The 72,089-nt window shown below is 36.8% G+C and overlaps 2 long non-coding RNA genes and 1 pseudogene across 4 annotated transcripts in view; 2 read left to right on the forward strand and 1 right to left on the reverse strand.

Annotated features, from left to right (window-relative positions):
- Positions 1-22,180: 22,180 nt before the first annotated feature.
- LOC140596693 (uncharacterized) lies at positions 22,181-39,690 on the forward strand. 3 transcript variants are annotated; one of them, XR_011998595.1, is made up of 4 exons: positions 22,181-22,382; positions 35,819-36,023; positions 37,235-37,362; positions 39,355-39,690. It is a non-coding gene; the product is annotated as an uncharacterized lncRNA (long non-coding RNA). The 3 variants fall into 3 exon arrangements; XR_011998596.1 differs by having other exon boundaries at positions 22,182-22,382; positions 35,850-36,023; XR_011998594.1 differs by lacking the exon at positions 35,819-36,023 and having other exon boundaries at positions 22,192-22,382.
- On the forward strand, positions 24,110-26,590 carry LOC140596692 (ras-related C3 botulinum toxin substrate 1 pseudogene; annotated as a pseudogene).
- An 18,265-nt stretch (positions 39,691-57,955) lies between the features above and the next one.
- LOC140596694 (uncharacterized) overlaps positions 57,956-72,089 on the reverse strand; it is a 19,320-nt gene continuing 5,186 nt past the window's right edge. Inside the window, exons 3-4 of the long non-coding RNA XR_011998597.1 lie at positions 60,409-60,524; positions 57,956-59,201 (exon numbers count right to left, since the gene is read on the reverse strand). This is a non-coding gene — a long non-coding RNA (uncharacterized lncRNA). The remainder of the gene's footprint in view (positions 59,202-60,408; positions 60,525-72,089) is intronic.

Below are 72,089 nucleotides of genomic sequence, written 5' to 3' on the forward strand. Positions count from 1 at the left end.
GGATATTAGAAACCACCTCATCCAAATTAATGAGAAAACAAGCCTAGAAAGCTATCTCATTCTATCTCTAGACAACCTTAACTATTCTGTAATGTCAAAAAAGTGTAGCCCCTTAATTTTTAAACACTAATCTGAAAACTATAGTCATGAATCATGAATAATTGATCTATTTTCTCTTCTAATAAAGTATTTAAATATTGGAGGACACTTTAAAAAATGTTTTTATTCCTCTTTAAAAAATTTACTCCTAGTTCTTTCATTTCTAATTCAAATGGCTTCTTTCTTTTCTCCTTTCTTTCTTCTTTGTTCTTTTTTCTTTTCTTTTCTTTCTTTTCTTTCTTTCTTTCTTTTCTTTCTTTCTTTCTTTTCCTTCTTTCTTTTTTCATTCTGTTTTTAGAATTATGCCAAACTTTATCCCATAGGTACTTTTCAGTAATATTCCAGGTTCTGTTTATTTTGAACATAAAAAAAATAAATCTGCAAGATTATAAATGCCATGAGTAAGTTTCCTCAATGTCTTCTCTTTGAAGATGCCTTTCTTAGACTTTGTCCTTCCTAAAATGTGAAGGAAGTTAAACTATAGGGAGTTAAAAGGAAACATAGTAGTTACCCTGAAACTGTGTTCTGAATTTCCTCACTAGCTTGGAAATATCTGGAGAAGACAATATAAATCATGAAAAATTATAGAAGTAATGGAGTGGTGATATCAGTTAACCACACAACCTACTCTTAAGTACATCCTTACATGATTCTACTTAGCCACAGAATTCTTCCCTTGAAGCTCAGTTTTATACTGTTTTGACTTTAAAACTCTTTACTGAGTGAAAGAACAAAATAATAATTTCTATTTGCCATAAATTTGTACTATGGAAGTGTAAAACATTTTCAAAAAAATAATCTCAAGTAAGTTGAATAACAATAATAAATTATAGAGAAACAAATATAGAAGAAATGGATGCATGTTCATCTGACAAAATATTTTATTCCATGAGCTTTTCTCCTTATTTTTAAAATAAATCTGTACTATTTTTACAAGGATGTTGAGATGATTAAATAAGAAAAATATAAAGCAGTATAGAATCTGTTATTAATATTAAAACATTGAAGTATAAAGATAAAATGTATTTTAGTATAATAGTATTAAATTTGTGCTATTTTTCCTTGTGGCTACTGCTAGATATTCAGTATGAGATATTGAAATATATTTTAATATTTTTATAAGTCCAAAATGAGGTTAAAAAATAGATTTTAATATTGACATAGGGAATCATTAGTTTTAGTGAGAATGGTTTTCAGTGAGGACTCAAGTAACATTTAATTGTTTTATGGTATCTTTTACAGAAAGAGAGATTCTGTTGCAACCATTTTGGTCTCAAAGGTCCCTTTAGAGAGAGCTAAATACTGTTAGAATCTTTTAATAAGTGAAACTACCAAGAAGTTCATAAAGATAGAACAGATAAAGGTAGAACAGAGGTTACATATAGGATGTCACACAGATTCTCATTTAAATTAATTCCATTACCATATAATGAGGAAGAACTGTATTATATACTAAAATTTCTTTCTATTGTCCTTCTTTTATTATATTTAAAGGTAAAAAGATCTTCACAGTTGAGATGTACTTTATAGTACATATTTATATCATTTTAATAATTCAGATATTTGGCATTTTGGGGGTGTCCTCTTAACATAAGTTGACATCTTAATTTCTAAATATTTGATTGAGCTAACCCCAATAAAGTTCATCTTTATTAGACCTAATACTTTTAGCCTAATATTTACATTTATGCAATATTGATGGTATTAAGATCTTCAATATATTTATAGTACATTCACTTTGGGTTTGTATTCTGTGTTACTTTTTTTTTCTTCTTTTTACCTACTGCCTTTCTCTTGTTAAATTTTTTTTATTATTTTTTTATTTTTTAATTTTTATTTTTTATGATAGTCACACAGAGAAAGAGAGAGAGAGAGAGAGAGAGAGAGGCAGAGACATAGGCAGAGGGAGAAGCAGGCTCCATGCACCGGGAGCCCGACGTGGGATTTGATCCCGAGTCTCCAGGATCGCGCCCTGGGCCAAAGGCAGGTGCTAAACCACTGCGCCACCCAGGGATCCCCTTTCTCTTGTTAAATCACATTTTTTTCTCTTTAGCTCTCCTTCTATTTTAATATTTACACGTCAACATCTGTGTAATATTTATATGTTGAATACATAGAATCCTGCATGTCAAGGAGCCAAAAGGTCACTTGATTCATGTTTAATTAAAACTATGAGCACATCAAGAACACCTTCTTTCATTTTTTTTAAAGATTTTTTATTTATGTGAGGTGCCGGAAGAGGTTGTGTGAAAAGCATGTGGAAGCGACAGGACTCTACTTCGTGTATCTGAGTTCAATGCAGAGATCGCAAATGTCCTTCTTCAATGAGAGTGTAGCTCGGTCCTAGCTCCCATCAGTAAGTAAGTGTCCAGCACACGTCGGCCTGCACAGCTCACACACGTCTGAGAGTTGAGCTCATGGCCTGTCCCTCCCGCATCCTGACTGCCTGTACGGTTCGCTTCCACAGCATTTCGTTCGGTTATTTTCATGTCGATTTGATCATTTTGGTTTCGATTTGATTATTTTCGTTTGGATTGATTATTTTTGATTCGATTTGATTATTTTCGATTCGATTTGATTATTTTTGTTTCGATTTGATTATTTTCGATTCAATTTGATTATTTTCGATTCCATTCAATTTTAGTTTCGATTTGATATTTTCGATTCGATTTGATTTTTTTCACGTCAATTTGATTATTTTGGTTTCGATTTGATTTTCATTTCGATTGATTATTTTCGTTTCGTTTTGATCATTTTCTATTCGATTCGATTATTTTAGTTTCTATTTGATTACTTTCGATTCGATTCCATTATTTTCATGTCGATTTGATTATTTTGGTTTCGTTTCGATTATTTTCGTTTTGATTGATTATTTTCGATTCGATTTGATTATTTTCGATTCAATGTGATTATTTTCGATTCAATTCAATTATTTTCATTTTGTGTGATTATTTTGGTTTTGATTCGATTATTTACGTTTCTATTATGTTTTTATTCGATTCGAATATCTTCGTTTCGATTCGATTATCTTCGTTTTGATTCAATTCCATTCCATTCGATTTTTATCGATTCGATGCGATTTGATTTTCTTCGATTCGATTTGATTCGATTCCATTTTTTTCATTTCGATTTGATTATTTTTCTTTTGATTGTATTCTTTTTATTCCATTCGATAATTTCGTTTCGATTCGATTATTTTCATTTCGATTGGATTATTTTTGTTTCAACTCAATTATTTTCGATTCGACTCGATTATTTTCGATTCGATTCGATTATTTTCGTTTCAATTCGATTTTTTAAATCGATTCGTTTATTTTCATTTCGATTTGATTATTTACGTTTCGATTCGATTATTTTCGTTTTGATTCGATTTTTTTCATTTCGATTCAATTATTTTTGTTTCGATTCGGATATTTTCGTTTTGATTCGATTATTTTCGATTCGATTCAATATTTTTGATTCGATTCGATTATTTTTATTTTGATTCGATTATTTTCGATTCGATTTGATTATTTTCATGTCGATTTAATTATTTTGGTTTCGATTCGATTATTTTCGCTTGTACTTGATTTTTTTCATTTCGATTCAATTATTTTCTATTTGGTTTGATTATTTTCAATTCGATTCGATATTTTAGTTTCGATTTATTTTCAATTCGATTCGATTATTTTCATGTCGGTTTGATTATTTTGGTTTCGATTTGAATATTTTCGTTTCGATTCGATTATTTTCGTTTCTATATGATTATTTCCGATTCGATTTGAATATTTTAGTTTCGATTTGATTATTTTCAATTCGATTATTTTCATGTCCATTTGATTATTTTGGTTTGATTCGATTATTTTCGTTTCGATTGATTACTTTCGTTTCAATTTGATTATTTTCAATTCTATTTGATTTTTTTCGATTCAATTCATTTCTTTTCGATTCGAATTTTTTCGATTTGATTCGATTATTTTCAGTTAGATTTGTTTATTTTCGATTCGATTCAATTATTTTCGATTCGATTTGATTTTTCTCATTTCGATTTGATTATTTTCAATTCGGTTTGATTATTTCGATTCGATTTGATATTATTCGATTCAATTCAATTTGTTTCTTTTTGATTCGATTATTTTCGTTTCGATTCGATTATTTTCATTTCGATTTGACTTTTCTCATTTCGATTCGATTATTTTCGTTTCTATTTTTTTATTTTCGATTCGATTCGATTAATTTCGATTCAATTTGATTATTTTCGATTCGATTTGATTTTTTTCGCTTCAACATGATTTTCATTTCGATTCATTTATTTTCGTTTCGATTCGATTATTATTGTTTCGATTCGTTTATTTTCGTTTCGATTCTATTTTTTCAATTGGATTCGACTCGATTTTTTTCGATTTGATGCTATTTGATTCGATTTTTTTCTTTTCAATTCGATTATTTTCGTTTTGATTCGATTTTTTTCGTTTGGATTCGATTATTTTCATTTCGATTCAATTATCGTTTCGATTTGACTTTCTCGTTTCGATTCATTATTTTCATTTCTATTAGATTATTTTTGTTTCGATTCGAGTATTTTTGATTCTATTCGATTATTTTCATTTCGATTTGATTATTTTCGATTCGATTCGATTATTTTCGTTTCTATTTGATTATTTTCGATTCGATTTGATTATTTTTGATACGATTTGATTATTTTCGATTCGTTTCGATTTTTTTCACTTCTACTTGATTTTTTTTCATTTCGATTCATTTATTTTCATTTCGATTGATTATTTTCCTTTCTATTTGTTTATTTTCTATTCTATTTGATTTTTTCGAATCGATTCAATTCGTTTCTTTCGATTGGAATTTTTTCAATTCGATTCGATTATTTTCATTTCGATTTGTGTATTTTTGATTCGATTCGATTATTTTCGATTCGATTTGATTTCTCTCGTTTCAATTTGGTTAATTTCGATTCGATTTGATTTTTTTCGATTCAATTCAATTTGTTTCTTTTCGATTCGATTATTTTCGTTTTGATTCGATTATTTTCATTTCGATTTGACTTTTGTCATTTCGATTCGATTATTTTTGTTTCTATTTGATTATTTTCATTTCGATTTTTTTTCAATTCGATTTGATTATTTTCGATTCAATTTGATATTATTCGATTCAATTCAATTTGTTTCTTTTCAATTCGATTATTTTCGTTTCGATTCGATTATTTTCATTTCGATTTGACTCTTCTCGTTTCGATCAATTATTTTCATTTCCAAAAACAGAAACAGTCTTGCATTGAATTACTCATAAATTGCTTATTAAGGTGCTAACATTACACTCGTACTGCTTCTTGACATTCCACAGGCCTTAGGAGCTATCAACCATGGCATTTTATTATTATACTTGCTCTCCATTTTAGGTCGGCTGTGTAGAATAGCTTTCAGTGATACCTTTCTAATTGGTTTCGGCTTCTTAAGTATGGTTGGCTTCACATCCTCCCCATCTGCTGCTCTTTTTTTCATCTCTTCATGTTTAGTTCTTGGCCATTTAGTATTCGTAAAGTAAAAGTTTTCAATTTTAAAATGCAAAAATATTGCTTGCAACCACCTATAACTTTATCATTAAAATACATAATATTCATGGGAGACATAATAGAGAGATTGATGCAGAGACATAGGCAGAGGGAGCAGCAGGCTCCATGCGGGGAGCCCGACGTGGGACTTGATCCCGGGTCTCCAGGATCATGCCTTGGGCTGAAGGCGGCACTAAACCGCTGAGCCACCAGGGCTGCCCTCATAATCAAATTCTTAAGTGAAGTATTTAACATATATAGTTCTGAACGCCATGCTTCTTAAGCATATTACATACATGATTAGTAAAATAAAATTTTAACCATATTAAAGAGATTTTGGGTTTAACTGATGAACATCTTATTTTTTACATGTGACATCTTTAATTTTTATATATTAAGTTTCTCAATCAATAATATGTAGCTTCATATTTGAAATAATTCCTCATGACTGTAAGGAAAAAATGACAACATATTGCTGCCCTTATTAATATATTAATAAACTTGAATGTCAGTTTAGAATAGACATTTTTATTAGTTGCTTCAAATGTTAAAATAATATATTCTGCCTTCTCATAATACTTCTCAGAGTCCTGGAATTCTTAGTATATTTCAAGTTCTGACTGAACAACAATAAAAATGCATGTCTTAGACCATCAATACCGTTTTTCCAATTCATAGGAGGCAGTGAATAGCTGTCATGCTGTTAGTTCTTTCACTAGATAAAATTCTATTCAAATGCATGTAGTCATGTTACTTAGCAAAATGGACTACGTACATAATTATGTATCTTATATTCATTGGTGTAGAAGTTAAAATTTTGAAGTCTACAACTAAAGGACTTGCATGTTTATCTGACAAACTACTAAAATTCCTTGGGGCACCTGGGTATCTCAGTGGTTAGATGTCTGCCTCTGGCTTAGGCTGTGATCCCGGGGTTCTGGGATTGCATCCCACATCGGGCTCCTCATCGGGAGCATACTTCTCCTTCTGCCAATGTCTCTGCTTCTCTCTCTGTCTGTCATGAATAAATAAATAAAATTTAAAAAAATACTACTATAATTCCTTAAGTAGTAATAGATTATATATTTTAATATATCAATCTTATTGAGCTATATTATTAATCTTATAGTGCATTAAAATTTCATGGTCATCCTTTAGAAGTACAGTAGATATTTCATTTATTTTGCTCACTTTATAATGTTTCAGTAAAAACATTTTACTATACCTAATAATTTTCTGTATTCAACTATCACTACAATGAACTCTGAGAGATTTAAAGATGAATCATATTTCCTGGTTAAGGTAAGATTAACTTGATATAGCATTCTATTGCATTTGTCTATATGCCTGCCTCATCTCTTAAATTTTGGTGCTCTTTCTTTGTCACTGGAATCATTCTATGATATAAATTACTTCACACTAAGGATTTTTTTCCATACTTTGGGGAGATTTTTGGCAGGACTGGATGCCAACACCACTATTTTTTCTATATTGATAATGTCCCCGATTCCTCTATTCAATTTCTGGCAACCTTATGTCTCATTCATTACTACCTTTTCCCCTTTAATTGTTAACTAGAAAAACATTTGAAGGCTTGTAGTATGATCAACATTCTATATAAAACTCTTTTTATAAAAAAAATGAAAATGAAAATAAAAAAAATAAAACTCTTTTTACATTTATTTTTCTACCGGGATCAGCCATTTCTAGTCTCTTTTTTCTTTCTCTTAATAAAGTAGCATCCATCATGTATTTTCCTAGAAATTGTCAGTCCTATCTAATGTCTCTATCACTCTAAGTAAATCTTGATGCTCTAATATGTGACTTAGAGTCACATATATACATGTATTTCATAACTTTTCCCATCAATAAATCTTGATAATTTTGTCCTTAATAAATCTGGATCCCTTATCAACTCATATTTCACTTTATAGAAATCAGCTATTTTATTTCTTTTATTTTAGTAATTTGATTTTTCGATTCACACCAGACCTTAACATAGCTATTAGGATTTTCTTTTCTTTTTTTTTTTAAGATTTTATTTATTTATTCATGAGACACACACACACACACAGAGAGAGAGAGAGAGAGAGAGAGAGAGAGAGAGAGAGAGAGAGAGGCAGAGACACAGGCAGAGGGAGAAGCAGGCTCCATGCAGGGAGCCTGATGTGGGACTCAATCCCAGGTCTCCAGAATCATGCCCTGGGCTTAAGGCAGGGCTAAACCGCTGGACCACCAGGGCTGCCCAAAGATTTTCTTTTTCAAATGCTATATACTCCCATACTCCTCTTTGAGGACTTAGATTGATTTCACTTCTGCCTATGAAATGCAAACTCTTTTTCCTCTAGGTAAGACTCAAAATAACTGTTGTCTTCCATATACTTCTGTGTATATCTGCATTTTATTTTAAATTATCTATGTTAACCAATGCACATTTAATTCACTCATATTATTTTCTTGCTTCTGACCTTAAATTTAACCAAACCATAAAGGGATAGTTTGTAGAAATTGGTTATTCTTCTACACATAAAATGATGGTAGGTTGTAATATAGATGATTTCGTTCCTTTTCTTGGTCTATTTTTCTTCAGTGTTCCTTTTCCAGTGACTGAACAGCACCCATAATTCCTTTGAAGAATAACTGGTTATTTCAATACTGTTGAATGAAAAAAAAATATTTAATCTGTTTGGTTAGGTTTTGCTATGATTTATTTATCAATTCTTTTTTGAGAACCCTAAGAAATTGACTATGTGAATGGGTCAGGGCATAGGGGCAGAGGGAGGAACTAGGAGACACTATAGGAAGGTCACCTAATGGGCACCTGGATGACTCAGTTGGGTAAGTGTCTGACTCTTACTTTTGGCTCAGGTCATGACCTCAGAGTCCTGGGAAAGTCAAGCCCTGCCTAGGCTCTGCACTCAGTACAGTCTGCCTGGAATTCTCTCCCTCTCCTTCTGCCCCTCTCCCTGCTCTCTCTCTCTCTCTCAAAAAATAAATAAAATCTTGTTTAAAAAAATGAAGGTCAACTGAGCAGGGGTGATAGATGAGAATGAGGCACGAGCATTAGGGAGTCAACATTAGGGACTAATTTTCAAGTGTAGCAACTCTGGCAGACCTTCTATCACCTGGAATGAACAAAGCATTTCATCTGTGCTGAGGAACAGATCTTTAAGTCACTGGTAGATAAGAGCCTCTGTTAACAGGGACTGAATCTTGTACAGCATCCAGAAAAAGGTCAAATTCTAGTTTTGGGCCTCTCTATCTGAATGATCCTGGGAAAACTGCCTTACTTTTCTACATCCTTAGTTTCAACTATAAAATAGAAGCATAATGATAAGAATATCTAATTTTAGAGTTATTGTGAACATTAATGTGACAATGTATGTAGAAAGCTTCGGAAATAGTAGCTGTGTATTTGTTACTGCTTATTTACCAACTCAAATCTCATAAGTTCCACCTTAGATTCCAGAATCCAGCAACTTTGGGTGTAATTTAACAATGCCTTGACACGAGCTCGTGCCATGTGAAATACTCCTTTCTTCTCTTACACACGAGGAGACCACAGTAATCTAGTCAACATTCTCACATGCACAACTCCAAAATTTCTAAGTGGCACAGGAAAGCAGGAAATAATTCTCAGATGGGGGAATAAAAATCAATGTTTCCCCTTTTCCTCCCTCAGATATGTATCTCTGAAAAAAATATTTCAGGAGCGTCCCCAGAGTGTGTACCATGGGATCCAGCAAAAATGAAGAGATGCCTACCTTACTGTTGGATTTCCTACTTCCCTATTTAACTACCTGCCCCTTCCCACCTCACCTCACTACTTTGTTCCTCCCTTCTGCTCTCTGGGCTCAAATTCCAAATAAACTCCACACATGCAAGCTAGCCTCAGGCATAAGAGAATCTGAGCTACAACAAATCCTCTGCCTAGGTAGCTAAAGTCATTTATCATGCAGATTTCACTATTAATTTGTACTTTACATTTGTTCACACATACTTTGTAAGGATGTGTTTTAACTATTTCAGATAACAGTGTCTTGCTCCCAGGCAGAAATTTGAAAGTCTTAAATTTGGGAATTTTATTTTCAATGAGCTCTTTTAGTGTTTCATAACAGTATGTGTGTGTGTGTGTGTGTGTGTGTATTTCATATAGTATAAAAATATAAATATATGTCATAATGTATAACATATTTCATAATAGTTTTTTCAAAACATTCTTAGAAATAGGAAGCTACGTCAAAATGGTTGCAACTCACAAGGTGGCCAGAGCACAGCTACATCACCTCGACAATATCCCCAGATGCGCCTCTGTTGCCTGCCAGTAGATGATTAAGAGAGGGAGCCAACAGTGGTGACACCAAGTACTTAGCAACAGGGCCGGATGCTTTGAATAGAACATACATTCAGATTTTGGCATCTGGTTCCTACTTTTGCCAAATGTGCCTTGTTTGTATCCACAGCTGTTAAATGTGTTTGTTGAAAACGGATAGATCATGGGGAAGGAAGAGACTGGCAAGAGATATACCCGCTTCTGTGGGAGGCAGTGTCAAGCCAAAGTGCAATTTACTCACAGGGAATTATTTGCTTTAGAAATCTGGTGTCAAAAAAATAAAAAATAAAAAAATAAAAAAAAAGAAATCTGGTGTCATTTATTCGAGTAACTGTGGTATGTGGTAAGCATGAAGCTCATGTTAGAACAGTAATCTTTACGCTTCATTGTAAATCAAGAATTTATAGTTTTGCTGAAATAATTAACACCTAAAGGGCAAGCATATCTTCATTTACTTCAAATAATATAAATCAGTTGTTTAGATTGAATTATTAAAAGCAAGGATTCATATAATTTTCTAATCATACTCATGACTTTTGGCTTTTCCAAACATATTAGCAAAATAAAAGTCTTTCTATTAACTATGTTAATATAGCTAATAGGTGTTTATTAACTATATGAAATTGCTAGCCATTGAAAAATGGCTGAATAATATATGTAATATTTAAATCTTTAGAAGTGTGCATGTTTATTTCTACTCTATGCTTCATTACTATAGCAAAAATTTATTTAAACTATTTTGAAAATGCAAGATCAATTCAACTGTGTATTTGAATAGTTGGCATGGTGAAAATGTATTGAATTCAGTTTTTCTATTACTAAAATGATTTAGAAAAATAGTATAATTTGTCATAAAAAGGAATATATAAGTTTGAGAATGTCCTCAAGCAGTCCTATTACTACTTACCATTTTTTGTTAACTACAAATAAAGTCATAATTGATGGGTAATATAAAATTAATCAGAAGTGGGATAGTTTGAACAGTGTGTACATAGTGTGATAAGAAATGTATAGTTTACCCACTAAAAAGTCAATTTCACTTGTCATTTCAATCTAATGACTGTTGACTAAATTACAAGAGTTCTTCTTACTCTAAAGTTTCACATTGTCTTACATTGCACATATTGCATACTTTAATTTTATATTGTCTTATCTCCAGTAACCAAGTGCCCATAGAATGTTCTGCAGCACTCAAGGAATCACAGGAATGAATAAACAAATTTATGAATCACTATATTTTTCTATTTTAATTTTTCTAATTCCTTGGCCATTAGGGTTTAATACATTAGGATGATTTTTATAGTTGAAAAAGCAATCTTAGAAGTTAAACAACTTTTTCAAATTAGAAAATAAGCCTAAAAATTCTAAATTGTCTCAGAATCAATTCTTCCTTCCTAAAATTTATGATCCTCTATTCCAAAAGGTGTTTCAAAAAGAGAAATGGGAAAAGAGATTCCCTTTTCTCAGGATAAAGGGAGACTCCTGCTGCTCTTGTGATAAAAGAAAAAGACTTCTCTTGTCATAACTTTCCTCTTCCTTTGTGATTAAACTATCTCTCATGATCATATGAAACTTTCTTCTACTTTTGTGACAATAAAAACTAATGACAAGGGCCCTGAAAGCAATAATAATAGTAAAAGAATATTTTTCTTCACCTCTGTCCTTTTTTTTCAGAAGTAACATGTAAGTGAGAAGTCTAAACTGACATTCTATTTCAGGATATTGTAAAGAATGGTCAATCCCGTGGATAATTTTATTTTGGGTAACTGTGCTGGTATTGACCATACTGTAATAACTGAAAAAGCGAGGGGGGGGTAGTTTAAATTAGATTTGATGTTTCTACTAGCTACTGTTGAGGTAGGTATGCTGCCAGGACCAGCCAGTAGACCATGTTCATAGGCTCCTTAGTCCATCTATCTCTTTTCCAGCATATATCTATGTGTGTGTGTGTGCGTGTGTGTGTTGCCTACCTTTAAACTGTTGCCATTGGAGTATCTTAATTATTCATAATTTTATCATGATCCTTAAAAATAGTTTATGACATAACTATGAATATCTAGACTCACACAGATGTGAAGCACATAAACATTATATAAACACAAAAATGATATATTTTAATTTAAAAATGAAATTTAGATTACCAGCTTGAATGCTTTCATTTGCAGTTAATGACACCTAAACTAAAAGAGTTTAAACAAATTTCTCTGGCCTGTAACTGAAAAATGGAAATTTCGATTGGTCTCCAGGGCTTCAGTTCCCACTTTGGGAGGGCTCTATTTCACATTTGCACATGTCTTAGATTATATTATAATTGGCAATTTGCTGACACCAGTTGAAGCCACGTATTTCCTCCTTCATATGTAAGGGAAGACAAATAATTGTTTTTCACAATTCAGAACAAACTTTGGAACATTGATCTAAATGGATCAACTAGAACCAATCACTGTGGTCAGCATAATGTCAAGCAATGATTGGTTTAACTATCTGGCTCTCCTGGATTACCACTCACTCTGGATCCGTCTTTGTCATGGAGATTTCATTACATTTGGCCTAAGTAAGATGTTAACTAGTGTCATTGCAACAGAATAATTGATCTTCTAAAATTTAGTTAATGTTATAAAAGGGAGACGTGTATTGTAAAAGTAATTATTTCCCCTTCCTAACATTTCAAAAAACAAAAAATAAAAGGGTGTTAGTTGCTATTTAGAAAAAAAGTTTTCAGATTTCTTTGTGTCTACAGAATAATAGCATTTCTTTTTGCTTTCAGTTAACTTGAAAATACTATGTATTTTACATGCATATTTCTAAATTTGTGTAAGTTGTGATTATGTTTTATATTTTGTAAATATTTAGTCAAATATGAAATAATTATTTGATCTTGGGTAAAAAATGTGTATATAAAAATACATGTATATATATATGTATATATGCAAGTGGTAGGGAATACACCGATTAATTCATTTATTTTTCAGTTATTTTTAGTAAGTACCCATCTCTATTTTACAAAGAAAAGATATATACTTGAGAGATTATGAATTTTCAAAGTATTAAATGTTCTCACTGGGACCCCTACCACTGTTTGCTATGCAGTGCTTGTTGTTAGGACCATAAATCTGGGCATATAATATTAAGGACAGAGTTGGAGCTGTCTGATTTGAAGCATATAAAGTCTTAACTGCCACAGATAATGTCAATCCAAATTATTATTTCCATTTTAATACAGATTATAGGACAAAAAGACATAAATGGAAATTAAAAAATAAATTCACCACATATTTCAGAAAGTACCTTTTCATGTGGAGAATAATTAATGCTTAGAAGAGCCTGTGGCAAAGTTGTTGAGGCAAAAACAGGGATGTCATTCAAGAAATTAGATGCCATCCTTGGGGAAATGGAGTACTAAAAAGGCTATGCCTTGATGGACCAAATGACCTTTATTCTCTCTCCAAAAATCTCTCATGTTCTTATAATTCTAATCAAGAGATATTTCAGCATTTTGGCCTCCAGCAATGTCAATTCTTACTTGAATTATTCACCTCACCAGTTCACGGCTGAGGAAGAACCTTTCTCGTAGTGCTACAAAGACTTCATATTGACCACACGTAATTCCCAACATTGTTGCTCATGCATGCTTTATTCATAAAGATGCCTTAGGTCTGATACTATAAAGTGCTTGATTATAGAAAGAGTCTTTTTTAAATCCATTGTGATTGCACACAGGCCCAAATTGGAGAAGAGTGGACATAACTAACTTCATTAATTACGGAGGGAATGTGGAGTTTTAAAAAAATTTTCTTGGCAAAAGTTATTTCAAAATATAGTTGATTCTTGAGGGATGTGGCATATATAAATCTGTTTGTTTCTCAATTATCTTGGATATGTTAATGCACTATCTCTAGTTATTGACTTTACTTCAATAGAAGATTATAAAATAAACATTTTAAAAAATGTTCGATTTAAAAAGAGGTTAATTACAGTTGATCTAAAATCACACTAAAAATACACACTTTTAAAAGCTAGCAATGTACACTGAATACATGAAATATACAAAGTTGACTCTGTGCATTTGAGTAAAGTTGGGGAAATCAGCTATCTACAGTCTTCTAATTTTCAATAGAGTTAGCTGAGTTTTTGAGGCTCTGAAGATATTGTGAAAGCTACATTCCCCCTATTAGGTTCTTAAAGTGATATTCAGTGAAAGAAAAAGGACATGTTTCTATCTGTCATATAAATGGACTCCTACTAGAGTTCCCTCTGTGTATCACAAATTGGAACTCAGTGGTGAACTAAGTGTTGAGAGCATATTTTCAAAAGCTAGCCAAAGGTCACATAAATTGGACAGTTCAAAGCTAAAGAAACTAGAGGCTTGAAAAATGCCAGTATATTTAAGTGTTTTTATTTATTTACTTATTTATTTAATTTATTTATTATTTTTATTTTTTATTTAAGTGTTTTTAAAACAAATATTTTATGAATAGTTGCCAAAGATAAAAGCTATATCAAATATACTAAAAATATATATGTATATATATAGCACAAGTTGTTTCACAATAGATTAAATCTGCTAGTAATTTGTAAATGATAGTTTTTTGAAGTACTCTAAGAAAATATTATACTAACAAATGACAAAATTTATAAAATAGTCTGTGCTAAAGAGAAAATGGGTAAAAACATTATTCTAAATAATATGTTCTGTGTACTAGCTCTTTTTTTCATTTCTTTTTTTTAATTTGTTTTAATTTATTTATGATAGTCACACACACAGAGAGAGAGAGGCAGAGACCCAGGCAGAGGGAGAAGCAGGCTCCATGCACCGGGAGCCCCACGTGGGATTCAATCCCGGGTCTCCAGGATCACGCCCTGGGCCAAATGCAGGCGCTAAACCACCCTGTACTAGCTCTTATAACCTTTTAAATTATGCACAGCACAAGCTATCTGCCTCTATCTGCACCTCTCCGTGGATGATGGGATGGTGAAAGTCTGACATAACTGAGTCTTCATTTTAGGATTTTTAAAGAGGGATTTATCTAATATTAGGGTATAATCAGTTGTATTCAAGTAGCCATAAAACCCTGTGGTCATGTCATTCAGAAGACAAGCCAAGGGATACCTGGGTGGCTCAGTGGTTGAGTGTGCCTTCAGCTCAGGGCGTGATCCCGGAGTCCCGGGATCCAGTCCTGCTTGGGGTCTCTGTGGAGAGTCTGCTTCTCTCTCTGCCTATGTCTCTGCCCCGTCTCAGTGTCTCTAATGAATAGACAAATAAATTAATTTAAAAAAAGCCAAGCCAAATGGGTGATTTGAAGAGAGAAATGAGGCCTGATGGCTTATGAGATATAGGTACAAGTATATTTGTTGAGAGGGGAGAAGACTGTACAGGATGATGAGCCCTTGAGCGATCTAAGATATAGTTGTAAGACTACTGAATGGGTAGAGAAAGCCTAGCTGTGGTTCACAGAAGGGATGAGGGAGATATGAGAGGCTAAAAACCCAGAAATTAGTAATACTACCAGGCTTGCAATGCTTAATGCTTGGCTTCCTTGAGAACCTTTATACTTGCCCAACTCATTTGAAAAATCACCGCTTTAAACATTATATCTTATTACTTTCTGATATTGAAACATAGATATTCCCAGGACAGAGAATTTAGGGTACATAAAAGAAAATGTCAAAAAGGCTTATATTTCCAAAAATAAGAAAGAGTCAAGCAGAAAAGAAAAGCAGTATAAATATTTCTAGGTGATAATTGTGCGTTTTAACTTGCCTGATCTTTCACTCTTCTATGAGGCAACAGAGAATGATTTTTGTGACCCCATTTTCCCTTTAATACATTCCATGACAATCAGTTGTTTTCTGGATGTATCCCTTACTAGATTAAAAGTTTCATAAAAAGAATTACTTGGTCTTATTCCCAGGATGCAAACCCTAGGGCCTGAAACATAACAGTTAGTAAATATTAAAACAATACAAAAAAAACACCCTGAAATCATACTTTGAGGTTTAGGTGTTTTTTTTTTCTTTTTTCCCAGCAATTCTATACATTTCTCAGTGCTCATCAAGCTAAGTTTACTCTCCATTCTTTTTATCTAATTCACTCATCACCTCCATTGACCTCCCCTCTGGCATCTACCAGTTTGTTCTCTAAGAATTTTGGTCTCTTCTTTGCTTTGTTTTTTCCTTTGTTTTATTTCCTAAATTCCACATGAGTGAAATCTGTTGTATTTGTCTCTGAGGGACTTATTTCACATAACATTATACTCTCGAGATTCATCCATGTTGTGGTAATGGCAAGATTTCATTCTTTTTTATGGCTGAGTAATATTTCACCATGTATATACACCACATCTTTTTTATCCATTCATCTATCAATGGACGTAGGTTGACTATTGCAAATAATACTGCAATAAACAAAGGGGTGCATATATTTTTTTTCAAATTAGTGTTTTCATTTTCTCTGACTGAATACCCAAAGGGGAATTACTAGATTACGTGGTAATTCTATTTTTGATTTTTGTGGAAACTCCACACTGTTTTCCACAATGGCTGCACCAATTTGCATTCCTCCAGTGTAACAGGATTCCTTTGTCTCTACATCTTCACCAACATTTGTATTTTTGATTCTAGACATTTTGACAGGTGTGAGGTGATATCTCATTGCAGTTTAGATTTGCATTTCCCTGATGTTGAGTGATATGGAGCATCTTTTTATGCGTTTCTTGGTCATCTGTATATCTTCCTTGGGAAAATGTCTATTCAGATCCTCTGCCCATTTTTGATTGGATTATTGGGGGTGGGAGGGTTGATGTTGAGTTGCATGAGTTATTTATATATTTTGTTATTAACCCTTATTGAAGAAGTCATTTGCAAATATTTTTCCTGCAATAGGCTGCCTTTTTCTTTTGTTGATAGTTTCCTTTGCTGTGCAAAAGCTTTTTATTTTGATGTAGTCCCAATAGTTTAATTTTGCTTTTGTTCCCTTTGCCAGAGGAGACATATCTAGAAAAATGTTTCTATGGTTGACATCAAAGAACTTACTATGTTCTTACTATGTTTTCGTCTAGGAATTTTGTGGTTTCAGGTCTCACATGTAGGTCTTAATCCATTTTGAGATCATTTTTGTGTATGGTGTAAGAAACTGGTTCAGTTTTATTCTTTATTCTTTTGCACATAGCTATCCAGTTTTCCCACACCATTAATCGAAGAGACTCTCTTTTCCCCATGATATATTCTCAGATCCTTTGCCGTAGATTAATCAACCATAAATTACATGGATTCATTTCTGGATTCTCTATTCTGTTCTGTTGATCTATGTGTCTATTCTTGTGCCAGTACGATAATGCTTTGATTACCACAGCTTTGTAACATAACTTAAAATCCAGGATTCTGATACCTCTGGCTCTGTTCTTCCTTCTCAAGTCTGGTGCTCAACTAGTAGTACCTTAGCACCTTACTCTGGTGCAAGTCTACAATATATTTTTAGAAATACTTTGAGCCCAATAGTTTTTAAATACAGAATATTTTGGATGTTAGGGAGGTAAAATGATGGAACATATTCTGGATATTGCAAAATGTCCTCACTGGGGATGCCCAGGTGGTTCAGTGGTTGAGCATCTGCCTTTGGCTTGGAGTGTGATCCCTGGGTCTTGGGATTGAGTCCTGCTCAGGCTCCCCAGAGGGAGAGCCTGTGTCTCTGCCTCTGTGTGTGTGTGTCTCTCATGAATAAATAAATAAAATCTTTCAAAAAAATCCTCACTGGCCTCTGGGGAGCATGTTAAGATTTTAGGAGAATCAAGCATGTTAAGATTTTAGGAGCAAAATGTATAATTAAGTATAAATGCATACATACTAAAATAATATGTCAGTTCAGGTTATGTGTGTTTACCCATTAAGCTAAGTTCAAGTCAGGTTTTATGGTCAAATGAATTTAAAACGGCTTCTGGGCTTCAGACATTTTGGATTTAGGAACTGAAGATAATGGTTTATAGACTTAGACTAACTTCTTTTGCATAGCTCTTTCTTCTTTTTCAAATATTTCTTTCCCACAATTAATGTTTCTCAATTATAAGTAGATACAGTGCTTGTTTTTGAATATAAATAACTTACAACATTCTCTTTATACTCCTAAAATAAAGCACAGAGATAATACGATGTATCTAAAGGAATAAGTTTTAAAGGAATTAATATAAAATCCTAATATACAAAACAGAAATTTTAAAATGCATAATAATATATGTGACAATATGTATATGTTTATGCATATATTAGGTTTGTGGAAATGTGGATTAAGTGGACAAAGGTTCTAACTCGGGCAAACATAATGAAGTAGTCCAATAATTGTACCTGTGGTTAGAATCACTATGATTGTGCCGCTGCAAATGTAGGCAAAGTGTGATTTATCCGCTATGCGCATATCTAGAGTAGTGTTCCCAAGGGCATGACTTACAAAATGCTAAACAAGCCTTGGAAAATTATGTATATTTATATACAGACATATGTATATATATAATACATACATGCACATATATATGTGCATGTATATATGTGCATCCATATACATACATATACATGCACACATATATATGTATATATATTTGGTGATAGCTGTTTTCCCGAAAAATTTATTTCATAAATCAGTTAAAAAAAAACTTGGCAATTATCTACAAACTGTAAAATGCTCTAAGACCAGATAATTATAAGCTGGCTTTCCCTCTAAAATGAGGGGCAGGATATTGGAAAGTTTGCGGCATCTGAGCAGTTGTGGCGCCCTGCAGGACTGCTCTGTCCCTCACACCACCAGACAGCTCTCATCCCTGGCTCTCCTCACTAAATGTCAGCAGTGCTCCACTAATCATGTTGACAACAAAAGCTGCCCCCACACATTTGCCAAATGCCCTCCGCCTCCCATGAGAATCACTGACCCATCTCATCCTCGCGACCACCCAGTCAACTGATCTTCTTATTCTCACTGTGTTAGATGAAGCCACTGAGGGACAGAAAAACTTGGCAGACCGTTATTACTGACTTTCAAAGCAGGACTCTACCTGACAGACATCCTAACCTCTAGCTCAGCTATCTCTCCACCACACTGGCCAATCCTTACGGGGCTATAAGTATTGTTGCTTCTCATTTTCCACATGTTTGGGAGCTAACTCTGTTGCCTTGTGCTTTCTATTCTCTTCCTGCAAGTCCTTAAGTTCTAATGGTTTTGGGGTGGAGAAGGAATTGGTTCCTGACTGTCAGTTACACGGAGAGTGAGACTCAGTTGTATTTTTGAGGTGTCAGTCTAGTCTTGCACTTCTGCTACATTCTGTTTGAAAATAAATGATCTAGCACTTTTCATGTAAGAAAAGCCAGGTCTATCAACAGGAGACTGAGTGGTTGTATTAATTATCTATTCCAATGTGACGGGTCACCCTTAACACTTGGTATCTTAAAACAATTAGCATTTTTTTATTTCAATAGGTTTCTGGGGGGGGCAGGAATCCAGGGGAGGCTCCGTTGGGTAGCTTTGGTTTAGGGTCTCCTCATAAGATTTCAGCCAGGATATAGGCTCCAGCTGCATCATCTCAAGTAAGCAGGCCCAGAGGATTCACTTCCAAGCCCATTCTCACGGCTGTTGGCAGAAGCCCTCCGGTCCTCACCATGTGGGCCTCTCTTGATTATGACAGGATAGCTGGCTTCCTCACAACAGATCATCTGAGAGAGAAAAAGAGAGAGCAAGAGAGAGAGAGGATGCAGGAAGTCATTTTTGCCTTTTATGCCCTCATCTCCAATTCACAAACAATCACTTCTACTGTATTTGTTGGAAAAGAGCCACCAGTTCCAGCCTATGCTCAGGTGAGAGGAATTAAAATGTGTTTCTTGAAAGAAGGATTAGCAACAATTGTAGATATATCTTTTTTTTTTAACATATCTTTTTTTTTTTTTTTTTTTTAACCACGGTAGAGGTCATTCCAGTTTTGAGACTCTTGTCTGGTACTTGGTTGCGGTTGGGAAACAGTTCTACTCATGACACCTCACCTAGAATCCCTCAGTCCTTTTCCCTAGTTTTGTGCACCCAAACTCCAGCTTCCTGTTTCACTGCCAAAGGCGAGCATTTGTCATGCTGGGAGGTTTGAGCTTGACCACTAAAGTGCCTCACACATTTGGAAAGGCAGAACAGTGAAGTCTCTCCATGTCCCAAGGACACACACACACACACACACACACACACACACTGTAACCGGTGGCTGACTGGGATAAACCTAACAAAGCCCAGCTGCTCTCCTCTGAGGCAGAGAATAACCTCTAAGACGGACTTTCCCTTCTACCACTCCCCCTGAGAGCGGGCTAAATCTGGGACTTCATCTACGGTTGCACTTGGCCTCACTCTTTCCTCTTCCCCAGTCTGCTTCCCTCTAGCCTGGACTATCTTCTCCTGAGACATTGTCTTTCATAAATTACTTGCAAGGGTTCAGGGTTTGCTTCTGATCCACAGAGAGAGCATGTAGTATTTTGTTTGCCTAGAGCTTTGCAAAAATTTTAAACTCTATGTTTATGTTATGGATGGTATTTTATTCAGAGCTATACTGTCAGCAAGAAAAAAAAAAAAGAAAAGAAAAGGAAAGAAAAGAAACAGATTCAGGTTAGCTCAAGGGAAGAGCAGAGTTCTTTAGCCATATGATCTCACAGATATTTGGGGAAGATATTTAATGTCAGCATGGAATCACGGGGACTTAACATGGAAAAGAGACTTTCCGTCTCTCAGGGGACATATGACCTCTCCCATCACTGCCCTCCTGGTGGATATTCCATCATTCTCTTTTCTCAAATGGCTTTTCAGCTTCTTTTCCTTAAACGTGGTTTGATGCAGCTATTCCATGCCTCTCTCCATTTTCATGAGCTCTGTTCCATTATCCATCATAAAGTTCCTATTTCTTGCTTTGTTTCATGTTTCAAATTAAGAAAAATAAAAAAAAAAATTAAAAAGTCCTAACTGAAGTTTCTCACCCCCCCCCCCCCGCCCCCGCCATAGCCCAACCTGAGTGTGCTGGTGGTGCTGCCCACCCAACAGTCAATTGCTTGTGCTTCACCAGCTCTGTAGAGGGGATGTGGACAGGACTGATCTCTTAGAAGATTGGTTCGAGGGAGATCTCTTTGAGTGGGGGAAAGAGTGAAACTATGGCCAATAATGCTAGTGATAGTTTGATAGAAACAGAGAAAATAGTTTATGAGATACAAATTATTTTTCTGTGGTGTTTTAGGAGTCATCACATGTGTACACCAGTTAGCTTTAAGTGAAGTTCTATAAATTTAGGAGCTGGTGGTAGTAATCACACAAGTTGCCCCACGTCAACTTATACACTCCTCATTCTGTAAGAACACCCTTGAGTACTTGAGTTAAAGCCACATAAGTCAGAGCAATGTTTTGCTGATCTAAGATGAAAAGGATCTCTAATGCGATAGTGTCTTTGGTGTTTGCTCCTTTAAAACATACTAATGCATATGTTTGCCCCCGTGAAAATGTAAAGCAAAAATGTTTGTTTAAAATACTCTGTAATTCCCTTTACCACCATTTTAAGATGGCACTTAAAGAAGTAAGTGCAACATTCCTTCTAGTACAAAAGCCATGAACAAGACTCACTATATAAATATTTTGCTCCATGGCACAAGCATTAACATATCATGGCTATAAAAACAACACTCAATCATAGTGCCAGACTTTGGGTACCGTCTTAAATGTGGTAGCTGAGGTTTAAATGCTTGTAAACACAAAAAGATTCCCTTGAATGATGTCTGGAAAGGTAGAGCTTCAATGGACTTGCCTTCTTCATTCTCCTTATTGGGGAGGAAAAAAAGAGAAGCAAGTATATGAAACGCTTCCACGTGCCTATCCAACGGGTCCCACTATGCTCTGAGTGGCCAGACCTACATATATTCTGGGATCTCACGGAGGGTGTGTGTCAGTCATGGTTGTCGCTTGCCAACCACAGAATCCTTTCTGACTAGTGTAAAAAAAAAAAAAAAAAAAAAGAAGAAGAATGGAATGAAAGAATATTAGGTTGTTTACAAACTCTCTGCGAGGGCCAGAGATTCATGTTCTATTCTCTGCTTGCTTTTCTTGCCATTTTTTCTCTCTACGGTTAGTCTGTGGTGAGGGTGGTGGTGGAACCAATCAGCAAGAAAAGTGTATTTGAGTTATTAAATGAGAGACTTATTTTATTTTTTTTTTTAATTTTTTTTTAATTTTTTTTTTTTATTTATTTATGATAGTCACAGAGAGAGAGAGAGAGAGGCAGAGACAGAAGCAGGCTCCATGCACCGGGAGCCCGACGTGGGATTCGATCCCGGGTCTCCAGGATCGCGCCCTGGGCCAAAGGCAGGCGCCAAACCGCTGCGCCACCCAGGGATCCCAAGATCTCCCTTTTAACAGTAAGCCTTGCACCTCCTTTCTATCATCTCTCTAACCCCTGACAACAACAATCTATTCTTGATCTCTATAATTTTGACATTTGGAGATTTGTAGTGTCTCAGACTGCATTTTTTTCTATAGCTTTTTTTAGTGGTTGCTATAGGGTTTTTTGGCTCAACTTATCAGTGTCTATTGGTGTCAACACTTTACCAGCTCAAGTGAAGTGTAGAAACTTACCTGTCTTTATATTTGATTTTCCCCTTTTGTAATAGTCTTAAGTATTCCTTCTACGTACCCTGAAAAACTACATTAGGTAGTGTGATAATTTTTGTTACAACCATCAAATACAACTTAGAAAACTCGAGAGAAGAGGAAGTTCTAGAAGGTACCCATATTTTTGCTTTTTCCATTTTTCTTTTTTTTCTTCCTGATGTTTCAAAGATTCTGCCTTCCATAATTTTATTTCTGGTTAGAGAATTTCCTTTAGGCATTCTTTTTGGGTAGGTGTGCTGGTAATGGTTTTAGTTTTAGTCCTTAGTTTTCCTTTATCTGGGGAAGGAGGATTCTTTCAGTTCTGAAGGATGTTTTTGAGAATATAGGATTCTTTTTTTAAAAAAGATTTTATTTATTCATGAGAGACACACAGAGATAGGCAGAGACATAGGCAGAGAGAGAAGCAGGCCCCTGTAGGGAGCCCAATGCACAACTCGATCCTAGGACCCAGGGATCACGACCTGGGCCAAAGGCAGACGCTCAACCACTAAGCCACCCAGGTGTCTGGAGAATATAGGATTCTGAATGAATAGTTCTTTTCTTTTGATGCTTGAAAAATGCTGGGCTACTTTTTTTCTGGTTTCCGTGCACTCACATGAGAAATCTGCTATCATTCAATTGTTTTGGGCCTATATGTAATGTATCGTTTCTCTCTACTTTAAGACTTTTTTCTTTGTTTTTAAGTTTCCAGAAGTTTGACTGTGATGTGTCTTGGTATGGATTTCTTTGAATTTATTTTGTTTAGTTTTTACTTAGCTTCTTGAATCTTTAAGCTTATGTCTTTTGCCAAATTTGGAAAATTTTCAGCCATTTTTTTAATTTGAGTAACTTTTAGCTCCATCTCCTTTGTCCTCTGCTTCTGGGAACTCACATGACATAAAAGTTAGATGTTCTGTTACATTCTCCTGGGTCCCTGTTTATTTATCTTCTCAATCCATTTGATCTCCTAGTTGCTCAGAATGGATATTTTCTGCTGCTTTATTAAGGGTTTTATTTCAGGTTTTGTAGTTTTCAATTCTAAAATTTCAATTTGCTTCTTCCTTCTACCTTATATTTCTTTGTTAAAACATACTATTTTCAAAATCTATTTTAAGTATGTTCATAATTGCTTGTGGAAGTATTTTTTATGAAGGCTCCTGGAAATCCTTATCAGATGATTCTAACATCTGTGCTGTTTGGATGTTAGTGTGCATTGATTGTCTTTTCTCAGTAGTTGACATCTTCCTGGTTCTTTGTAAGATGAGCGGCTTTTCATTTAAATTTGGACAGTTTTAGTATAATACTATGAGATCTTATTTAAATCATGTGTTTTAAAAGAAATCGTGTATTTTTGCAGGCTTCTCTTGATACGTCTTTGGCAAAGGAAGTGAGGAAGTGAATGCTACTTTGTTACTGTCCTGTGGGAGTAGAAGTCTAGGTTCACCACCTGGCCTCACTGACAGGGGAAGTAGGGGCTCTCTGTTACTAACGGGTGGAAGTGGAGTTCAGGCTTCCTGAAGGCCTCCATCTATAACACTCTGGCTAGGCTTTGGGTGGTGGCCGCGGCTGGGCTCCGGCTTTCCGTCCGCGGAGGGCGAGGCGGCGTGGACAGCGGCCCCGGCACCCCGCGCCCCCCTGCCGCCTGCAGCCGCGCGCCCGCCCGCGGCGCCCCGAGCCCGCCGCCCGCCGCTTCTCGCGTCAGCGCCCGCCCGCCCGCCGCCGCCGCGGCCCAGCGAGCGGCCCAGATGCAGGCCGTCAAGTGTGTGGTGGTGGGAGACAGAGCTGTAGGTAGAACTTCTCTACTGATCAGTTACACAACCAATGCATTTCCTGGAGAATACATCCCCACTGTCTTTGACTACTACTCTGCCAACGTTGTGGTAGATGGAAAACGAGTGAATCTGGCCTTATGGGATACAGCTGGACAAGGAGATTATGACACATTACGTCCCTTATCCTATCCGCAAACAGATGTATTCTTGATTTGCTTTTCTCTTGTGAGTCCTGCATCATTTGAAAATGTTCGAGCAAAGTGGTACCCCGAAGTGCGACACCACTGTCCCAACACCCCTATCATCTTGGTGGGGACTGAACTTGATCTCAGGGACGACAAAGACACGATTGAGAAACTGAAGGAGAAGAAGCTGACTCCCATCACCTACCCACAGGGTCTGGCCATGGCTAAGGAGATCGGTGCTGTGAAATACCTGGAGTGCTCTGCTCTCACGCAGCGAGGCCTCAAGACAGTGTTTGATGAAGCTATTCGAGCGGTTCTCTGCCCCCCTCCCGTCAAGAAGAGGAAGAGAAAATGCCTGCTGTTGTAAATGTTGGGTTCCCCTGCCCCATCCCCCTCAGAACCTTTGTACGCTTTGCTCAAAAATGGTGGAGCCTTCGCACTCAATGCCAAGTTTTTGTTACAGATTAGTTTTTCCATAAAACCATTTTGAACCAATCAGTAATTTTTAGGTTTTGTTTAAAGTGTAAGACTTCAAACTTTCACATTAAAATTTAGCCCCAAAATGGCCAGCTTTCTTAAAGCCTTATTTTTCAAAAGCCCCTATTCTTGCTCAGATTAAGAGTTGCCAAAATACCTTGTGAACTAAGTTGCATTGTTGTGCTGAGAACACTAAGCACTAAACCGTTCAAGATCCCTGTCCTTCAGAAGAGACGGCAGTGTCTCAGGTTTGGACCTGCAGACCTGTGCTTGCTAGTTTCCAGTAGGAAAGCCGCACAGCCTCCTCGAGCTGTAGCCACATGGCCATCTAAGCCCGGGGCCACGCCCTAACTGTACTGTATGTCCTCACGGAAGGAGCATAATGACTCAATTCTTTGGATCAGTCTTTTTGATTTTGTAGTGAAATTTTTTTGAAAAGTTAGTGTATTCCATTGTATACATAAACCACAAAGGAAGGGAGAAGAAATGTTGGGAAATATCAGGAGGGGAGACAGAACATAAAGACTCCTAACTCGGGGAAACGAACTAGGGGTGGTGGAAGGGGGGAGGAGGGCGGGTGTTGGAGGGGAATGGGTGACGGGCACTGAGGTGGACACTTGACGGGATGAGCACTGGGTGTTTTTCTGTATGTTGGTAAATTGAACACCAATAAAAATTAATTAAAAAAATAAAAAATAAAAAGTGAAAAAAAAAAAAAAAAAGTTAGTGTATTCGCTTTTGCTGACATTTTGAACAGACCTCTCACTCCCATGTTCCTCCAATGAGGGCGGGGGGCACAGCATGTGACGTGATCAAAGGATAAAGACAGTATTTTGACAAAATCCGGAGGTTAATTTACACTGCATTGTACACGTCATAATCAAACTGAGTAAAAGTGTCACGGGTAAAATTTTAAAAGGTTAATTTCTGTCAAATGCAGTAAATGAAGAAAGGTCGGTATTATCACGAAGTGTTTTAAGCTTTTCCTTTTTCTTAGACCTGCCATCCTTCCTGAAATTGGGCATTTAATTCATCTTTGAACTGGTTGTACCCATAGTTGCTAACTTAGTGCTTTTCTTATAGAACCCCTTCTTAACGAGCAATATGCCTCCTTGTATTATAAAATCTTTCTGATAATGCGTTAGAAATTTTTTTTTGTAGATTAGTAAAGTGCATTCCTGTTTCCTTGTTACTTTATTCAAAGCTAATAAGTACTCTCCTTAGTTTTCTAGTAACTAGGTGTAAAAATCATGTGTTGCAGCTTTACAGTTTTTGAAATATTTTAGATATTCCTAAACTTTGAACTTTCTTAACATCACTGTCTTGCCAGATCACCAATACTGTCCCCTAACGCTGGCCCTCCTCTGCCTCACCCCCCCGGACACACGCTTCCCGTTGCCCTGCCTGACCATGTTCCCTTGGGTCTGTGACATTCTGTAAGCCCGTGCTTGTGCTAACGAAGTTCTGTACGACTTACCCGCTGGCAACAATACAAGGTTGGACCTCTCAACCAATAAAATAGAACAACATTTTTTAAATTGACAGTTGCAGAATCGTGGAGTGTTTTTACATTGATCTTTTGCTAATGCAATTAGCAGTATGTTTTGCATGTATGACTTAATAAATCCTTGAATCATAAAAAAAAAAAAAAAAGTAACACTCTGGCTAAAAGGGAAAGAGTGCATCATTATTGCCCTTCATGTGGTCTCTCCTAACACTGTGGGGGGTGGTTCTATTATTGCTGAGTGATGGTATAAGGAACAACTTTCCTCCATTGGGCCTCCTGTACATTACTCCAGCAAGGATGAAGAAGTGGGTGCTTTCTTCATCACTACTGGATAGGATGGAAGTCCAGGCATAGACTTAAGAACAGGCATAAACTTCTTATTTTTCTTTGATTAAAATCAATTGTGCTTTATTTAGTACCCTAATTCTGTCTAAATTAGCCTCACAAATGGAGCATGCAAAAAGTAGGCTTTCAAAAACTAAGCCAAGAGTAAGTTGGCACTGTTATGATGAGCGTGATGTTAGCACTTGGACACCCAGGATCGTGAGAATTATAGAAGAAACGAACGGAAAGACTTGTAACAGTATTAACCTGTCTTTGGAGAAGCTGACTTCATGATTCATTTCAGACCATTGTTTCTAGTAATCATGTAAGCTTTTATGGAACAAATTTATACATTTGCATTTTATTTTTACTACCAAAGTAGTGTTGTCTTTGAGGTAAGTTAAAATTTTAATTTTCTAGCAAACTGAATCTGTTTCCTTTTAATAACGTTACAGTAAGCTGTTTAACAGAGACTAACTAAGCTCCCAGATCTTCTGATAAAATGCACACATGGAAAAAGAGAGAAATATACCATATTTGGTGGGGGTAATAAAAGTGGGAGAAAATACAATTATTTGATTTTCAAAAAGTATTTTAATAAGACAATTATTTCACTTGTTACAGATTTCCATTACAATATGGTTGCCAATTCTTTAGTAAAAAATCCTAAGTATTACCTACCTCTTATTCAACGAATGTGTAGTGATGCCCTATACAGGCAAAGCATTGTATTATATGCAGTATGGAGTAGCGACAGAGAAATACAGAAAATGATCCACACTTTGTACACTGTTCTCATAAAAAAAAAAAAACAAAACACGAAGTCTGATTCAAGAGGCAAGATATACATCCTTGAAAATGGTGATAAAAGAAAGTTTTTAAAATGTCAAATGAATTGTAATAACCAAATGCTGGAACATCTGTTGGATGAAATAGAAAATTCAGAGGAAACTGAATTGATTGGGAGGTCAGGGTAGCAGCATAAATGGAAAGCAATAGAATCAGTGTGAACAACGTTGAAGTGGTAAAGCATAAGTGCTATGGGTCCAGACACTGGGCCATGAAGTGTGTTGGGTAGATAATGGAAATCAAGAGGGAAGGAGCGCTTTAAAAAAGAGGTGTTCTGTAGAGCCATGGAAGAGATGGAAAAGTGACTTGGTGTCAGATTTCATACCTTGAAAGATTTGGAAATTTGGTAGAGAAGTTTCTACAACAGACTCAGATAAAAAGGCAAATAAATGATCCCAGTAGGAGGTTACATAGTGCAGGAGTGTTATTCTATCTATTGGAAAAGTGGAAGATGCACCAGTGAAAGATTAGGATGGCAAAATCAGTTTTGAACCCATCAAGCTTAGTGATTCCAGTAGAAATAAAAAAGAAATGTGAGTATGAAAGAACTCTCAAAGATCTTGGTTCCTGGACTGTTAGCAGGTGGGAAAGGTGGGAGGAAGAGAGGGATGGAAGGGCCAGGAATCAGGAAGAACCAACAAGGACTCTAAACATCTTTTGTTGTTATTGTTGGAAACCAATTTGTAGGTTGTTTCAAATGTTTGATAAAAAACATGGAGGTCACATTTTCAGAATACCTCTGTAAGATATTGTCAGAGGAAAGAAATAGAGAAATAAGATGATCATAAAAGTGAAGGTCGGTACATACGTTTGTTGGTCAAGTGGAGGGGGTCAAATAAAGCAGAGAAGAAGTTATTTAATGGGAATAATTGAACACAAGGGCTAGACACTATGGAATGAGAAGAAAATTGAGAGATATAGGATCAACATTTGACGTGGATGGATAGGATGGGGAGCAGAGATGGCCATTGGAAAGGAAACATATAAACTTTTTCTCCAAGGTGGGAAAGAATAAAGAGAAGATGGGTGTGGGGACATATTTTGAAAAACAGTTTATGTAACCCGGGGTCAGTGTCCCGGGGTTGGGACTTGAGTTCACTTTCCTTCCGACTAGTTCTGTAACCTTAAGAAAATACTTATCTTTCCAATTTTCAGGAGTTCCCAAAACTAGAGATACTAGTAATACCTCTCTGGTTGGGTTATTGTAAGGGATACGTGAGATAAATTATATAAAATATTAGCACAATATCTGGCACATTGCAATCTAAGAAATGATAATATTGTTGTTATTTCAGATCGATTATTTTGAGTTGGAGATGGGCTCATGAAACTTTGTGCTTGAAATAGCATATAGATAATTTAGCTATTTCAGCCAATTTTTCCTTTGCCTTCAGGGCTCTACTCAGAAAGTTAATCCACCCAGAGAATATTTGCATTTTAATAAGGGCCTTCAAGCCTAGGGGGAGAGGATGTAAGAGAAAAGGAGCTTTTCTGCTTCTCAAGTAACATCACATAAATGAACATTTTTATGCCTGTCTTTGTGTAAACTGATCCTGCTCTGCACCACATTTGTAATAGGATTTTTGAAAAATTTTCTAGTTAGTTTCACCTAGTTAAAGATGTATTTAATAATATGTTTAGCTTTAAATCATTTATAAATTCCCTTAAAGTCACATAGCGCTGGTCGGGTTGGATTTCATTACAGCATAGGATTAAACTCCTGTAATACTGGGCCTCTGAACAGAGCACCTGTCACTTCTTTTGTCATCCCTGCGTTGCTTTTCTGGAAGGGTGCGCTCTCAGAAGCCTGCACCTGTGGATGTACCTATGCCACGGTGATAGAATTCACCAGAAGATTGTATCTTTTAAAAAGGGAAGATAAATCAGAGAACGATTTATACATTTGATTGGTGCTTTCTTGGTTTTGAATTAGTATAAATCAACACCAAAGATTATTTGTGAGAAACAAATATTTACCAAAATTGGTAAATACATTTGGAGCTTAAGCTCCTTTTACAATATCCGTTCACTGGCATAAGCACATGTTTTATTTTATAGTCACTTACGTATATGTGTTAAGATGGCAAATACTGGAGAATATTCATGTAATATTTCAAAATGTTTTTGAAAAATAAAGGTTTTGGATTGGATTTAGAAAATAAATTGAGAGTTGTGCTCTCCTCGGAACCCAAATGACTTAGAGGAATTTATTAATGTCAGTACTTACAGCCTGGACGCTGAAGACAATTATTCAGAAATCTCAGTGAAAACAGTAAATATTCTGCTCGATGTTGAATCAGTGGTAAAAAATTGAATTACATATAGTTGGGGTTAATTTCTTTTGTGGGAGTTAAATTCAGGAAATGGGAAATTCTACAAATTAGGATATTGCATAAAAACATATTAATTTACTTCTCTGCATCTCAGGGCAATGTTGTGCAATTAAGACAAGTGAAAACACAGAGAATTTGGCACAGTCATTACCCAGAACCGGGTAGTGATGGTGTACTTGATGAATGAGCTCACACCTGGTTCATATCCATAGCTAGACTCAGCAGTCGTGACTGCTTCTCTGAGCCGGCAAATGCAACAGGTTTCAACTGAAACATGGAACACGTCCTATTCCTCAGTGATAACAGATCAATTACCATCAAAGACAAGATTGGCATTTTGATGGCAATATTTCATATCCTGCTTCTCCCCGAAGCACAGAAAAATCCAAGTGTAGATTAAAAAAAAAAACCTGATTTGACATCTTCTTTTTTAATCCCCCTGCAATCCAAATTTTAAGGAATTCATTAATATCAAAGCTTTGTTTCCAAAGATAAAAAATCAAGCTAGTTTATTCTTTCTCTAAATGGAATGTTAGCTCTAACAATGAAGATATTTCTGTATGCATTTTTCGTTTTGGCTCTCATAAACTAAATTATCTCTCTGATCAGCAGTTTCTTATACTTGCCAAACCTATGGCTCTCTGCTCATTACATAATTTAAATAAATAAGCGTAATTTTCTCATTAAGCTATTTCCATTTTTGTGAATGCTTTTGAAAATGACACTAATTTTCCAGCCAGGGTAATATTACCAGCAAATTTCTTCATTTATTAGATATTTTGGACTAGGAGAATCTTTAGGTCTGGTTCCCTGAAGTGCAGACTAAGAGGTATAGATTAACAGGTAGACAGTTTATTAGGGAAACGGGTTTGGGTTCAATACCTAAGTGGCAAGGACAGGAAGCATGACTGGGCTGAGGACGATCATGAGCTGTAAGATGGTCTTTTTGGTTTTAGTTTAGTTTAGTTTTCTTTTATCAAGATTCTATTTATTCATGAGAGACACTGAGAGGGAGGCAGAGACATAGGCAGAGGGAGAGGCAGGTGTGGGAGCTTGATGTAGGACTCAATCCCAGGACCCCTGGATCATGACCTGAGCCAAAGGCAGATCCTCACCCACTGAACCACCCAGGTGCCCCTGTAAGGCAGTCTTAAGTAATGCTTCCTTCCACTTTGTGGGAAGCGCTGGAGTTGGGACGGCCCTTCAGAGTGATAGAGTAGGTAGTTAGCTAGATTTGGGCAGGGAACAAGTCCTTTCCCACTGATAAGATGATGGAGGCCCAGTTCTAAACAGTTGGGACAGATCCCAGGGGATGCCACAGGAGCTCTTCCCTACTGCCCAACAGTAACCGATAGCTTCATTATGATACATGTACACTGTGGTCTCTCTTCCCACCCCCCAACAGACAATGGCTGCCATGACAGTTCCCACAAGGATCATATAGGGCCAAGCCTCCCTCTCCTAATTCCTTAGAAGACTGGCTGCAACCTTAGTCAGAAACCGCCCTAGCTATGACCCATGGCCTATCCAAAAATAAGAGGAAAAGACAACCCTGACCCCCCCCCCCCCCCCCCCAGTTCAGCTGTCACCTCTGGGCCTGCCTACGCTCCCATCTCGAGAGTGTACTTTCGTTTAAACTGCTATTAAACCTTTGCTTGCTTAAGAGTTTGGCTCTGAATTCTTTCTTGGCTGAATACAAGAACCAAGACCAGGGAACAGGACATGCTGTTGACAAGAGTAGTCCTAAATTGGGACACTGTAGGTGCTAGGCTGATATTCTCCTGCACTGAACAGTCATTGGACAGAGTCTACCCCCAGAAAGTAAGCATGGCCTACCCCATCATGGGGCAATTTCTGGAGAGGGCTGACATCTATGGACCAGAGCCCGGCTTTACCCCTTGAACTGCAGAATAGTCCTTCACACCTGGGGGAAAAGGGGCTGCGCTGGGTATCTTGGTATACCCTATAAAGAACTAGCACCATTAAAAAAATGTGTAGCCTAAAGGATTTCAGACTGTTATCATCTTAGAGAAATGAATTTAGTGAAGTGGTGTTAAAAAAGTACAAATTGTTAAAAAAAATGAAAATAAATTATAATCATTGTTGAGATGATCACAAATTCTATCTCTCACACAGATTTATTATATTAGTGTATTCTCTACCCACCCCCCTCTAGCTTTCTTTTTTTTTTTTTTTTTCAAAATAGTTTTCGGAAGCAAAGTTATAGACAAAAGCAACATGGACTTTGGAGTTAGACTTGACCGTGTGCACACTTAGGTTTTACTACTCACTAAGTGCCCAATCTTGGACAATAACATCTTGGAACCTCTGTTTTCTTGTTTTTACAAAATGACTACAATTGTGGGGGGGGAAATTAAGTGAGATGACATTTTTAATAGAGTCCACTTTAATGTTTTTGACTTAGAAGTAGCTTACAAAAATGTAGCTGAGAGTTTTGTTTTTCCCCTATTATAAGTCTAAAGCCATTGCATTAAATTTTTTAAAAGATTTATTTATTTATTCATGAGAGACACGGGGTGGGGGGGACAGAGACATAGGCAGAGAGAGAAGCAGGCTCCCTGCAGGAAGCTTGACGTGGGACTCAATCCTGGGTCCCCAGGATCATGCCCTGGGCCGAAGGCGATGTTAAACCACTGAGCCACCCGGGCTGCCCTGCTTTAAAAATTAATATCAATATTAGGAATTTTGTATTCCGTTGTTAACTTGGAAATCATTCTTCTGTTTCGGGTGATGACATTCTTCTTCTTTGGTGACATTAATGCATCCCCAAAGAAATTTCAGCCTGCAGGAAAGAAGTGTAAGTAAGGGTGCCAAAATATACTGGTGACTGTCACCACACTGAAGACTTAGTGTCTCTTTCAAAATAGTTGGTTAGAAAACAATACTTGCACAACAAAATATGGCCGGCTGTTTTGTCAATCTTTTTCATGGTCATTAACTTTTTATCTCTTCCAATTAACATCTCAATTTTCAAAGACTTCACAGAACTAAAGTGAATTTATTTCAAAATAATTTACCGAACTAAAAGTTCTCTCAGAAGACGATGGTTGACATTCTACTTTTAGCTACTCCCACCATCCATAAGAAGGGATGAGATAGCTAGAAATAGTGCCACTGTAAGGAAGAATGATGCCAGTGGTGGCTTGTCTGTACTTATTAGATCTCTGTATTTTCTTTTTCGGTTCTGATATTTAAATTCCCTCTGACTGTTTGGGTGGCTTGGCAATACGATCTATCTTTCCATTCCTCGTCTGCTAAAATGTACCTTTCCTCTCTCCCTCACTCCTTCAAGTTCTTTTATGCTCAGTATGTCTTGAGCTTGAGTCTAACCAAACCATTGATTTAGAGAGTGAAGCCTCTATAGCTAACTTAATGGGTAAATCCTTTGTAGAGAGGATATGTGCTTGCTAACTCAGCACCCCTTAAAGCGAATTTGTGGGAGAAGAGATCAGACCAGCGAGGGAGGCTGGATCATGGAAGGTCTCCTATGCAGTGCTGAAGAGTTTAGATTTCTTCCTACGTGTGATGGAGCCAGTTAAAAATTTAGGGGCAGGGAAATGGAATGATTAAATTATATGATGGATAATTAAAGATAGAATCAGATTAGGCTTGTTTTGTTCAAAGTTCTAGTATCTAAAAATTAATGACATGCAAAGGTTTTCTGATCCTCAATATTGTTAGTGGACTCCCTACTCTATAAATGAGCCTGATATGATCAGATTAAGCTCTCCTTGATACTAGGATACATCCTCGGAAGCTAAAAGTGTTTTATTTCATTTAATACCCACTGAAGATGGACTAGTCTTACTCAAATACTAACAATGTATTCTAAATTGAAGGTGACAGTGCTACTTCACTGAGAAAAAAAAAACCCTTCAATTCCTTCCCATGCATTACAGTTTCTATTTTTAACTAGACCCGCATTTTCAATATTTTGCTGGACATTTCTGTACATGTGTGCTGCTCTCTTCTTTCTATATGATGCAAACCAGCTTGTTTCTCTGACCCCTAGCTTCACCACTTACTAACTTCTGCTGCTGCATTTCACTTCCAATCAGTTAGAGAGCCCTTGATTGTTTACTTCAAAATTAGTCTCAAATATTTGCCCTTTCCCCCCATATCCATTGTTTTTACACTGGTACAGACCCTTATCATTTTCATTCTGAACTGTTAAAATAGTCCCTGGACTTTGACTCTGTCTCTAATTTCTCATCTCTCAATGCTCTCAGCGTGCTACTATCATAATTATGTCTCCAAAGCACAACTTGGATAATGTCACTTCCCTGGAGGGCCTTCTGTGTTCTCCCAGGATCAAGTCTAAGCTTTCTAGCATTCAAAGTCAGTCACAATCTACCCATATTCTTTCTTCCGTAAGAACTACGAAAAAGGAACTCTGATCCATTTGGAGTAAATTTGCTCATGAATGTAAAAATTAAAAGAAAAAAAATTTGAACAGAGGATGAAAGGTTAAAATTGCCCTGTGGTAGCACGTTTTTTGACCCTTGGGTAGAAAGAAGGGATTGGTTATCTAGGTGTGGGTGCAAACTGGTGCTGGATGAAAGGGTCTCTTGAGATCCACTAAGTTTAAGATTTAGGGAGCAGTCACTCTGACATCTGAAAAATCCAGTGGAACAGCGAGAAAAGCAGCTGCTTGAAATGGTTGATGGCAAAGCTCTGACAGCGATGTCCTTTGGGAGGTAACAGTGACAGCCAAAGAATTAGAAAAGAGAGACTGGGGTGACTTTTTAGTGGCCAGAATCCTAGGAGAAAAATAATTCTTTTGGAGACAAACCTATGAATTCCCTGCCCACCGAAAAATGGAGTGAATATTTTTTACAAGTTGAAAAGAACTGAATTAACGAGTTTTGCTGGAAACCAGAATTTCAGCTCGTCATGGTCAGATAGAAATATCTCTTAACGTTTTGCTGGCCTTGTCTTCCAGAACATGCTCTTCCCTTCTATCCACTATGCAGCCTCTCCTGAGTCACACTTGCTTGTCCATTGTTGACTTTGTGGGCCTCTGGCCTCTCGCATGATTGGTTTCCTGGTCAAGTTCCCTTTCTTTCCCTGCTGATCAAAATTCCAAAGATCTGTATTGAGAACCAGTTTAAGCCACTTTCTGTGTTCTTTTTGGTAGACATCAGTACCCACAGGAAACTTTGAGGTGATAGTCTAATACTCTCCCCACCCTCACATTTAGACTTTAATGAATATACATCTCAGACCAAATGCTGTCTCTCACATATACTTACACACACACACACACACACACACTTAATAAGCAAACTGTTAAAAAACAGTACGTATATCCTATTTTCCCAGTTCAGGGCTCCATAAATTCCTGGATGTAAGAAGTCCTTAGAAATCATATAGCTCTGGGTTAAACTTTAGCTCCATGACTTAGCTGTTGAATGACCTCAGACATGTTACTTAGCTTTTCTGATTCTCTCTTTCTTCATCTATGAATTAGGGTAATGATCCAGCCATGTAGATATCCTATAAACAAAATATCTACACGTGTGCAGGAGTTGTCGTGGAGGAGATTTCAAGAGTTTATGAGACAGTTGTTAACATAATCATCTAAAAAATCAAATTATATAAACTTACAGTAAATAAATTATAATTACAGTAAATAAGTTATATAATAAACAAAGGCAAGCAACATTAAAAATTATGACTTCCTAATTGACCACATTTTACTATTTTTCTATGTTTTTATGCTACTTATGTTTACAGTATAATGTGCCGCTGCAAATCTCTTCTCAAGGTTGTTTTCACTGACGTGATGTAGCTTGGGAGCTGGCAATCAGACATGCTGGGAGTATTACACCAAGGAAGTCAGCAAGCACTAAAAATCAGAGTTGGATCTGTCCTTTGGTTGATTGTCTCTAGACTCAAAAAATCATGAGGAAAGTGTCAATAATGTGAATTAAACTCGAAGGTATGTCATGCTTGTGGTTTTTAGATAGCAAATAGCCCCCCAAAATGAAGAAATATATTCTTAGTATTCAAAAACTATCATCAATTCTATAAACTTGACACACTATTAAAGTTCCAACATTGGACATTTGCAATTGTGTTCATTTTTTAATTGCAAACATAGACTGTCTATAGACACAAGAGGTTAGCAACAATCAATGAATACTGTGAGAATCTGTCTATATGGAAATTACAATAAAAATTATAGTATATCTTATTATTTGTAAATTGTGTGCTAAATATGTTTATATCATTAATTTTTATAATAAAATTAGGCATATAGGGATCCCTGGGTGGCGCAGCGGTTTGGCGCCTGCCTTTGGCCCAGGGCGCGATCCTGGAGACCCGGGATCGAATCCCACGTCGGGCTCCCGGTGCATGGAGCCTGCTTCTCCCTCTGCCTATGTCTCTGCCTCTCTCTCTCTCTCTCTGTGACTATAATAAATAAATAAAAATAAATAAATAAAAAATAAAATTAGGCATATATATATACCTATATACACGTATATATTTTTTCAGACAGTTGTTAAGATTTTGTCAGCACCCTTTTGCGTATATCCTTCTCTTGAGTTTCTGCTCAAATGTCATATTCCCCATGAAATCCTTTTGGATCTTGTCTAAACCGGTATTAAATGCACCTTCTGCCTTCCATAGCAACTTGGGACCTAATTAAAATGCTTTTTATCCTAAAGAGTACTTAGTTTTATGCATATATCTATTTATCTCTCTGTCTGGTAACCTCCTAGAAAATAAAAGAAAAAGTATTATAGATCTTAATCTTGGCATGCAGCTTGACATTTAGCATGAAACTATACTGTAAGACTCTCAGGAAATATTTGTCAAAAAATCAAATATTTCACAGGGTTTGATTTAGATGGCATTATAAAATAGTTTCCTTTTTCCAGTGGATTCTAGATATCTTCTCATTGCCTGCGAGCAGATCAGCTGACAATAGAGTGGATTTGAAGTAAAAGAAATTGAATTAATATTTTTCTTTCACCACATTAGTGAAATGTAACACATTAGTAAATCTCTTAGAATTAATTTATTGATTAATTTTAAGAAAAACCAATCTTCCTTCTTCACAAAATATTCTTACTAAATAAGAAGAATTGGGGTCAGGATAAAATTAATAGGTACTGAGCCAGCTTTTTCTTTCCTGCATTTTTCTAGGTCTAAGATTCTTTACCCAGCTTTTACCTGATAATAATATCAATAATAATAACAGTTAATGCTTTTATGTGCCTCCTGTGCTCCAAGTGCTTCACATATTTATCAAATACTCATCACATTTCTATAAGGTAAGTAGTATATGTATTATTTAACATGTATAATTTACTATATATGTATGTACAAACACACAGGGAAATTGAGTACCAGAGCATTTAAATAACCGTAAAACTAGTAAGTGACAGAGCTGGAATTTGAACCCTGGCAGTCTAGCCTCAGAGTTAAATTTGACAAAGCAGTTTTCATATCTTAGAGAGAGACTATCTTATAAAAAAAAAAACAATGAAATTTTTGTGTTCTTAAAAAATAAGAGCCTGAAAGAATCGGAGCATATAATTTATCCATAAACCATAATTTTGGGAAGAATTCATGAAACTATAAGTGGCAGATTTCCTCCCAAAAAGAGATAACAGAGGCACCTGGGTGGCTCAGTCAATTAAGCGTCTGCCTTCCGCTTGGGTCATGACCCCTCATTGGGCTCTGTTCAGCAGGGAGTCTGCTTCTCCCTCTCCTTCTCCCCTCACCCCCCAACCACTCATGCTCTTGCTCTCTCTCTCAAATAAATAAATAAAATATTTAAAAACAAACAAGCCAAACCAAAGGAGATAACATTTCACTGTCTGAGAGAGGAAAGGTTAACAAGAGGAAAGCTAACCACTGCAGGGTTAGATACTAGTGTGGTCTCAGAAAAGATGGTGCTAAAGATGGTGCTAAAAGATGGTCATCTCTGCCAGGTTGGCAGGGAAAAGGAGCAATATCCCCAGATAGGTTTGGGGGGATCCAAGAACAGAGAGGATCCAGGTCTTCCCAGTAGACTACAGCTGGGAGAGAAACAGCCTTCCAGAGGAAGCCTAGACCAGAGCTGTGCCCAACTGGGCAGACAAATGGTGGCCAGGATGGTCTACTGGAGAGGAGACCTAGGAAAGCTCCAGGAGACTCTGGAGTCCCCGGGATGCTAGAAGAGCAATTCAACAATTTCCCATACCTATAGAGGTATGAGAGGATTGAAAAGGTCCTACAGTCACAATGAAGCCATGCCATCTGCAGATCTCCCTCAGGTACAGGGATATTCAAAGACCAGACAGAAAGAATGAAAGGCCACAGAAGCAATATGATAGGAAGAACTTTCCAGATTTAAATTCAGAGCTAACTGATTTTTAACCTGGAGTTATAGAGTAATTTCTAATTTCACTGACTTTACCTGAGGGATGATTAAATAAATGCGATGGAGAGAATAGGGATTTAGACAAAGTATTAGATTAAATTACAGAAACTAAATTTAGAATTCTCATAAACTAGAGTTAGAAACTATGAAATTTAAACTGGTTGTACACTCTCCTCATAGGTGTATAAGTCCATTTAAGAGATAATAACTGAAATTTAATAGAGAATTAATGTCCTAACAGACATGTATTCATTTAATATATATGTGTATGTATTTGTACATGTGCGTGTATAACAAACATATACACCTTTGACTGACTATGACTGATTTATAGATTATTTATCTGTCTGTTTATAGAACACCATCACTGGGATGTACAGTTAACTTTTTGAAGATGTCACAGTAGTTAAGAGTTCAGGTCTGGAGAGGTGCTTGGGTCAGTCAGTTAAGTGTCTGCCTTCCAGCCCACCTCAGGCTCTCTGCTCAGTGGGGAGTCTGCTTCTCCTTTTCTCTTTCCCTCAGCACCCTCTCTGCCCCCTCCCTCTTCTTGCACGTGCATGCCCTCTTTCTCAAATAAATAAATAAACAAAATCTTTAAAAAACAAAGAGTATAGGTCTAAGGGCCAGACTCCTAGAGTTTATACCCTGACTGCTTCATACTCCATGTGAAACCTTGAGTAAGTTATTTGACCTGTTGCAGATATAGTTTCCTCATCTGTAAGTCTTCACAGGGTTGTTGGGAAAATCCCATGTGTTAATAGTCCTAATGTATAGAAAGGTGGGGGTGCCTTTGTAAGTCCTCAGAAATGTTAGCCACAGGCATTTCATATGGTCTTCAGTCAGCATGACTGGGGGTCATGTTCAAACTTCTTTCCTTGTTTTCATATCGGTGAACTAGGCCATGCAGTCATTGGCAGTGGGCATGACCTCCACGCTCTTCAGTCTCCTATGGAATCTGGAGCATCACTTGGAGAAGCTTGGACTCTTCCCAGGTGCACTTCTTCTGAGTGTGCTGCAACCTACCATATGTGAGTCCAGCCCCTTCACTCTCTTACCTACCTTTGTACATTTCAGCCTTTTTATGGGAAAGGGAAGCCATCTTTGAAGACAGTAGAAGAGCAATTATCTCTTCTTTTATCTCTTCTGGAGGAAGATAATCATGGAAATCACCTTTTAAAAAATTACTATTAAAAATGTGAGTGTTGAATAAAGAGAATGCTTTTAGTTATAAAAACTCATGTTTCCTTTGTGTTCATTTAAATTGATATCATAGATGATATTGTGTTTTCTGTCTTTTCATCTTATTCTTCAGTGTCTAGGTCACAGATTAGTGCTTCTAGGGAATGATTTTGCTGCCAATGTGTTGAAGTCATGAATCCATTTTCTGATCTGCTGGCTTTAGAGTTTTGGTTTTTTTTGTTTTTTTTTTTTTTTTTTTTTTTTTTTTTTAATTTTTTTTTTTTTTAATTTTTATTTATTTATGATAGTCACAGAGAGATAGAGAGAGAGGCAGAGACGCAGGCAGAGGGAGAAGCAGGCTCCATGCACCGGGAGCCCGACGTGGGATTCGATCCCGGGTCTCCAGGATCGCGCCCTGGGCCAAAGGCAGGCGCCAAACCACTGCGCCACCCAGGGATCCCATTGTTTTGTTTTTAAAGAAAGAGGTTTGCCCCTTTTTTATTTAGATTCCTGCATGAATTTGTTAGCATTTAATGAGTATTTACTTTTCTGTTAAAAAACATGAGTTATGGGACACCTGGGTGGCTCAGTCGTTGAGCATCTGCTTTTGGCTCAGGGCATGATCCCTGGGTCCAGGATCGAGTCCCGCACCGGGCTCCCTGCGTGGAGCCTGCTTCTCCCTCTGCCTGTATCTCTGCGTCTCATGAATAAATAAATAAAGTCTTAAAAAAAAAGTTATCAGTACTTGGATGATTATTTCTGTTTATCGACATGTCACCACCAAAGCCTCCAGTTTCAAGAGTGACTTTAATAGAGAGGCCAGCAAAAACATGTAATGAACAATGATTTTAAGAAAACAGGCTTACCTGGTTGACTAATACTACCTCCAAGAAGAGGAGCAGCAAATAGCTTGTTTCTTGTGCTTAGATTCTATTGTTAGTAAGTTATCAAAATAATACTGATCAAAATTTGAATCTAAATTGAAGTTAAACTGTGAAACCAAGACGATCAATCTGATTTAAGTCCCTTGAAGGTGGCAAATGGAGATTTAGTTTCTGTTCTTTCATTTAATGGAAGTTTAGAATAGTTTTGAAAATATTATTGTGATTTTTTTGTCATGAGACTTACAGAATAATTCCAAATCTGAAGTGGCAAGTACATGAAATTACTTTAGTGTTTTTTTAATACTCGTGAGAACTTTTTAAAGCCAACTCAAAGACTATACATTCTGAAATATTCCAGAGAAGTAAATTTTGAGGTAAATTGACATAAAGTTGTCTTAAAAGAAAATTCTGGAGGCACATGGGTGGTTCAATGGTTGAGCATCTGCCTTTGGCTCAGAGTGTGATCCTGGAATCCCAGGATCGAGTCCCGTATCGGGCTCCTTGCATGGAGCCTGCTTCTCCCTCTGCCTATGTCTCTGCCTCTCTCTCTGTGTCTCACATGAATAAATAAATAAATTCTTCAGAACAAAAGAAAATTTCAGAACATAAGCTAATATTACACATTAATTTTTTTAAAGCCAAAAGAATTTCTTTGCTTTTTTTCCTTACAAATTTAAAGTTATTCATAGTTTTAAGGAAATAGAAGACTGAAATATAATTGAAGTTGTATATTTAGTAGTATAGATAGACTCTAATATTTTGTCTTTTAACATTTGATTTTGTGTTCTTGTCAGTGAACCATTAGGTAAAAAAAAAAAAAAAATGAGGAAATAAAGCACTATTTTCCTTACTCTTTACTAGGAGTAAGTGTTCCTGAGGCTGACATTGAGTAAAATTCTGAAAATCAAGAAAATGTGACATGGTTTCTTGGGAAGTCTGAGAAATCATTGAAAACGTTATATTGTATAATTAAGTCACTTACCTTCTGACTAGTCAAAATGTCAATCCTAGATCTTTTCAAGAAAGAAAACTTGAAATTTCATATCTCGCTGGGAACTATGAAACGTTTGCATGAGACACATCTGGTCTAAGACAGACCTTGGGGTCCCAGGTTTCTCATGTGTAAGGTGACGTTTCTTAGATTATCCACCTCGCTCTAATATTCTTCATTTTCTTAAAACTCTAAGTGAAAAATAAGCAAACGTGATTCCAAAAGAAAATGTTTATCAAAGACAGTTCTAATGATTTTTCTACCTGTATTTCCACCTGAGTAATTACAGAATTAACATAAAGTGAGTAGGTAATAGCAGCTACTTAGCTTGTTGCTACCAGATTAGTTTCAGGCCACTGCATTCCATGGTGAAACTTCAGAGTTCCGCAGCGTTTATCATACAATCCACCATAGTACTGGAGGTGTGACCTTGAAATTTGGGAAAACACTAGGGATTGAAGCCCACCTGGAATAATCTACTAGTAGTTTCCACGGTTAAAAAAAAAATAAAAACAAAACAAAACCTAAATGACCTCATTAGTTTCTAATTTCCAGGATGCCCAAATTGCCTTGCCCAAGAAAAATGCTACATTTTATTTCATCCACAATCTGTGGTACTTGATATCATTGTTGTTCTCTGCATATGTGTATTCATTTCAGGAATATCTCAGTTCTTGATATAAAGTCTCATTTCTTTCCTTAATGCAGATTCCGTCAGGTTTTACTAACTCTCAGTACCTCTGCAAACCTGAGAAAAGTTCAGTGGGAGGAAATGATTCTCCATAAAATTCTTGTAGCTGTTTCAGCAATGAAAAATACACAAACATTTCAAATAATTAAAATCGGAAGACAATGTGGTTGTGTGTTCTCAGTTGCTCAGTCCCTTAGTTTCCTGTGATATATGTATTTTTTCTCCAAAAAAAATGGTATTATTGTGCTTTAAGCTAGAAATATCAATGAAATTCGCACTCTTGGATAAACCTTTTTAACAAATAAATCTTCCATAGAGTGACATCAGCATCACTGAGAAGTTCAGTAACGTCTGTCCTTACCTAGGCCAGGGCTGATAGTAGGATGTGCTGTCGTAGAAATGGGCTCCTTTCCAGCAATGCTGACAATATGATTCCAAAGTAATAAAGGTCAGGTGGTGGTGCAAGGTGTGTGTGATTATTACAATCAGTGGCACCCCATTCGGGGTGGTGGCCAAGAAAGCTCACCCTTCAGAGAGGTACAGAGATGGTATTCCACAGACAAGAGCAGAGGGCGGTCCGTAAGGGTACTATTTAATTTATACAACCAAGAAAAATCAAGGATGGATAAGCAGGAGATGGAAGATGGCTACCCCAGTAAACAGTCGTGATTCCTTAGTTTCTGTACCTGAACCAATTCTCAGAGCTGGAACCCATTAACTGAAGGAGAAACCAAATTCCTATGAGGATAGACCCTGCGACAGTGCAACAAGTGTATTCAGTTCCAATTCCCTAGTTTTGTTTCTAAAGTGAATTATAAACATTAACTCTTGTAAATGTGCATGGGGGAGAAGGAATTACCCAGATCTGTAGAAGATTACTGGACAATGCATCTAAATGAATGTCATTGCTCGAGGACTCAAAGTGCCAACTTGGCCTCCTATTAGCTTGGGGGTGTGTGGTGGCCAGGTAATAGGTGGCATCCTGGCCCAGGTCCCAGCCATGAACCTACCCTGTGGTCATTTCTCCAATGCAAAACTGGAATGTGCATACTTGGTAGTTGATGGAGAATCCTCAAGTAATTCTTGATGTTTGGGGTGTCAGTTATTATAGGGGAGAAGGCCAGCTAGAAGCCTCTGAATCGTTTTCTTTCCAGTATAGTAAATCAATACTGTGTCTTGGGACTGAATGACAGAGATTAGTATCATGCTAACAGAAGAGAGGATGGTCTCTATGATATTCCTGCTAAATGAACCAACCTGGGCTTTAGAGAAGTATGATTGATCATGAGGGATGACAGTGAAATTCCATAAAGTTAAACAATTAGTGGCTTCAATTGCAGCTGTTATACTGCATGCGGTATTTTCACTAGTATAGATAAACAAAAATTCTGATATACAATATACTGTCTTTGAGCTGATAAAAGCCTTCCATCCCATACATGTCAGGAAAGTGATTTGCACTTATGTAACACAGACAGTATTATACATTTCCTGTGTTGCCCCAAGTCCATGTTAAAACCCCATACTGTCTGCCATAATGTCATCAAAAAGGAGCCTGGACTGATACCCTGTGGTATATCACATTGGTCTAATAAAAACATCATGCGAATAGAACCAGATGAGCACAAAGTATGTGTGTTGTGTTAAGACCCATGCATTCCTAGGGTAGGAGACAAACTGTGAAGATTCAGGAGCCTACCTATATGAAATGCTTAGTGGGGTTAGGGCCTGGGGAATTTACAACATCCTTCTAAAGTAAAAGATAAATTCTATTGTATCTCACCTCACACCACAAAGAGAAAGAAACACAATTCTTGGGTGTTTTTGTTTTGTTTCATTTAGATCTGGGGACAGCATATTATACATTTGGAAATTCTCTTCTAACTCTTATATATACTGGTCGTGTGAAAGGCCGCCAGCTTTGAGTGGGGCCCTAAGCAAGAAAGAGGTCTGGAGCAGATCCAGGCAGTAGCAAACTATCTATCATTCAGAAAGTTGTGACTGTAATGTCATTGGTCCTTTGCAGAGACCTGACCATGGAACATCAAGTCACCAGTCTAATGTGGTCACAGATGGCCTTCTTTAGTAAGATTTTGCTGACCCCCCAAGTCATAATAAGCTCCGGCAAGCTGAGCAGTCATCCAGTATAAATGGAAGTGATTCCACAAGTTCCAAGCACAGACAGGACCAGATGGCACCAGTAAAAACCTTCTTATGATTTATTTTTAAATATTTTATTTATTTATTCATGATAGACCCAAAGAGAGAGACAGAAAGAGAGAGAGAGAGAGAGAGAGAGACAGGCAGAGGGAGAAACAGGCTCCCTGCAGGGAGCCCGATGTGGGACTCCATCCCAGGACCCCAGGATCACAACCTGAGCTGATGGCAGTTGCTCAACCACTGAGCCACCCAGGTGCCCCAACCCTCTTATCATCTTATCTAGCACTTCTCACCCCTGGCTTTATGTGGGTGTTGGGGTCCCTTATGACCATCTTATTGAGGAGGAAGAGGCCGGCTAGGTTGATTAAGAAGTTGGCTTAGTTTATTAGTGACAGCTGAAGATGAACTGCTGCTCTCTATTCCACTTACTCAGGACAGCCCTGAAAAAAAGTGGTGACTGGAACTCCTTCCACAGAGCAGAGTTCTGGGTGGTGCACTCAGTCATCTACTTTGTGTGAATAGGAAAATGAAACAAAATAAGAATAGACAGGGGCTCATGGGTGTTGGCACTGATCGAACAGGGACCAGAAAGGGAAAGACTGGAAGTTCTGGCTGAGGAGGTCTTGGGAAAAGGCATGGAAACGGATCTGCAGGGATTGCCATGCAGTAAGATGTTCTTGCCCTGGCATCCGATGTAAACACCCACTGAAAACATTCACCATTGAAACGATATTAAACAAACAAGTAGGGGCACCTGGGTGGCTCAGTGGTTGAGCGTCTGCCTTTGACTCAGATCGTGATCCTGGGGTCCTTGAATCGAGTTCCTCATCAGGCTCCCCTCAGGGAGCCTGCTTCTCCCTCTGCCTTGCCCACCACCTCTTGTGCTTCTGTGTTCTCTCTCCCTCTCTCAAACAAACAAACAATCAAATAAATAAATAAATAAATAAATAAATAAATAAATAAATAAAAAACAAGTGGACAGAATGACTTGGCCAGTTGATCTCAGTTAGGCTCTGTCATCAAGTACCTGAAAACCAGCATACTAGTTGACCTGATGGACAGTAGTCATGGAAGTGGAGATGGGCCTGATAGCATGGCCTCCGACTCATCAAGTCTGGGCTAGCTATCGCCACTGCTGAATGTTTACCTTGCCAGCAATAGGACCAAATACTGAGCCCCTATATACCTGAGAACAACAAATCACTTGGAAGAAACCAACTATATTGGACCCTTTCACCTCGAGAGAACAATAAACACATTGGTCAGGACCGGCACCCGTTCTGAGTATGCGTTTGCCTCTTTTGCACACAGGGCCTCAGCCAATGCCAGAATCGAAGAGTTTGTAGGTTCTTTGACCCACCAATAGAAGATTCCAGATAGAACCATGTTATACTAAGGAACCTACCTTAGAGCCCACAGTGGGCATATGAACCTATCACATACTGTGCCACCTATAAGCTCCTAGCCTGACTGAGAAATAGAATGGTCTCTTAAAGATGCACCTGTCACCAGGTCTGAGAGAACAGACCTCTGGGTCTGTCATGAATAAATAAATAAAATCTTAAAAAAAAAAAGATTGTAAGAAGGTTTTTACTGGTGCCATCTGGTCCTGTCTGTCCACCTGGAGAGGATGGGCATTTATATGATGCTGTGCCCCGAAAACTAGAATATATGGACCCAGGAAACAAAAGTGGAAGTATAGGGATGCCTTGGTGGCTCATTCAGTTAAGCATCTGCCTTCAGCTCAGGTCATGATCCCAGGGTCCTGGGGTTGAGCTCCGTGTTGGGCTCCCTACTCAGTGGGGAACCTGCCTCTTCCTCTCCCTCTGCAGCTCCCCTTGCTTGTACTCTCTCTATCAAATAAATAAATAAAATCTTTTTGTTAAAAGTGGAAGTATAAATGATAGCATTACTTCTAGTGACTCATTTTGTGTTTCCAATATTGCTGTGGATATAGAGGTCCTTGTTCTCAAAGGGGGAATACATTTACCAGGGGACACAGTAAGATTCTCATCGACTTTTTTTTTTTTTTCTCTCATCGACTTTTAAGCAAAATATGTTGACCAATCACTTCAGGCCTTTCATACTAAGAGACCAGCAGGTGAGGAGATGAATTATCTTATTGACATTGGCAATTGAACTTGATTATCTGGAGAAAAAAGGGTCATTGTAGTACAACAGGGAGACCGGAGTCAGGTAATCCATTGAAGCATTTTTTGTTTTTCATGTTCACTTCGATGGTAAATGGATAATAGAACAACTGTGGCCTGAGAAAGGGCTAAGATTCATTAGGAATGAGGATCTGGGTCACCCCTGCAGGCAAGAGAACCTGAAATGCCAATCTAGCAATGCAAGAAATTCAGAATGTGTGCTGGAATAGAGGGCTGATGAGTAATACCTATGACCTTGAATTCAACTGCAGTGTCAGGGCTACAGTCCTACTGGTCTGTCCTACTGGTCTTTTCCTCTAAGGGCTTCAGGAAGCTCTTCCCTAGTGGGACAAGCTTATTCCAAGAAGCAAGCAGATCTAAGTAGAACAAGAGTGGATTGTAGGGGATACAATGGTGCTCTATTCCGATCCTTATTATTATTATTATTATTATTATTAATCAGCTCTATTGAAGTATAACGGACTCAGGCCCATTCTTTAGGAGGGTTAATGTACTTACTGCTTTATCAGCTGCTGGTTTCTTACAACTGAGTCTCTCGCTTTAAACTGCCCTAGCTCCAAACAACTGCCTCACTTCCAGTTACATTTCTTCCAGAGGGTGGATGAGGAGTGCACTACTAATGACTGGCTGATGTGGGTGGACCTACAAAGCCTGACCTTCTATCTTGTATTTGGGACAATTCTGAAGAACCATTACAGCACCGCAGGTCCCAGCAGAATTGTCAGAGGTCTCAACTAAAACCACTGTGTACTCAGTTTTTCCCTCTGCTAACCTTGCCTCCCTCACTTTTTTCCTAGGTATTTCTCAGAGCTGTCTCTAGGAACATTTCTGCACGCCACTTGCCAGCTCACAGTCTGTTTCCACGGAACGCAGTCTAAGACAGATGGAGATAACATTCAGATCGTTCATAAACCCAAGTAACTCGGGGAATGTTTTCAGTATTAAATTAAGAGCCACAGATTTTGAATAGTGGAAACAGAAATACTCCCCCATCTATTCTTTAACATGTTTCTGGATAATTTGAGCAAGGTATAGTCTATGTTCTATGCTCCAGTGAATTATTGTGACTTAAAAATAGATGCTATATTGGCAATTTCAAAGATTACTTTCTCTACTTTCTAAATTTATTCTGCTCGTAGAGGTTAGCGTGCACATTATTTAGCATGTAAAATCCTATCCCATCATCACTTCAATTTATGTAAAATTAAAGCATGAATTTTCTTCTTATTAGATATATTTTCTCTTTTTTAACCCCAACATTAGAATTTTTTGACACAAATTCGTGTTAATTCAACTTCTCTAAAATGCATAGCATAATCCATATGTTCTTTTAACAGCCCCTCACACAAAAAGAAAATACTATTATCAAGTACATATCTGTGACTTAAACTTCTGATGCAGACATTTAGTAAATTCTTTCTGGTAATGCCATATGTGTCACAAAGTAATACAGTGCTGCAATGATAATTATGTGCTATAAACGTGCTTTTGCATGGGGATTCCGAACGAGTGTGTGAGGCCATATCCTCTTTGCTACTCACATAACATCGGCGGTTCCTGTTTTGTCTGACTAAATCGACTCAATGTCTTACTGTTCTTTTTTTTTTTTTTTTTAATTTGGTGGTGAAAGTGAAGTCTTAGTTTTGAATTCTGTGTATGCCCTACTCAAATTGAAATAAAAGTCTTTTACATTGACCAACATGTCTATGTCTTAAAATACAAAAATGTTTGACATCCAATTTTCAAGACACTATTTATCAAAGTATTATTGAAAAAAAATTGAAAGGAAGTTTTGCTTGTTTCCAAAAAAACCCACAGAAACCCCTCCAAAAAAACCACCCCAAACTATAATGAACCCAAATTAAAACTAAAATGCACATTTCTTCACTATACCCTCTACATAGCTATACCCATACCCACACTCACCCACCCACCCTCACACACACACACATACACACACACGATACATCATCTTAGTCAACACTGCACAATTGCTGTAGTTCCTAAACCTTAGATAGCTTCAGAATTATTTGGAGAGCTTAGGAAAATTAGTCACGTTCTGGAAATTCTGATTCAATGGAGCTCACATAAGGCTTTGGCATATGAATTTTCTCCCAAATCTCTGGGTGATTCTAAGTTATGCCAAATTTGGGTCCAATTGAAATAAAAAGAAAGTCAAATGACATAAACTAGCTCTTAATAGTTTATACACAAATTGTATATGAGGAATTTAATGTCCACTTCTGGTAAGGTCAATACTGTTTATCTATCTATCTATCTATCATCTATCTATCAATCATCTATCATCTATCTATTAACTTAAAGACATTTGCTTTGGTGATAAAGCCAAGGCTCTAAGATAAACTGTATGAGAATATTTTTCACTTTGATCAGAATGAAATGTCCCTATGAATAATTTGGTATAATACTTGGGGTTTCTCAGACTATGTCTGTGTAAGAAGATTTTACAATAGCGAAAATGCCAGAAATAGCTGATTTTGTGACCCAGTGCATTCATATATAAGATTTTTTTCTAATTATGTAGGTCAACTTTGAATCAGGTAATCAAGAAATACATCCTCATACTCCCACTGGCATTTTGACTTCAAGAACTTCTTCCTTCCAGAGAATTTTAGAACAAATTTAAAGATTTAGTCGCCATTCTTCACTACTGAGCTGAGTAATCTAAACAAAATCACTCCACTTCCTTATTTATAATTTCCTCAGTGACAAATGAAGGATGATCCCGAGGGAGCCTTCTTTAACTCCATGTCTATGTTATATAGTTTGGAAAAGATGAAGGACAGGCTTTTCCCAGCAGCAACAAAAATAAAATTATAAAAATCAAGAGCTAATCGTGCTTGGGGGATAGGGGTTGGGGAAAGGGAAATAAACTATGGAGACTTTTTTTCCTTTGGAGGTTCAATTTTTCAGGTTGTTAATCATCTGCATTTCTCATATCTGTATACTCATTGCCTTCCTGGAGCAGAGAAAATTGAGGTAGTAAATGTATTTGGCTTCCTATTCCTTAAATCGTACACAATGGATTGGGAAACAATTAAAAATTCAACTAAAAACAAATGAAGGTTTAAATTTGTCATTTTTCTAATTTATTGCAGAAGGGAGGCCATTCTTTGGGCTAAAATGTTATTTCTACCTTTAAAATTAGTATTCTTTTCTTAGTATGTATGAAGAAAGTATCTTGCCTAAGAAGACTATGAACTAAAAATAAAATTCACCTTCAATTTTACTCCTACAAAAATCTGACATCTATAATAAAGTCCTACTCAGAAAGACTCTAATTTATTATAGATGAGATTACCTGGAACATTCCACTTTGATTTTCAGTATTGTATGTAAGAACTGCCTTTAGGACATTTTCTGTAGGCTATCTATAATGGGATTCTCATTTTTCCTTAGAAGATGAATAATAATTTTTACTGTCCCTTTGGCAAATTAAAGATTGATAATTTGAACAAGTCAATAAGGACATTTTTCTTTCTTAATATAGTGTCATTCAGAAAATTAAGGGCAGGTGAAAAATTTTGAAATAGAATGAATTAATTTAATAATATTAAAGGATAATTGGCATCAGCAGAAGTGTAAACTCTAAACAGATTTAGGGTTGAGGGAGAGAATAGGAAACAGGTATTTTCCCTCTTTCTTTGTGGTTCAACATTGTCTGTGGCCATACAAATGAAGAAATATTATTGCCTTATAATTCATTTTGTCTTTTTTACCCTATATAATTCTCCTAAAATGAGATGTATATCTTGCTTTTGTTTTATTTATTTCATAAAGGGATGTGAGGTCTTTCTGTGTGTCCTGAATTTTATGGTTTTTAAATATATGTGCACTTTTTTAGTGGTACTTGCAGAAACAAATAACACATTGAATGCCCCTTTTAAAGATTTTATTGATATAGTTGATTTCTGCTTTGTTTTGAAATGTTTTTTAATAGAAAACTTATGAGACACCTATATGCAATTCTTACCACAAAGGACACCTGGCAATTTACAATGTCTAAAATTGTCATAGGAAAATTAGCCCTGGTTGTGTTTTCACTAAATATGAAATGCACATTTGACATAACCGACTCCAGCAAAACTTGGCAATTTATGAAGCTGTAGTAGGAGTCAGTTTCTTTGGTGGGGAAAAGAAGAAGACTATGCTTCTCTCTTGGGTACACATTATCAGGGTTTTGGACCTACTTTCTGTCTGACCACTGAGGCTGAAAATTTTACTCTGGCCATACAAGATAGTTGGAACAGAATATAAAATTCTCTTGTAGATTTTGTTAAATTACCAAAATACAGAGCTCAAGTCTAATAGAATGTTGCTCATCTCACAAATTTAAGCTAGGTTTATGACCTTGAAGTTTGAAGCCAGAATTTTTATCAAAAGAAACTGTATGTATGTAATTTCTCTATAAGGAATACATAATACCTACAATAAATTTTCAGACATTTGATGAAAGGTATTCCTAGAACAGAGGGCAGCGCCTTTAAAAAATAATGCATTGGTTCAATTAGGAAAAAGAATACATCAAGGACTTAGAAAATGACAGAGTTCAGGCTGTTGGCATATAGTTAATAGTTTTTGAGCAATGATTGAAGTTAAGGCTCAGTACTATCTGTTCTGAGGGATTTAATATTCATGTAAGACATGGTATCTAAGCAAAAATTAAACAAACAAAACTTCACACACACACACAAACAAAAAACTGTGGTCTAGGAGTGGACTTGTCTCTAGTCAAGGCATAATGTGATAAACACCATAAATCATAAAGGAGCAGTATTCTTGAACTAAAATTAAAAGATTTTGCTCTAACTGTTGATTATAGAGTTCCTAACTTTGGGCCTTTAAACAATGTGAAGGATTTAAATAAAAAATTCAGAGAGGGAATTTCAGTCACAACTGAGGGGTCATGGGATTGAGAAACTGATGGTATTTGTGTCAGAGACTAGAGAGGATGGGTCCCGGTGTTATTTCCCTTAGAATGCCACAAGTAGGTTAGGCCTATATCAATTTAGGGAATACGGACACTCTATATTGACATGTTGCTCCAGGAAAGTCTTGGAACACAGGTGAATAAAGAAAAATTGAAATGAGCACTTTCTTTTAGACACTTCTGTCAAGGAAAAGAAGCAAAAGCATAAATAATGGTAATAGAGTAATCAAGGATTCCTGGCCAAGATTAATAATCTCAGTTGGCAATGACCCATCTAACTTTTTCTCTATCCCACTGAAGATCATTTGTTTGCCCAAACACTATCCACAATCCAAACAATATTCTTCTCACACTTCTCTCAGTCTTAAACAGATTTCATTTATTATTGTTGAAGAAAACACACGCATGTATTCTTATCAAGTGCCTCATATAAATACTTTTCACTCTTAACTACAGCATGCAAGATGTAAAGTTGGTGGTTTCTGGCCAGGTATCCAGATGAAAAGTGAATTTGGTGAGAGTCACTATGTGGATGATTGAAGAGGACTAGTAGATTTACAGGTTGTAGACCACAGGTCAGTTGACTACAAAACTGTAAAGAAGCCAGCAGAACAGTGGCCTAAGAATAGCAAGAAAGGTAGGGATCTTTCTCCTAACACAACTTTTCCTCTAAAGTTTGCTTCTCAAGCTTTCATGTGCATAGATGGATCTTATTAAAAATGGAGATCCTGACTGAGCTGTCTGGGGTGGAACCTAAGATTCTTCTTGTCTAGGAAGCTCCCAGGTAAGAGTGCTGCCACTGGTTCGTGAACCACACTTTGAGTAGCGAGATTGTCCAAAAGCTTATGGAATCTGACTAGAAGGAGGAGGAGGGAGAGAGTTGTAGTCTCCTTATAGGATCATTGAATATAAATACAAATCAGGACTTTAAAAAAATCTTTCCTTGCTTTCCCACAAAATAGTCATAAGGTCAGTTTAAAGATGCTTGATCTGCGCTTTGAGGGCAATAGTACTCATTAAATGAAAATGTTTTAACAGTGGAATGGCACAAGACTCCTTCTTTACCATATGGCATGTGGACTAGAGGAAAGAAAGAATGAAGGCAAGTGAACTGATTAGATGCTACCCATTAATCTAGTTTTGAGGCCCTATGAACCTGAACAGAAGGGATGTTATTCGTCTAGTTTGACTTTGATATGGAAAACAGTGAAGGAGGAATAGCAAGTAGAGTGTAAAGAGGAATTTACTAGAAAGTGCACTATTAGAACCAGAAGACACTAGTCTTATGGGACATTTCCTTATACTAGTCCATTGATACATTCATTCACTTTCTATTTTACTGTCCTGTCTTTTTATCTCTGTTCTATCACGTGGGGATGAACATAGAGTGCTTGGGGCATAGTTCACCTTCCGCTTCATGCATCATTAATTGTGAACAGTAAACAACTATGAACGATAGCTACTGAGACAAAGACAAAAAGACCTAGATGTGAAGGTCGAGATTTATTAGCAACAGTCAATTCTGTTTACCAAAGAGAAACAGGAAAAATCATTTTTGTTGTTGTTGTTCCAGTGGAACCTGATGGTCACAGTTTTTTATACAAGTACCTTTGGTAGGTTACCTTGAAGCTTAAGAAATTCAAAAGTATAATAAATGGGGAATGTAGTGCAGATAAACCCTGATTTCAGCTGGAAAATAAAGGGAAATTCAATACCCCGATAGTATTAGCATTGTATTTACAGCTGTTGCTGCTACCCACATGAATAAATGCTCCCCATGGGCCCAGATCAAAGGTAGTCACGGTGTGACAGAGCATGAGACCATACTATAATAATTTTACAGATTTAGCAGAGTGTTTCAAGTGAAAGTGCATATGATATAAGTTGCAGGTGTTCATAAACATGATGCAGGGTCCCAGTTGCTGTTGGCTTGGAGCTGGGCTGCTCTACTTACTGCTTTCTCCTGAAATTATGCCTCAGTGGGTCAATCACAAATATGAGTGACTCCCTTTTGGGAGTGATATTTCATCTCTGTGCATATATATGTGTATATATGTATGTTTGGTACATTTGCTACTGTATCCATTCTGTTATCAATTCTCCATTTCTGGCTGCAATTTTATCTATATAGACTTTCAAATCTCAAATTGTAGATCTTCTTGTCTTTGGATCTACATTGGATTTAAATGTGTAATGAATGTGTGTGTGTGTAAAAGCGTTGTCTGAAAAGCTAGAGGGGTACATGTCTGAAATTTTGCACACTTCCAGAACTTTTAAGGCTGAGATTTTGATGGATGTTAAGACATTAATGTTCCCCACCCCTGAGTGATTGATGGAACCTGTTTATGCTGTCCTTTCCTACTTTACAAACACTTAACCACTCTATTAATTCTCAATCTCCTTTAATATTGGAAAACTCTGTTATTTTCAATTAGATAAATAATAGTTAAACTCTAACAAATAACTCTGGCCACATAACCTCTGACTGCATCTCCATTTTAAAACTGTGAATCAGGAAAATAATCAGTAGCCTATAAAACAATTTGTTTCCTATTGTTGTCTGGTTCCAGGAAAGTCCCATTAGGACACTGGAGAGAGAATATTGTGGAAGACAGCTGTACAGTAACTTTGTTTAGAATTTTCTCTGGAAAGAAGGGGCAAATTTGAGCATGATTGATTTAAAGTTTGACAATGTATGTTAATTTCATATTTAACAATGTTATAAATGTATGTCAATAATATATAAGAAGTTTGGAGTAGCATATAAACAGAACTGTATGGCCATTATTAGTAGTATTTAAAGACCTGCCATAGTCAGATATCATTTCATTTGAATATATGTCTTTTTCAGAACAAACTGTGTACCAGAGTCATGTTTGATATGCTTCATTGATATATATTTTTCTGAAGTTAGAAACAACTAGCAATGGGAGTTTTTATCCCTATAGGTATCACTAATGCAGTTCTTATCATTCTTATTTTAAAAAAAAGATTAGAAGGAAATTACTGAAATTAATGTGTTATGTGTTTTACCGGGGAACCTATCTCTGAAAGACTCAAAAGAGATGTTTGAAAAAAAAATAAAATAAAATGGGGCACTTGGGTGCCTCAGTTGGTTAAGCATCCAACTCTTGGTTTTGGCTCAGGTCATGATCTCAGGGTCCTGGGATCAAGCCCCACATAGGCTCTGAACTCAGGGAGGAGTCTGTTTGAGATTCTCTCACTCCTGGTGCCCCTTCTTCTGCTCATATGCTCTCTCTCTGTCACCCTCAAATAAATAAACAAATTTCAAAAAAATAATGAAAGGATATTCTATCAGGAGCATTTCTTTAGATCCAACTAACAGTGTATACATATGGGATTCTGTGAGATCCTACACAGGAGAAGTGGGGTTTGTCTCATTCTATCTGCTACATTTCTTTCTTTTTTAAAAAATATTTTATTTATTTATTCATGAGAGAGAGAGAGAGAGAGGCAGAGACACAGACAGAGGGAGAAGCAGGCTCCATGCAGGGAGCCCGACGTGGGGCTCGATCCTGGGTCTCTAGGATCACACCCTGGGCTGAAGGCAGCTCTAAACCCCTGAGCCACCCAGGGATCCCCAGCTGCTACATTTCCATCTGGATCTTGAACCATGAAGTGTTCTCAGGTTTGAGACTATCCCTGGACTATTATGCGATACTTTTTACCATGTGTAGGATGATGTCTAGTTTTAAATACAGTGAATCTATGGAATTTTTGGTTTATATTGTTCCCAGGTGAGAAATTCTTACTGGTTCTGTACGTCCTCTTTTTGGTGTGAGTTATCCCAAGGTGATCTCAGGAGTACATGTTTTTCTGTTAGTTTTTTGTTTTTGTTTTTTTTGGAAATCTCTATGAAATATCAATAGTTTCTTTTAAGCAAAATTCACATTTTTACTTTTATAATTTGATGCGGTTTCAAGTGAAACCTGTTTCCTGAGAGCAGCTAAGAATATTTAAATATTTAAAGTTGTATTAGCTAACTTAATATGATAAAATCTGACGTTTTATGTTGTGATTGGAGAATTCTGATCTACTTAAATGGCAAAAGAAGCAATAATTGCGTTTACTTGCTTCTATAATGAATTATTGTACAAATGACTGCATTCATCTGATATGATAAAGAGAAAACCAGTTCCTAATTCCAGAGTTGAGAGAGTACCTGGTTTTTTATATGGCCTAGGAAATCATTCCTACTCTGTGTTTTCTACTGCATTATTAGTTAATTTAAAATGACCTAAAATGTGGAGTTTTCACTGATTCTTGGAGAAAAAATTTCAAAAGAGAGAATTAAGAGGACGATATGTTTATTTTTCCCTAACTATATCTTTTTTGAAAAAAATGTACTTAATAAAGATTGAAAAATGATTTGTATCTACCATCTATCACTATGGTATGTAGCCCTTTTAAAAGTTGAAGACATGGTAAGTATTGTATCTATAAATTATGAAGTTATTTTAAAAAGTAAAACCAAAAAAATCATAATCTACATAAAACCTTAGTCTAGCTATTCACAATTTCTTTGAAATCACCAAAATTATTTTTGAATATATTTTCCTTTTAAAATATGTTTTCAAAGCCACCTTTTATTGACTTTCACAAAAATCTTGAAAGGCACTTAAAATTTCTACTTTCTGTGACTAAGCAGAATTTTACACAAATGGGATTATGAAGAAATGGCATTTTAAACTTTACCTTCTGACATAAATGTGTCTCCGGACTTTATAAAAATGTTAATCGGATAGACTACCATGCTTTCCTGTAAATATTAGCCTGAAAGCACTTTTAACAAATTCTCTGAAAATAATGGTTCTCTTTCACAAATATTTTACCTTCAGTATCTCCTTACTGCTCACTGACTAGATGTGAGCTTTGCCTTGGGCCATGCGAGGTCACTGATCCTCACACACACACACACACACACACACACACGCCTGGCCTGTTTTCACCTCTCCTGGTGGCCGCAGCCAGGGAAGCCACTTCTGTAACTCAAAACCCTTCAAAGCCTTCCAAATCTCTGAAGAAGCCCCAAAGCCCTTAGTTCCTTGCTTCCAACATAATATTTGACCAAATTGGCCATTAGAAAATAATTGTTTTTCTTATGTATCAAGAAAAAAAAAAGAACTACAAGAAGAGCTAAAGAGTTAGTTTTGGAAACAGTATAGGTCTGGTGTAGGGACAGACCAGCTCTGGGTGTCTGAAGCAAAGATATTTGAGGTTGCTACAATTTCTGGATGATGAGCAACTGCAACACTAGAAGAGGCAACCTTAATGTGCAAAGACACTATTTTTTTTTCCTTAATTGGTAAATATTTTTGACCCAGATTTGGGATTAGGTATTAGAGGCCTAATAAAGCCACACTCATATTTATCTTTTAGTGCTGTTCAGCAAAAATCTGTGTATTTTGAGTATTGTAATTACCTAAGATATTTAGGTATCTTATAAGCGGTTTTAAAATATGCACTTGAAAAACTAATTTCTATTTGTGATTTCAAGTTAAAAGTAAATTTGCAACTAATATTAAAAACGTTTAGGGGGGGATCCCTGGGTGGCGCTAGTGGTTTAGCACCTGCCTTTGGCCCAGGGCGCGATCCTGGAGACCCAGGATCGAATCCCACGTCGGGCTCCCGGTGCATGGAGCCTGCTTCTCCCTCTCCCTCTGCCTATGTCTCTGCCTCTCTCTCTCTCTCTCTCTCTCTCTCTCTCTCTCTGTGACTATCATAAATAATAAAATAAAAAAAAAATAAAATAAAATAAAGATGGGCAATTTGTTAAAAAAAAAAAAAAAAAAACGTTTAGGGGCTCTTGGGTGGCTCTTGAGTGTCTGCTTTTGGCTCAGGTTGTGATCCCGGAGTCTTGGGATCGAATCCTGCGTTGGGTTCCCCACATGGAGCCTGCTTCGCCCTCTGCCTGTGTCTCTGCCTCTCTTTGTGTGTCTCTCATGAATAAATAAATAACATCTTTTAAAAAAAAGCATTTAGGGGTGCCTGGCTGGCTCAGCCGGAAAAGCATGTGACTGTTGATCCCAGTGTCTTGAGATCAAGCCCTATGTTGGATCTAGAGATTACTTAAATAAATACAACTTAAAAAAAAAAAAAAAAACACTTAACAGAACTTAAGAATTACCTCATTTATAAATGACATATTGAAATACCTTAGAGTACTTAATTAATTAAGGGTTAAAAATCCTTGTAAAATGTAATAATATTTATAAACCAAATTTAAAATCGCCAGGGGAACTTCAGTCTTTGTAATTGTTATAAATATCAATTAAAAGTATAAAGATTGTTTCTGCCTATCATTTCTATGGAACAAAGTTAACCTCAGGACCACCAAAAATGCTCATATTGTCAGCTTAAGAGATGTTTTGAGCATTTCAGCTAAGGGCTAATTCGATGTGCTGCTAGCAGGGATGGCGAAATGGCACAGAGTTAAAGGGAGAATCATCAGTGCACTGAAATGAGAATAGTTTAATTCCTATTCAAACAATACTCTTAGTATTTACTCAATAGTTAGTGGGATTGGGAAGAAATCAATTTTCCATTCAAGGACATTGGACACACGAACAGATCCACATAACCCATTTCTGCTGCAGAACGCAGAATAGATGTTAGAATCTTTTTTTTTCAAAACATTTTCTATTTTCCTGGGAGTGAATATCAGTTTGTTTATTAGTTGGTTAGTATTTCTGTGCATGTGTGTGCTGTTTAGCGGGGCCAACTTCTTGGGAAGCATTAAAAGGCTTAATGTTTAAAGATTTAAATCACCAGCTTTGCGTACAGGACAAAATACATTATTGGCTCCCAGAATTTCATGGGACTGCCAACTGAATTGCTTAGGAATACTGCAAAAACACTCAGTGAAGATTGGTTGGCATTTTAATTTTCTCTCCGGGTTGCTAGCTGCTCTAGAAAGTAGGATGAATTTACATTCAAGTCACATAAAGGATTATCTGTGTGAGCATTATTTAACTTCCCAACTCTTGGAAAGGGGCTCTGGAACAGATTTATCATTTGTTAGATACAGAAGTTACAAGATGGAAGCCAGAGCTTCCATAGCTTCCCATGATGTGGAAAGTGATGTGGGCAGTGATGGTATCCTTCGTGGAAGATAATTAGTTCGTTTGAGGTTGGGAATTCCAACTGGCTAGTGGTTGGAAATGTATGACTGAACCACAGGCCAAAAGCCAGGGTAAAAGAACATTTAAAAGTTAAATTTTGAGAGCTGATCTTGAGGCCTGAGATTGCCAAGAAAGACTGTGCAGAGAGAAGAGATCCCAGGAGTATCTCCATACAGCGCACTTGCAGCCTGAGGAGAACCTTGAGGTGAAAATGTGCACATGGGACCAGGAATTACAGAACTATGGACTGGAATCTGCCAACTTATATAGTGGTTCAGTGTGGTGAGTGTGTGTGTGTGTGTGTGTGTGGAGTAGGTGATTAGTATGAATCTATGTTTAGTATGGGTGATTACACATAAACATAAGAATTCCCAAAAAGTCTTGAAGAATTCTCTTTATGGCATCAATTGGTTAGCACTGGGAAGCAGCTCCCTCCGAGGGCGGGACACGCGTGTTCCTGCTTCACCGCCGGCCACATGTTTCATGTGTACAATCCATGTCTACTCACTTGCACCCCTCAGCTCCGTGCCTATCATTATCCACCTGTATGTTTTTGAGTTTGCAATCTGTGGTTTGCTGAATTAAAGCAGAGAAAAAGTTCACGTCAGTTAAGCACCCGACTCTTGGTTTCTGCTCAGGCCTTGATCTCAGGGTTGTGAGATCCATCCCCTTCAGGCTCTGCCCTCAGCAGGGAGTCTGCTTGTCTCCTTCTGTCTCTGCCCAACCCCCACTGGCTTTCTCTCTTTCTCTCTTTCTCCCTCTCTCATAAATAAATAAATAAATAAATAAATAAATAAATAAATAGATAAATAAATCTTTTTAAAAAAACAGAGGGAAGTTTCATGATGAGTAGTGAGTAGTGCACTGTGAAATTTTAGGGGGAGCTGTTCCTATTCCATTTAATTTCTGTGAACACACTTTATTTTGGGTGGTGTTATGGATTGAAATGCATCCTCCCCAAATTCGTATCTTGAAGGACCAACCAGAATAGGACCATATTTGGAAATAGGGTCATTACGGTTGTGTTTAGTAAAGAAGAGGTCATACAAGAGTAGGATGGGCCCGTAATCCAGTATGGTTGTGTCCTTATCAAAGAGGAAATTTGGACACAGACTTGTGTACAGGGTGAATGCTTTGTGAAGAGGAAGACAGAGATCTAGAGATTAAGGAACATCTAAAATTGCCAGGGAACCACCAGAAGCTGGGAGAACGGCACAGAAGAGATTTTCCCTTACACTCCGCCTGAAAGGAATCAACCCCTCCAGCACTTCGATCTGGGACTTCTGGCTTCCAGAACAGTGAGATAGGAAGTTTCTGTTATTCAAGCCACCGAGTTTGTGGGACTTTGTTAAGGAATCCTTAGCAAACTAATGCAGAGGGAAAGAGCATTCTTTCTGAAGACACCTTTTTGCCACTTTTAAAGATCACAGGGAAACATCTTTTTTTTGTTTTCTAGAGACTATGAATTATAAAATTTGAAAAAGGAGACATGCCTAAGAAGAACACTTGGCACATTTAGAAAAAGATCCATTTAGTTAACTGTGACAAAATCACACAGCTAAGAGACAGTGAAGCCTTGGTCTGAATCCTACTCCTCTCAGGACTGATGTGTATTTGGGGGCATTATCTAATTTCTTCTTAGCGTAGGTGTCACCTCCAAATAGGAATCCCAGTTGTGCCTCTCGTATAGCAGTGTTTTAAGGCATAAGTGGAAAAAAACCCGTAAAAGGACTAGCATGGTGTCTACACTCAATAAATGGTAGCTTACATGATAGGCACTTACCACTCTATTTCCTTTTAAGAATCACACATCAAAGCATCCAAGTTGTGCCAAAACCCTTGGGACTGTAAGGACTTTGACTTCGTTTTTTGGAGGCATTATTGAGTCCTTACGATATTCTTCTAAAAAAAAAAAAAAAAAGGTGTGACTTTCTGGTATGCAAGTGTGGGAAATAAGGGAAAATGTCAACTCACCTGATTTAATTGTAGTAGAATAACTCAGAACAAGTGAGTGTGTTATCCAAAGGTGCTGGCCCTAGAGCTAGTAGGGAGTTCAAGTCCTCAGAGCCTAGGCACACGGTGGTGGTCAACTGCACCTAACAGGTGTCCTGCCACATTTGATGTCGTTAGTGGCTTTTGGAAGTTTTTTCAACACTGGAATGGGAACTCCTGGAAACAGAGACCTCGTTTCAATCTTTTCTTTTGCTCTAGCTTCAAGACTCAGTGGTGTAATTAATGCTCCCTGGATACGTAGATGGCAAGTTTCAGTAAGCAAACCAAAAGAACTAGCAAAACTACCTAAAAGGTGGTGTCATTGCTGCAGTTTCTTGGTCTAATGAAATTAAAATCATCTGCATGAAGTGCTGGTTGGAGTAACGTCATGGATAAGTTTCTTTTACCCTGATTTTGTTTCTCCCTTTAATGAAACCATCTATACTCTCTTAAGATTGAAAGGACATTTTGGGATGGCTAATGTTAAAGGGGTCCATTTGTCTGGGCTCTTTTCCAGACCTTTTCTACAGTTACTGCAGTTACAACTTTTGGAAATGCTTGGCTACAGTTAGGCTTGGTTAAATATATTATCCAGTCTCTAAAGCCTACAGTAGACATTTATGCATGTATTGAAGTTAAAAATTGCCACTTAACGTATAATTTTATTATTTCTGATGCACTTTATAAACCTCATCTTTCTAATTCTCTTAAGAGGCAAACTGTCCTTCAAGGAGATATTTGTAAAACCTTCCAAATGTGGGTAAATAGACTGAACCTAAGACCTCTTTTTTAACAGAATGTCGTTCCTTGCTTAGGCTTTCCTATTGTCGCTGCCATTCTCTTTTGCATGTGATGCTTTAAAGCACAAACCAGGAATCACACAGGCCCCGCTGGAATATAAGATCATGAGCCACACAGTATTTAGCCCAAATGTCACAGAAAAACATGTGCATTTTATCATCAGATAAGTGTGAACACTTTTACCTCTATAGACTGAGGTAAAGTAATATAGGACTTTATTTTTAATTTGTAAAAATATTGCCAGATTAGTCTGGACAGACTGTCCAGACAGACAGACAAGCAATATTTTGTTTAAAGTGCTAGCAGCTTTCACCATTTTATTTTTTATTTTTTACTTTTTATAAATTTATTTTTTATTGGTGTTCAATTTGCCAACATATAGCATAACACCCAGTGCTCATCCCATCAAGTGCCCCCCTCAGTGCCCGTCACCCAGTCACCCCCACCCCCTGCCCACCTCCCTTTCTACCACCCCTAGTTCTTTTCCCAGAGTTAGGAGGCTCTCATGCTCGGCCTCCCTTTCAGCTTTCACCATTTTAAATATGGTTTATCATCATAACGCTGGAGATTTGTAGCTTTTGTATTTTGGTGTCCCATGGAGAAGGAGGTGCCCTCAGTTCAGTCCAAAAGGACAGGGGGCAACGTTCCAAAATTGCTCAATCCATGTAGCATTCTGTTTCTGAGCAAAGAATTGAACACACACAAAATACCACCTTTGCTTCTGTCGCTGATGTCGTCTGATTGACTTGGAACAGGTAGGCTGTGTGGGGTTTATTCCTTAAGCTTTAGGTTTCAGCTGATTTTAAGTCAGTGTAAGAGGTACGTGCATGTGAGAGAGAGACAGACAGACAGAAAGAATAGGAATAGATTTTCTTCAATTGAATAGAAATCGATCTCAATCAGGATTTTTTGAATCAAACTTCACTCAAATATCAGTTGGTAGAGGCACCCCCAAGGGTGCCGAGCATCCTGTGGGTACCACCTGCTTGAGTTTGCCGAGGATGAGAGGCCCTGACCACTCTCCACGTGGCCCATTTCCTGGGGCGAGGCTCGTCCTTCAGGGACAAGGAGCAGGCTTGCTTTGTGCTCCATCTCCCAGGCCGTGTTGATCAGCTGGGATGCAAACCCACCGAGCCTAAGACCGGGCTCTCTGTGTGCACCGTGGGACCCGGTGGATGTGAGGAATCACTGCAAACCTAATGCCCAAGCTCCTTGCTCTGCTGCTCCCTTGTCTCTGACCCAGGAGACTTGGGTCATCGGTCAGTGTCCATGAAATGCGTCCATGAAACACGGACAGGCTGCTGTGCTAGCTTATAAGAAGGCCGAAATCCCAGCCCCAGCCCCATCTCAGAACTCAGATTGGAAATTGTATGCGGTAAAAACGAGCACCAATGAGAGGAGCATAGAAGATGATTTTGTATTAAGAATATCATTCAGGGGCACCTGGGTGGCTCAGCGGTTGAGCATCTGCCTTCAGCTCAGGTTGTGATCCTGGGGTCCTGAGATCGAGTCCCGCATCAGGCTCCCTACAGGGAACCTGCTTCTCCCTCTGCCTGTGGCTCTGTCTCTCTTTCTGTGTCTCTCATGAATAAATAAATAAAATCTTAAGAAAAAGAATATCATTCAGATATTTTAAATACAGCTAATATTTCTTTCAATTCACTATTTTTTGATATGCAAATCTCCAATGAATCCAAAATTAGTTATAAACCACATTCAACATAAGTAGATATAACACAACAAATTTTCTTAAATTAAGTCCTTAATTACAGGTCTCAGCTCGGAGAAAATATTTTAGAACCACTTAAACAGTTCAGAAAAACAATACACTTGGAAAGTCCTTAAAATAAGTTGAATAATAGCATATCTGAGTCACTGAATAGCAAAATAATGAAAATATATTTATGATTTGGTTACTCTGAGTGGAATTTATCTGAAATTTAGACGGTCTTCTTATTGGATGTGGTGTGGAATAATGAAACACCTGCAAGGTGATTTTAACCATCCAGTTTTTCTTTTATGAACAAATTTGGAAATGGCAAGCTTAACTTGAAAGCATTGGGTTGCAGGTACCCAGCATGGAAACCGAAGCATCTCCAAGAACTGCAATTAAAATATGTTTATATTTGGAGATAGGAGATTCTGATTCCTTTAGAGCCCTGTTAAATTAGGTGCAAAATGATATGTTCATGGTTGAATTAAAAAAAAGTCAGTGAGAGCTGCTTAACATCTGGCAAAATAATCTTAGTTTAGAACAGAGATCCCTGTACATTGATTGCTTTCCCTAAGATTAAAAGCCACCACAAGTACATGCTCCTTCATGAAGAGGGAAAGAAAATAAGCTGTATGAAAAAGAAAGTATAGACCGTCTATGTGTAAATGGTACTTCAGTAAAAATGGGAAGATTCCTTTGGTCCCGTCATCTTACATTTTGCAACACTTACTATTTATGAGGTTTGTTTTTGGGCTCAGAACTCCAAATTTGTTGTGAAAAAGTGTCTAGATGAGATCATTTCATCCAGTGATGAGGTAGCTTCTCTTTCCATGTGCATTTTCTGCATACTCCTGTCTCCTTTTGCCATGTGGTTTAATGCTCATTGTTTATTGTTAAATTTACTGATTTTCCTTTTTTTCATTTGGCTTTTCTGGGTATTGCTTAACAAAATATCCTGTGCATTTATAAGGAATAAGTTTGCAGGCTGGCCTGTTCTTTGCAGGTAGGGAGGGATGGAGGAGTGAGGAAAATAAATAAATGCTTCTTTGTTACAATACGCTGATGACCAACATCACGGGGTTGGAAGAGTTTGTGCATTTAGGAAGAAAGGATCTTTGGATTGTGTACTTTATTATGAAAAGTTGCTTGACATTCTGCTCATGAAATGGGTTCACACTGCCAAGAAGGGACTGTAGCACATTTATTCCTAGTAGTAGAAGTCAAATCTATCTCCATATTTGCAGATTTAATCAATTGAATATGTTTTCCTGTTTTTTACATTGGTTTTTGCAATTTCTGACAATGGTCTTTTTTATAGAGCAAAAATCACTCTGAGTATCGAAACCTACCAATTCCCCATCTGTTCTTCCTAAAAAACTATTGAGGTGTAAGAGAGAAGAACGACACGTGAGGTAATAGCTACCTCTGTTCCAGCTTTCCAGATGAGAGAACCGCTTTCAGAGACATAGCATTTCCTGCCACTAAAAATATAGCCACTTCACCAGCAAAAATCAAGTTTATTTTCCTCTACTTTTAAATAAAAAAAAATTTTTTACAGATTTCTTTATTGAGTTGAGAGAGGGAGGAAGAGAGAGAGAGTGCGCACAAGCAGGGGGAAGGGTGGGGAGAGGGAGAGTTAGAGTCTCAAGCAGACTCCCCACTAAGCATGGAGCCCCAAGTAGGGCTGGGTCCCAGGACCCTGGGATCATGACCTGAGCCAAAATCCAGTCCGTCACTTAACCGACTGAGCCACCCAGGTGCCCCTAAATAAAATTTAATGTCTCAGAAAATTAAAAGAATCTGAATCTTTCTGTCACCATTCGTTTCTACATTGGCTTCTATGATGGTCTTGGAATACACCAGCAGGTTCCCTCTTGACTCCCTAGATGCCTTCTCAGGGCTGCCTTCCTCCATCCACCCATGGAAAATTGCAACCTTCACACAACTCCCAGTACATCTCATCCTCCTTTACTGCTTTATCCTTTCTGCTAGCACTGCTCATAATCTAACATCATGCATAGCTGTTTATTGTTTGTCCTATCCCTAGAGAATAAGCCCCGTGAAGATAATTTGTTTTGTTCCATCCTATCTTCCAAGTGTCCTCCTGGTGCCTGGCATGCTGCTAAGGGAGTGCTCAAGAAATAGTGTTTGAATAAATGATTCAGTGATTCTGTATCTCTGCCAAACACTTGAGGCAAAGTGATAATCTGTACTTTCTTTTTAAAAAAAGTAAAAATTCTGGGGCACCTGGGTGGCTGGTTGAGTGTCTGACTCTTGATGTTAGCTCAGGTCTTGATCTCAGGGTTGCGAAATCAAGCCCCCCGTTGGGATCCGTGCTGGGTGTGGAGCCCACTAAAAAAAAGTAAAAATTCTGATTTAAAAAAACTGTGATAAAGGTTTTTGTTGTTGTAGGTTGTTAGTTTTTTGTTTGTTTGGTTGGTTTTTTTTTTTTTTTTTGAGCTTAAAGGTGTGGTATTGTGTGCCAGATTTTCTTTTCTTTTTCTTTTTTTTTTTTATTTAGATCTCAGGAAATCTCAAGTGCCCTCATTTTCTTTAAAGGATTATGTTGTTGAAGCCATTATTACACAGTTGTAGTGCGGCTGCCAGAAGACTGAGAAAGATATAAATGGGTAGGTCTTTTAGAGACGCGACCTGTGCTCTTGAGTCCTGTACAGAGGCTGTACCTCCAAAAGGGTCTCCTTCTTGGAATCAATCATCACCCCGGGAAAATCAATGGACATGCTGTTCCATCGGCTTACAATGTATGTTTCTTTGCAACATGGAAACTGTTTTTTTTTTTAATAAAGTAATTGATTTCTGTCTTTTCTCACCAAGTATTGCTAAAAAAACCCCACATATTTCTTCTTATCTTCCATTACATAAATCTTCCCATGCAAAAATTCCATTAACTTAAAAACAGATAGTGATCTTTTTCTTGCTAAGTTAAGGAAAAAATTATAAAAAGGCAAGGCATTGAACCAATCATATAATTTACACCATAAAGTGACACAAAGATTTATCATTTGGAATCCCTGTGAGAATAACTCTTCCATCAGGTCTCTGCTCAGGCGTGTGTACAAAGGGGAAAGAGATCACCTCTGCTCATTCTGCAAGGAGCTACCCTGGGGTCGACGAAGAAGCGTTTTAATAGGCTATATGATGATCTTTCTAATTTTTTTATATACATACATAAACCTGATAATGTGGGTACTAAAGCTTATCACCTCACAGTTTTATGTATAAGATTTAACAGATCAGAGCTATGACCACAGATTATAGCATTAAAAATCTTTTTTTTTTAAAAAAGGAGAAAAAAGAGACAAACTGAAAAACCAGACTCTTAACTATAGAGAACAAACTGGTGGATGCCAGAAGGGGGATGGGTGAAATAGGTGATAGGGATTGAGGAGAGCACTTGTGATGAGCACCGAGTGTTGTATAGAACGCTATATTGTATGGAATCACTATATTGTATACATGAGATTAATAGCATATTGTATGTTAATTATACCGGAATAAAAAAAAATACCTTTTTCTAAAATCTGTCATGACAGGTTTCCACATAGTTGTGGAATGATCTTAAGGAGAAACACTAAAATTAAAACGTACTTGTCAAAATTTCCAAGCCAATTTTAGAAAAGTGAATCATTTCTTCCCTACCCACTTTGTACTAAATTCAGCAGCATAGCAATCTATTTTATTTTACTTTATTTTATTTTATTTTACTTTACTATTTTATTTTATTTTATTTTATTTTATTTTATTTTATTTTATTTTATTTTATGTTAGAGAGGGAGAGAGAGAGTGTGTGCCAGAGTGTGAGGGGGTGCAGAAAGAGAAAGAGAGAGAGAGAGAGAGAATCTCAAGCAAACTCTCTGTCCAGTGCTCTGTCCAGAGCTCATGTTGGGGCTCAATCTCACAACCCTGAGATCATGAGCTGAGTGGAAATCAACAGTTGGACAATTAACTGACTGAACCACCCAGGTGTCCTAGATTCTCTTTTAAAAATTCAGAAAATTCTTTGTTCTACAGGATGTTATGTTGATGGGCTTATGCTTCCTGTAAGCATTAATATATAGTTTAATAATGATTGGAACTAAATTACTATCCATGCTGTATCCTATAGAGCTTGATGCGTCTGACATCTTGACGCATCTATCACCACCTTTGTGCCTATTGCACGTGTCTACAAGTACACAACATCCATATGGCTGGCTACAGTATATACACACAATTTTCATTCTAGGAGAAATAGTGTCATTAGGTGAGTTTTTATACTCTCTAATGGCAAAATGTGGAAACAATGCAACACAGTAGGTTTCCCATCCTTTGGTTTGCAGTCAAAAGCCTTACAGCCAAATTTATTGCCTTAGTATGGTAATCTACTCAACTCAGATGTCTTAGAGCAGTTATTCCAGTTTTCTTCAAAAAACTGTGTTATATTTATCTTTAAGTGATTTATCTCATACCGTGCTTTAGTTTGTGACCTGCTTCAAATTCTTTCAGAACGTCAAATACTCAAATACAATGAAAGTTAAGTTTGTATTTCTGTTGTGAATAAACATATATCTACCTTTAATTCCAACAGTGAATAAAATTAGAATTTCATAGGTTAGAGCAGTCGACAGAACACTCTGAATGCTTTCCTTCCAGGAATATATTCCCATTAAATTTACTTCTTTTGGTGGCTCCAACATTCAGAATGTTTTTTCACCTTTGAGTTCTTCATCAGGGGGTTACTGATCTGAAGGGCCAGTTATCTAATGTTTTATAGCATGTGGCTAATTTCCTGTGTTTTTATTAGATCTCTCTTCTTTTTGGTAAATTTACTTATTTAAAAAAATAACAATGACTTACACACGAAATAACCTACACAGCAATAGACCAGCAAACTCACATCTTTCGTGAGTTTAATAATATTCTTGTTTTGCCACATCGACCTGTAGCTCTGGTTCAACACATTAAGAAATCATCCACATGAAGCTTTTATTTTTGTTCCCAGCCAAAATGAATTTCTTTGTAAACTCTATGATTTCCCATGAATCCATGAATTTGAAACTAAGCAGTGCCCGACTCTAAGGATTAATGGGAAAATATTTGGGGTTTTCTAACTCTGACTGAAGGCTGGGTGAAATCAATTATTTAAGCACTATAAAGCAAGAGCTTGGGTCTCAGACAACGATTACAAAGCAGACACACTTTAACACCCAGAACAACCATGTGGATCTTGTTGATTCCTTTACCATGGCCAACGGGTGAATGAAATATCATTCCTGTCTGCTGATGCCATGGAGATTCCTTCAATCTAAGAGCAGCTGGAGGTCCCATTTACACACACACACACACACACACACACACACACACACTTTTTGGTTGTACAGATGTTAAATATAAAGAATCACTATAACTTTTATTAAAGCAATCAGAAAAGCGATTGACTTTTTTTTTCTACTGTATCTGCAGTGGTTTTCTGGGTTTCAGATACTCAATTTGTACAAAGTAATAAATGTCAGTGCTCTGAAAAGGAAAGTATTATACTTCTTACTGCGCTCCTGAAATAGTCAAATGCTATGGAAAAATTTATTGAACACTTGATGTGACTTTTATAGTCAGTCTGATTTTTAAGTGCTTAGAGGAGATACGCTTTACTATGCCTGGGTGCTCAGCAGTTGTACTACCCAATGCTTCACACTGTTAGATGAATTATTTGAAATACATGGCATTCAGATTGCTAAAACTTCTGATTCAAAGGAAGTCAATGGGTATTTTAGATGGCATTGGAGAACATGGGAGAGAGGAAAGATTAGAGGAAGAAGGAGGTGTTCACAAACAATCGTGTTTAGAGCTCTTGAAGATTAGCAACAGCTCCATGGCTTTGAAATCTAATAATCACATAAAGCCCCTCTCAAAGCAGTTGCAGCTTTTGGTGCCAGTTTTTCCCATATAGATCAACCTGCAGTAATTTATCAAGATCAAGGTAAATTTCAAAGAGAATTTTTCTAAAAACAAATTATGGTCACTGCTGATTATTCATTCAAAATCATAAATCTTTTGTGGTGAGGTGACAGAGACCAGACATTGTCACTGAACTGAAAAACAAAAAACAAAAAGCAAAAAACAAAATAAAAAAGCAACTATTTTCCTCCTTGTTTGTAGTGATCAATGTGAGGTTTTAGTATCAGTCTCGAATATCTTCTGGTATCTGTGATTTAGACTAGAGCGCTCTACTTCAAACTTTTATTCACGGACCTCTTAAGGGATTTTGTGAAACTATGGATAACTTCATATTTAACTGACCATTTTAAAGTTTTCATTATAAACATAAATATTGAAACTTAAAAAAAAAACTTCCATCATATGGTAAATGAGCATAACTAAATTGAAACTGCTACTTCATTTTTTGAATTGCATCTCCTGGAATTTAAATACCATAGCGATTTGCTATGAACCATTATGTATTTTAAAAATATAGAAAATATATTTATGTTTGAATGCCTTTTGCTGATCATCTTATACTTCCATGTAAAAAGAACACATGTACATTACGCATAATTAGAATATACAATTTTAGACTTTCCTGTGGTTGTAAATCTCTGATAAATGATTTTTTTTCTGAATTGGATCTTCACTATAGTTTTATTTTTATGACATTGATAACTTTTTATATATACTAAATTTTTGAAAGATAGTATTTAAATATACAATTCAGAAATTTGGTAGTGCATCTCTTTATAAGTCTTTTACTGGGTGGAACTTTTAAATGTTAATTTATGTATCTAAATATTCCTTGTTGCTGGATTTAGACAGTGTTCAAATAGAATTCTAATTATATCTTTTTTGTTAGCTTAGATGTACATGTTCAGAAACCTTATCACGTAGATAAGCAGGTAGAAACAGAAGAAGTTTTATTATTAGAATTTGGCATAATTCTTTGCAGTCCTTCCTAGTTATCATTCCAAATCACAGATTATTAGAAACCATCTTGATAATAGATCACTACCAGTTGGGTCTTGCCTTAATTTTGTTCAAAACAAAGAATTGTAAACTACCTGACTTATGAAAAGATTTATTACCAGTCATTAATCATTTCCTTTCTCAACACCAATAATAATATTTTTATACCTCTGTTTGGCTTCCCAGAAGTTTTTACACCCCAGAAAATGGACTGCAGTAACTCCGAGATGAGCAAGTACCATCTTGAGAGAGAGATTGGACAGAAGGTCTTGAAGCTCAATTAAAAGTGTATTCTCAGGAGGATCAATTTAAGACAGTGTACGTGCGTGTGGTAATTTAAGCACATGGAAGTTGAGAATTTGGAAGTTCATGTCTTGATACCCCACGGGAAGACTTAACGTATACCTGGGTGTATGCATTCCAAAGTTTGAAGACAGCTGGCTTAGAGCATTTCAACTTACCATGAAGAATTTCTCTTCTTCAATTCAGATTAGGTAATCATGTGGTCATCCTCACAGGTTAGGTGTTTTTATTTCTGTCATCTATGTGATAATCATTTTTGAGGGAGGGGAGAAGAACTAGGACAATATGAAATACCTCTGTCAAGATACTGTAGTACAATAGGGATTAAAATATTTATAAGTAGTCTCATAACATACCTCAAAGTTCTTTGAATTTCAGGACAGCATTATTTAAAAAAAATTTTTAATGACTTTATCTTGTAGAGAAATAAATCAGATTTATTCAAAGATTTATGTATTATTCCAAGTTAAAGTACAGGAGACATTGGAAATTATTTAATTTTTAATTCATCGATAGATTAGTATAAATTCGTCATGTGGAAAATCTAAGGAAATAAAATTCATCTATCTTACACTTTGTATCTTTTTCAGACTTAATTTTGTAGACTTTTAAATAAACTTTTAAATAATTTTTTCTTTGCCTGTACTTCTATTCAGAAATTTATCCATATTTCTGAATTTTGGTTGCTCAACATTTCCAAATTCTTTGAAGCCTTTGTTGCATGCTAATAAAACCCCTGAGCATATTTGTTATGAGAAACATAACAATTTTTTTTGCACTACCATTAGCACTTTCTCTTTCCATTTAAAATACACTTTTAACAATGTAACGTTTAATGATTTTTTTTATATATTTGTTTCTTGCTGCCATGGCACATGGAAATATATTTTCTTCTTGGAAATGACAATAATAGCTAGTTTTTAAAATCCTGTTGCTATCAAAATCAATGACCTTTATTGTTAAAATTAATAAACAACTAACATACTTTATTTGTACTATGCTTTTTATACACATAATATCCAATACTCCAAACTAAACTAATGCAAAGATATTATCTTCCATGTTAAAAATGAGTTTGAGAGAAATTGCTATCCCCTTTTTTTAATATTATATTTTTAGAAGATGGTCAAGCGAGGATTAAAATCCAGCCTTTTTTTTTTTTTTCTTTTCAACTCCGAAATTGTGCTTGGGTTTGAATTATTTTCTCCCAAATGCTTTTAAGAGTTACAGTTCTGAAGCTGTCCTTCCCTGTTACTGATTCTATTTATCCACATTATATCAAAGTCATTGCTACTTTATTTGCAGGCTCATATAGTAAGAGTGAAATTTCCGGTATGTTTAAATTCATCTCTTAACCAAAATAAAAATTATATATTTATTAATTATGTATCCTGATAGACTGGTAACTGGAATATTGTCTTGTTCCCCTATTCCTGAGTCTTTAAACTCATAACTCATTAATGGTCAAATGTGTCTAAGATTATGAACTCCACTTTCTATTTTATTTCACTCTCAGGACTCCAGTCCTACCCCCGAGTTCCTGTTCCTGCTGAGTTACAAGGTCTTTACGTAGACTATCTTTGAATGTTTGTTATCCTACGTATATGTGGCTAAGTATATCTGCTCCTGGATACTTGTTGCTGTATTTCATCTATCATTGGAATATTCATTTCTTCTTTACTATTTACTGTTGATCTCTG

Source organism: Vulpes vulpes, unplaced genomic scaffold, assembly GCF_048418805.1.
Source record: "Vulpes vulpes isolate BD-2025 unplaced genomic scaffold, VulVul3 Bu000000824, whole genome shotgun sequence".
NCBI lineage: Eukaryota > Metazoa > Chordata > Mammalia > Carnivora > Canidae > Vulpes > Vulpes vulpes.